The following is a 72,089-nucleotide window of genomic DNA, read 5'->3' on the forward strand; positions in this document are numbered from 1 at the left end:
TATCCGACAATGGAGGTCGCGTTGTTTCTTTCATCGATGCCTTAAAACAACCCATTGGCGTCCATGATGTCCATGACACCTTTCACAGTAAGGACGCACATTTCAACGAACCCAAGAAAGAAAGACAAAAATCGAAAACGACGGGGGTTTTGTTCAATATCTACGTCAATCAGACTAATGATGAAACACAAAACAATTTCAAGAGAGAGCAAACTGGTGTAACTGATGTCCATAGTGCGAGTTGCAGGTGAAAGATCCGAAACAACAAAATCATAAATCACCTTCACCAAGGCTCCAAATGCTTTAGCCATGGGCGCTGCTGCGCCAACCATGACAGCAAAGTTGTGACGAATTGGTTCAGCATCATCATCATCAGCCGCACGGAAAAAACAGGGTTTTTTCCTGATTTTAAATTTTAAATATTGTTTAAAAAAAAAGTCTTCGAGGCCTTTTTAAAATGAATCAATTTTAAAAATTCAACTTTTTTCTGGGCTTTTTCTTTCGTAACGGCCTCAATTGGGCCCAAACCGAGTAGAATTAAAAAAAATGTGCCGTCCCGTGTAAATTTAATGACCCCGGTTCCAAAACAAAGACAAAGTGCTGCCGCAAACGTGGTCAGAAGACACTGCCACTTAAAATGCGTCTGTTGTTGTTGCTGGTAGAATCCACGCCCAAACACCCGAACGTAATGCGATCTGGAACAGTGTGGCTATCATGAAAAATGCGTTAAAAGAGAATCCAACACCGATGAGTTGTTCGGAAAAATGCAGCATTATAAGCATCATGGAATACCTCCCATTCCGAAAAACGCCACCAGCCAACAGGTTCACGTTGACGTTGAGACCCCACTACTGAAAAAAATTGAATTATTAATACCTACAAGAAGGTATGAATAAATAAATAATTAAATTTTTACCCCTTCTGGTTGGTTTGGTCTTCCTGGAATAATACTTGTTGGGCTTAACTTTCCTAATGGCGGCGGAACAACACCCGCGAGGTGCGGCGCTGGCGGCGTGATGATGAAACGCCCGAGCGTGGCGGAGCGAAATCCGGGTACGGCGGAGTACCACTCGATGGCGGAAAAGCACCTGGGAGTGGCGGCGTCTCTAAATTGATGGCGACGCGAATAAGAGCGCTGACGACATCTCGCTCTCCTTGTTCTTTTCCTTCATTAAGGACTTTCAGCGCCTTAAGAGTTTGAATTACCTTGCTGTTGATGGGGAATGCATCCTTAATATATTAAAAAATTTGTTACTTGAAATATGTTAACAATATATATAATAAATTTGAAAATTGTTGCACCGTTTTGCACTTCTCTTTCCGCTCGTGCAATCTCTTCTTCGCAAATTAACCTCACAGCCTTTTCCTCGTCAAACTTGGGCCTTTGCTCCAGGTTTAAGAGAGCCAAAGCTTCTCTTTCAAGCTTTTCTTCCTTCAATATCTTCGGTTTTTTTTTGTTAGAAAGTCATCGATGGCAATCAGTTGTTCTGCCGTGCATACCATTCTTTACTGAGTGTTGTACAGTACCCACCAAACTATTAGGTACATCCCCCTATTTTCAGTGCATTCAAATGGCACTACGTGTTCTAGAAAAAATGCAATAACTCTTGAACCGCTTGGGCTAGATTTTTTTCCTTTTGGCCCTGAGTAGATCTAATGATGATCTACATTTTTTATGCACATGAAGTTGTCGTAGGATTAACCCCCATGGCGCTACGGTATCGTTCAGTTTATTAGGTACACCCGTTTTCCCCAATATGCGCCGTGTTAAATACGGCATTTTCAAAAATTTACAAAAAATACTAAAAGTAAAGCTAAAATAGTTTTCTTTGTGCCAAAAGAAGCACAATTCTTCATTCTATACGAATATAAAGAATGATTTACAATAAAGTCAACTCAGAGAACCCTTCCCTATACCTCAAAGTTTTCCACTTCAAAATTTGTCAAAATTTCTAATGCCTATGGGGGCGACAGTGCAAGTGTGTAGTAAAAAGTACAAATTTTGAAGTAAAACTTTAAATTCGATTTACTCAAGGATGCGTTCATTTGCACAAAATTTCCCTTGCACTCTTCGAATCGTCTTAACGAGCTCTGGCGATGGCGATAAATTTGGAGTTTACATTAGAGATTCCGTGCCACTCTAGGCCACTGCCGAAATCTGTAACTGCGAATCACCTGGGTTGGAACAGGAAAAAACCACAACATGAACCACCCCAATAATTCGCCAACTCTTTTCTCTATAAAAAACAATAGAGTCCGCTGCTTTTTCGAATATGTAGTGTATTTCCGTGTATTTTCAACTATTGATCTTCTCCTCCTACATTGCTTTCCCTTTTCCGCAACCTCAGCTTCCCCCACCAATCTATAATTAACATCTTCGACTCTGCCGAGCCGAGTCAGACCCCATCGCTCACCTCATTATTACCCATAAATATTCCTATTACCCCCCTGTCAGACCTTTCGGGGTACCTTTTCCCCTGTTCCAATTTCCTTCAATCACCGTGCAATTTAGAGCTATCTCTAAATTGCACCGACTACGCTTGGGTATATAACCCAGCAGCCACGACATCCTCGCGGTCAGTAGCAGTCAGTCAGTAGCGTCAGTAGCGGCCAGCCAGCAGCTGTTCTCCCTCGCTGCTCTCCCTCGCTGTTCTTCCTCTCATTCTCCCTCGCCGTTCTCCCTCTCTATTGTCCCTCGCTACTCTCCCTCTCTATTCTCCCTTCCTCTACTTCTGTTCTCGCGCTCTCTCATCCTACGTGCATATTGTGTGTGTAACTATAGTGCAGTTATCTGAATACAAGCATTAGAACCTTCCTCCTCAAGTTGCTACAAATAATTCACGAGATTTCGTAGTTTTTTTAGTCTTTAAAACAAAGTCGCATCCTCTGATAATGATTTGAAGTACAACCCGAGTTTCTTATTCCCAAAACGGATTAAGTACATAAGGACTGCCTTTTTTTATCCGGCTGGATCTTCTACACGACTATGAGGGAATAAATTGAGCACCGGAGGCACCATATTATATTATTATATTGACTATACACGTGCTCGTTTTTGGCTTTCAATAATCACAACTAAAAATTCAACCAGTTCAAAGAAAATAAACCTTGCAGGAGCAAAGAACGTAATTAATATATATTACTTACAATTCTTTAATATACTAGTGATTTTACGTTGAACGTAACGTGTAACGTAAAACATTCCGTTATCGGGCTTTTTCGGTGGCCGTTAATTGAACGCATCAACGTCAACGTAATCTTTTTTTTTTCGTTAATCTTTATGTTATTTACAAAAACATATACAGTCGCTTGTTTTAAATTCCTGTCTTTTAAATTCTACTAAATGAATGGGCATTACTGTAATACACAGCTAGCTTAACCGCAATCACTAGTTTTATTCTGCTTTTTTTTCAAAAAATTTCAAAAGGATAAAGAAGAAAAAAGGCAAATTTGTATTTTGTTGACTACGAATAAGAATCACGCAATAACAAATCAGAAATATCAGCATTGTAATGAATTCGGATAACTCGAATGATTCAGGGAAGTCACTTGAAGCCGTGTCATTTTTTTCGGCCAGTCTAAATAAACGCTGCCCTATACATAACTATTTCATCCATTAAACAAATAAAAGTGTGCACAGAAACAAAAAAAGCAGCAGCAAAACAAATAGTTAGAGCAATAAAACTTGCATAAAAAATTAACACATCTTTCATTGCAACGTGAAATCTTAGTCCTTAAATTTCAAAAGAAAATCAATTAAAATTACTCCCATTCATTAATAGCTTCATTGCATTTGGCATTAACAGCAATAAGAATTTTATCGATAATGGTTTCAGCTCCTATATTCGAAAACTCACCAACAGCATGAACTATTTTATGAGTCACTATCTGATTATATAAAAAAACAAAGGAATGAAATGAAAGGAATAAAAAAAAACAACACAAACAATTTTACCTTAAATCTTTCTGCAACAGTAGAAGTAACTATAACTTAGAAATCGTTGCATCCATAAAGCAATGCACTATTTACGAAAACAAAAATTAATTGCCATCGAAATGGAATTCAAAAATAAGTACCAATCGACCTCCGTTTAAATGTCACATTCTTTGCACTTGAAATCTTCATCGCTCAAATAACTTTATTGCAATCAACTGATAACTACAAACTAGAAATTTCCGAGGGTCACGTACAAAGGACTAAAAAAAGAGATTCCCATTGTATCCCAATATCAGATGCGATAGAAAAATTGGACTTGCAACATGCCGATGCAAAATAATGTCGACAGTCTCCTCGATTTTCCTGCTTTTTTGCGAGGATCTCCAATACCAATCACGCACCAAATCTAACAAATAAAAAAAATATTATGAAAATTAAAGGCCAATTTTTAGCAAAAAAAAACAAACGAGTTTGTTAACGTATCACATGTTACGACAGATTACGGTTCGTATACGTAAAGATTACTAGCGGGTAACGTAAGCTCTCATTTGTGATCCAATTGACCATCACGATAATACACAGCTTGCGGCTTCTATATCAGCACAGTTCTCGAATCAATATGTTCCATGTCTCACCTTAAAACATGAACTTGATTTGTAAGGAAACAATTCTAACCTAATAACTTTTTTATATCTTAAATAGTTTATATTTTATACTGAGTAGTAGGAGCAAGCTAACTCATTCTTATATTCATAACTCAAATGTAACCAAATACTACTGCAAAAGAATCTCCTATCATCCACAGTCGTTTCATGTGGATATGAATTTTCCTTTCCAAAAATATTTAAAAAAAATGTATTTAGGAGGAGAAAAAGACAAAAAAATACACGAGGCAAGAACTTATGCGGTTAAACTGCAGTAGCATTTAAAATACTTTTCAGGTAAAAAGTCCCCTGAGTCACCATCACAATAGTAAGGCCAAAAAAGTCCCAAGAAAGGCCTTCCACTGTTGACCACCCGAATGCAGCTAAGAGCAAAGATTGAACTTGTACAATCGATTGAACTATTGAGCATAGGAACGCAGATGCGTTATCACGTTTTACGTTGGAGGATTCTACAGTGACTTTGTACCTGCTACCAGCATAATAAATGTTACAGCCAGAGTTTTTTTAACAACAAAAAGGGCCAAGGACATCAAGGAAGCTACAAAACCAGACCACATCTTACAAGAAAAGTGGGATAGAGTACGAAATGGTTGGCGTGTTTCAGATAAAAAAATATCATTTATTATTGATGTGGTTGGGGTTGTCTAAGGAATTGACTTTGATATAAGAAAAAAACAGTCAATAAACTTACGATCAAACCTAACAGTTCTGGAATATCAAAAGAATTCAACCCTCTTTTCAACATTCAAGTATCCACCGCCGTTAATTTCACATGAAAGATAAATCTAATAACAAGCCGTAATGAATATAAGTTTAAGTTTAAAATGCTTTAAATTACATTCGAAATAATAATAATTTGATAAGTTATCTACTTTTCAAGATAGGTACAGTAAAACGCAGTCTCGTCTGGGACTATTTAAAATTAATAAATGGGTCTCAGAGAAGCCACTGTGATTCTACAGTCTCTCATCATGAAATTCAACTAACATCATAGTGCATCTACGAATTCATTTCCCGTCAATTCATGCAGATGCAAGAGGATATTAGATGAAATGGTGTACAGTTTCTCGGCTTATGGTTTCTATGGCGCATTATTGCTATGCTTCACTTGTCATCAATGATTTTGTTGTTGTGTAAATGACAAAGCTAGTTTTTCTCATCTATTTGTCATCAATACTGTCTTTGTGATTCCTTTCTGATTTGCCCAAGAAGACCTTAGCTCTGTTTGCATTTAATATAAATTATTTTTTATTTTATTATTTTGATTTGTTAATGTTTTCAATATAAATTATTTGTCGAAACATTTTAACTCGGAGGAAAACTCGCATCTTCTTGTCGACTTGTTTTAACGCAATTGGAAGATCTTCTGAATCAGATTACAAATGCTGTCAGTGTTTATATTTATCCTCCTGTCCCCGGAAACATTCGCCGTAATCATATCTATATTTTAAATTGAATGAATCGACACAAAAAATACAACAAAATAAAACACAATACACCTTATTTTTCAAATGGCATTTTTCTTGGAGTATTGAATTTTTACTAGAATAAATATACTCACGAAATCGTCTGGTGTATGTCGTGTAGATTATCAAGTCGATCGATGAGCCATTGAGCAATTGAGTGCGTGTAAATCATTAAAAGTGGAAAGAACACGAATTCTTTCGACAGCTACATCGTCTTCGTTGAGCACTTGCTCAACTCTCTTGAATAGAAATATCTGTACATTCCATTCGGCATCAAAATTTGAGATTGGAAGATCGTCACGTGTACCAATATTCTGCTCTCCAATGCCAAGTTAATCCCTTTCAATGTTAAGCTAAACAAACATATCGTTTATGTTATTGGATTGGGCAAAGGGAATCTGTTTGACTAGAATTTCCTCATTTCTTTGACAACATTATTTTCATTTACAAACAGATCATCTTTGATATTAAATGGAAATATTTACAATAGAATCAATAATTTAACCACGAATGCTGCTTATCTTGCGACTTAAAATTATGAATTATGTATAATTACAAAGAACATTTTAAATTGTACGAAATCTAGGAAGAGTGATTTGAATAATACCGAATCCCCTTTTTTAACGCTCAAAGAACGCACATTTCCAAAGAGATTATTTCATCATTACAATATTTAGATTTAGTCTACCGAAAAATAACGGTTCCCTCTCAACGTCACTGCATCTCACACGTTGCGTAACAAATCCTCCCCAACCTAATTGGAAGAAATCTATTTAACTTAAGGATGGTTCAACCATCCAACGTATATATTCAAGGCAGACGCTTTGAATGCAACTTGGCACACGAAGGTCGTTAGCTGCCACTTCCCAGCTCCTTAAAATATCTGTAAAAAAATAATTGTACCTTTTATTGCTAGAAATCATCAAATTCTTTACGTAGAAGTACAAAAGTAAGTAACACAAAAAATGTTATTTTATTTTGTTATTTTTTTTTTTCAAACAAATCTGATCGTACAGCGATACTGAAATAGGTCTTCAAGATCTAGTTAGGTGCCCTGGGAAGGGATGAGACCAACGTCACGCAGCCAAGGTAATAAAACAAAAACACTTGGTAATCCTCTACAATCAAGTTCGCGAAGGCGAAATTCCATTAAATTTCACCGGTGACATCGATTACTTTGTGAACAAAGATAAATATGGTTTTGTTATATGTAATACTAAAATGGACACACCCACTAGTCACATTCATAAACACTGCTACTTTGGCCAATAGACCTGGCGAATGCTTTGTCTAACCAGAATGATTGAAAAGTTTTATGGTATTTTTATTATAAAGGAAATTTCCGCAAGACAGAACTCAGTAGTTTTCACACGAACAGTTATATTACCAAATTTTGAAGGCTGGTGATACGTACACGTGGCATATGTGGAATTATTGAAAGTAATAGTAACGGTTTCATTTTTAATTTCACGAGAAATGACAATTTAAAAATAAACGATTTCTTCTCCTTGATAGAAGATCTCAAATGTCAGTTCCTCTTAAGCAAAAAATACAGAGGATGTATAAAAAAAACTACGATTCAACACCATGGTTGTGATCGCAATTATATAACCAAAGTTAGAAATGCTTACTATGGATCGCTGGGAGTTTTTCCGCACAAAAAATTGGGTAACGTTTTCATCTTTTCATCTAAAGAAATATTAAAAAATCGTTTCCTTTACCTTTCAGGCATTTTGGTTCAAAAAGTCAAGCCACAAAGGAAAATTTTATATCTGTCAAAACAGTACAAAGAAATTAATGTGAAGATTTGGATTCCAATTTGAAAATACTCAAGAAAAAAATAAATCAAGAAGCTTATAAGGACTTTATACAAAATTAATTTGTACAGACAAAAATGAACCTTATTGCATCAAAGAACCTAGCTTTCCCAAACACAAAACCTCATGCTAGGCTCATTCACAGACTCACAAGGCAAAGAAAAATCGTTGAACCAGAAGCCCATTGAAATAATTGTATAGCTGACAGCATCAGAACATGCGATAATCGTTTTTTTTCTGTTTCCTAAATCTCCCAACAACTGTTGAAACACAATAACCTATCCAGCCCAGAATTGATCAATGTCAGTCCTTAAAAATCATAAAATCCAAAATTTCTGTTTTTACATGATTACGAATAGCTGACTACGTTTACATTTGGTAGTAATACTTCGTGATCCAGTGCAATCCCTTTTGAAAATAAGACGTGAAGGGGAAATGGAGAATGAGTGACTTGTTCGTTTCCCTTATTATAGCGCTATCTATCGGAAGGTGGGTGGGTTTTCTTTTGAATCGAAAAATTCCCTCTGGTTGTTGGATGGAACTAGCGATTGTGATTTAATATAGAACTAATTAAAGTTGCTACATTTCCTCAGCTTTTAATGTGCTTTAAATACTACCTTTATGATTTGCTGAGCCGGTTAGAGCACTTGGAATGCGGACGTAAATGGTGAAGCAAAATTTGAAGAAAAGTATAACCAATACCGCTACGATGTGCATTAGTTGAGAAGTCGCACCACTTTTGGCTCCGTGGAAACCGCAGAAACTTTTAACAAACGATCCGCTACTTAAAAGAGACGGTTTGGGTTTATTTTTATTTTTAGGAAACCGTCGCTGGGGGTTCTAAAAATTAACAAATAGATGGTTTAGTGCAAATAGATGGTTTAGTTTGGGAGATATTCAAAAAAACTTTGTGAGGGGCCGAAATGTTGCTTTTATCCGGTTTTTGTGCAGCAGTTTTTCATGAACTTATGCACTTAAAAATAATGTAATTGTTTTAAAATGATGGTATAGACCATCTCTTCAAATTGATTTCAGGGTTTTTCAATGCTCGGCTTAGAAGCCGAGATATTAAAGATTAAAATTTTGGAAAAAAATCCAGAAAATTTCTTCGTTTTTTGCCATGCTGGCCTTCATCCTTGTTGGTGACGCATCGGATAAAGTGCGCCGTAAGTTGAGTGTCTATTTTTATTGATTAGTCAAAATAGGATGGTAGTTAAATGGACTGAGAAAAGAGATGCAGAAGAGTATAAAAAATGTTGGAGAGGCAGGGAATTAGGTAATCGTTTTGTATGCGTAGCGGATAACTGTAATCGGGGATTTGTATTGAGTGCATCTGTTCAGAAACTGCGATGAGCAAGTTGGAATGCATTTAGTAAAAATAAGCTTGAAGTGAGTTGGGGTAACGGGGGTGAATAGGCGGGTCTTTCGAGCCTGTTCATGGCAAATATGGAGGTGTAGAAAAGTTAAAATCCTACAGGTAATAATGTTATAAAGTTAACAAAAAAAGTGGTAGGTATGCCGGATGGAGCTGGAGGTGATATTTATCCTTGGAAATGTTTTTTTTTATATTGGCTGTGAGTTGGGGCGATCGGGGGTGAGTATGGTTATAAATGCTTGATTGATTCTTTATATTAAATGTTAGGATAAAAATCTATATATATAATTTTTAAAAAATGCAAGATTATTCCAAAGGTGGAGTTGATTGGTTCATGTAAAAGTAAGTATTTATGTAAAAAAAAAAATTTAAAGGAAAAGTGAGTCTGGCAATGTTTAGTCGCCATCAGAAGACAATATCATTTAAAGAAGCAATTTGCAGCTGAAAGCAGGTATCATGGCATGTCCCAGTGATTATGATGTCGAAGTACAATTGTTTGTTCAAAACGTTAATCAATTATGGGAGGAGTTGGTTCACGAGGGGGATGCAGCTATGGAACCAGAAAATTTAGACTGGGAACCAGAGTTGTTGGTGGATCAAGAAGAGGAAATGGTTGAGCAAGTGTGTGAGTGTGTGTGAGATTGGAGAACTTATTGATACAACGGGTAAATCTGGTTTATTAAATGCTATTTTTTTAGATGTTAATTATTTGTTTCAGGTGACGGACATAGCTGGGATTAGGATAGTAACATGGGTGAAGAAGAAGGAGGAGAAGAGGAAGAAGAAGAGGAAGACGAGGAGGGCGGATGGTCCGGCACCGAAGAAGGATATAAGTCATAAATAAGGTGTACGTCACCATGACAGGTTGGGGAGTAATAAAGTCAAGCTTCCATAAAAATAAAAATAAAAGTTACGTTAATTTGTTTTTTGTCAAAAAATTAAGAAGTGTGAGTTGGGAGAGCAGGAGTGAATGAAATGAGGAAAGGAGCGAACTAGGGTGGTTACAGAGTTAGATATGGTGGTGTGTTTTATGTAAGGTTTATAGAATAGCCTTCAGAAAAAAAGGTGGTCGTGGGATTGTTGGAGCTAATTTATTTAAAAGTTTTTTTTTACATTTCATGGCGGAAGAGTCGAAGTGGGTTTGTGGAAACAGGGGTGAGAGGAGTAGGGTTATGCGCACGGGTCTGTTGGATTACAACTGAATTGGAGGTTGGTATGAGCTTACAGTTTAGAGTATATGCTAAGTTTTTTTGTGGTGAGATTGGTGTGGTTTAGGAATATCGTGTGTTAGTTCGGGTTATTAGTTGAAAACTAAAATGGAAAATTGGTGTGGTTTGCAATAATAATTTAATTTGGTAAAGTAAGTGTATGTAGCAAAGAATCATAATTAAGGGGGGTAATGAGAGAGAAAAAAATCCACTGGATTGATTTTTATAGGGAAGATATAGCACTGTTGCTAAGGGATATCAGGTTAGGGGCCATAATGGATGATCAGAGATATCTGTTGATTCTTTCCTGTTTATGTCGGGGTGTGCAAGTTATTAATCAGTTATCGAAGAACATCGGTCATCTGGAAGAAAAGATTGAAGAAATGGGGTGGAATATTTATTGTCCACCGGATTGCATAATCATTCCAGAAGGAGATCAGTGCGGAAATGTAAAATAAGATGCTGTGGACCCACTACTAGTTGGTGATGTAATGATGGTCGATCAGATCATAGATTTAACTGAGTAAGTGTTTTTTTTAACCTTAGAGAGGGAAAATTAAACTTAAATTTTTTTTGTTTGACGAGGAGGTGATGGCGGGGAGGGTCAATGAGTCTGGACGATCAAGTAATCACGATAGTTTATACAGTTAAGTGGATGATCATGATTCGAATAAAAAGTTAAATTAAGAGAGTTGTTAATCAATTTTTTTGTGTTGGTTGGTATATCGGGGGTTAATACGGACTCTTGTCAGAGGTGGGTGTTGAATAGTTGTATAGATGTGCAGAGTTTAAATTTAATTTATTCTTTTGTATGTTGTATTATATTGTTTTGTTATAGCTTATGTTCTAATTGAAGTTAAGGAGAAAAAAAGGAAGGGAGAAAAAGGAGTGAGTGTGGGGTTGGAAGCATTTTTTTTTGGTGATAGGTGGTTAGGGAGATCGGGGGTGAGTTGGAATACTGTAAGTTAGGTTAGGAAAAAAACCCAGAAAAGAATGAAACAGATTAAATGAAAGTTTCGTGTCTTGTGAAAAGACGTAGGTTTGGTTTGAAGTGGATGGAAAAAAGAAGTGTCCTGTATGTTGGTTTTGAAAAAAAAAAATTGTGTAGGAGTGTGGTAAGTTGAAGTAATAAATTAAGGAGAAGTATTTTTGGAAATCATGTCGGGTTTGTATCAAGTGCGAGTATTTTTAGGGGTGTTTCACAAATTATGCATATTCATGAATTAAATTAAAAAAAAATTGATTTTTGATTTGATTTTTGATTTCCCTAAAACAAAAGAAAAATTATTCATGATTTTGATTCATGAATCACAAAACACCGTGATTCAGCAAACACTGGTATTCGTTATTCGTCGAATAAATGAAGGTTATTCGTTATTCGAGCTACGTTCGAATCACGAAAAACCTTATTCGACAGAACACTGAATTTTATTAATATTTTTTTTTATTTCAACAGGTTTATACTAACGTGAACCAGCTGGCCTCAGGGGACCTTCTCCAAGGGTTTTCTGCCCTCATCGTTATCATACTGGCGTTCAATTTTTCCCTGACCAACATGGGGTTGGGCATAAATGTGTGTCTGCTGATTGCCACCGTGTTCAAAATAATTAACGCCTGCTGGTGTATTGCATTGAACTCAGACAAGAAAAGAAACAGGGGGAATTTTAAGTTTCAATGTCTTATGTCGCAAATACTGGTTGGTCTGGTGATGTGTTTCACCGTTGGCGTGGTAAAACTGACAGATGATGGTCTCTTTTTTAATGCTGCTAATTAAAATTAAATTTAATTTCATAATAATCTGATTAATATTTTTTAAACAATTTCGTAATTATACTTTTAATTGAAATTTCATGGGAATTTTATTACATTTTCTGTAATTGAATTTTGAATAACTATTTGAGAACAACATTTAAAAGGACATTTCCGAATATGCATGGCCATGTACAATTCGTCCTGCCACCTTTTGGATCCGTTGGTAGCGGTTTAGCAAGCTATCGCGACATGACCAACGTTTTGAGAGATGAAAAGGAAATCAAATATTCACCAACAATTGGCCGTCAAAATAATGCCAAGGCCACCAACACCCCCCCCCATCTAAACATTAAGATATCATCTACTGTTTTAAAAGCAATCAAAACGTAAAATAATACACGCCGTTCCAATATATTGCAAGTAAAAAAAAATAATTACATACAACAATTTAAAAATTCGTTTTCTGTAATTAGAAATAAAGGGTTAATAGTGAAGTACTCCTTTTCTTTTTAAATTTTGAGGGGAAACAACAACCATAGAGAACATATGGAAATCAAATAACAGGGAATAAGATGTAACTGAGAAATTACATCAACAAATCACTCGTGAATTACGTCAGAATCAGAAACGACTCTCAGCTGCCAATATTTTTCAATGGCTTTCTGTTTCAAAATGTCGACATCATTCGCAGACAATGAGCAACCTTTCAAGTCCAGGTAAAAAATGGGATTGCTGTCTTGCATAAAATATTCAACTCCACGTCCAGACACCTTACTGCACTTCTTTAGTACCAAATACTTTAAATGCACAAAATCGTGATATTCGGTAACGTTTTTCCATCGTTCGTTTTGGCCATGTACAATTCGTCCTGCCACCTTTTTTTATCCGTTGGTAGCGGTTTAGCAAGCTATCGCGACATGACCAGCGTTTTGAGAGGTGAAAAGGAAATCAAATATTCACCAATTTGTGAAATTACATATATGCTGACCGCAGACAATAGAAAAAATTACGACAAAGTCACGATAGTTCCTTCAAAGATATCGTCCATCTATAAAGATCCAAAGATATCGTCCATCCAAAGATATCGCAAGCCATCGAATTTGGTAATTTTTTCCACTAACAATTAGGTAATTGCATAATTCATTATTAATTGTATTGAATTAGGTTGAATTGCTTGAAGATTTCCAAAGATTCAAAATTACACCGAATGACATTTCATTCCTTCTGGGTGGTTTCGAAAGCAAAGATGGCAGCATTTGTTGCAATCCAATTTCAATAAATGGAAAAGACATGCTAAACTTTTCAAAACTAAAAAAGTATTTTTTTTTTTAATTTCAATTGCATCATAATTTAAATTTGTTAAATATTTCACCGAATACACCTTTGATAATGGAGATGAAACTCAACTGTTTCCTGCGTACATTTGTTGACGGTTTGGACACAGAAAGAAACTGTACTGACATTTTGGGGGAATTTCTTTTAACAGACGAAGTCATTTTAATTCAAACGAAAATTTAAATGATCGACAAGAAGATAGCTAGGCAAACGATTAGGACGTATAACCATGCTAATTATTTTTGTCTTCTTTTGCATGTCAAGAACAACGAAGGATCCTTAAACAACTTTGACCACTATTACCCATCTGCCCTCACCTGATATTGTGACTGACCAAAAAGCTGAAATTCAACGTATGCAAAAGCTGCTGGATGAAGCTGTAAAAAAGAAGGAAGACTACCAAAAAAACCTGATCCAATTAATTCGTCAATTAAATTATGGACATTAGGGCTTTAGTTCCAGTGATCATGGACTACAAGAACAATTTGATTCTACTTGGTCATCTTTTAAATGGATTTATTTTGTTCTTATCCACAGTTTCAGTCGCTCTGATTATAATGTTTGAGTTTCTTGATTATGACAAACCTGAAACGCGTCTATTTGTAAAAAAATCGTCAATTGCTATGATAATCGTAGCTGTTTTAACTATTTGTTTTTATTACTTCAGAACAGAAGTTATGTAACAGTATAAAGTTAACTAGTATGGTCTTAAAAAAACTAAAATTTCAATAACTTTTTAACAAGTTTTAATATGATCAACTTTCGCAGACAGTCAAATATAATCGAAAATGATAAGATGGTTTATTTGTTATTATATACAATTACTATACGCAATGGGCATAGGGAAGATGAGGTGCCTTAACAGAAACCACAAAAAAGATTTGCAAAAATGGCAAACATTTCCCAAGGGTGAAAGACTTTACAAAAAGGGATGCTAACTTTGAATTGGTTGCAGCAATTTGGCCTTTGCTGTTGGTAAATTGCTAAGTGAAAGACTTGCCAGTTTCCATCATTCTGATGGCTCTCCCATCATACAGTGTTGCCAAAAATATATAAATGAATGCGGGGAAAATATATTCTCACTTGGCAACGTTGTCTATGCAGCGCGGGCTCCGCTGTTTAGCCGCGAGGATCCAGCACTCCTCTCGCGTCCACGGAAGTGCCCCTACGGAGCCATTTTTTTGCTTGACGGATATGGCAGGCAAGTGGTATTACGAGGAATCAAGCATTTAAAAAAATTTTAGTTTGGCTATCAACCACAGTGGTGCCAATTAGCGTTAGCTGCGCTACACTTTTGGCTTATCGACTACTTTTAGTCTTAGTTGGACCCTACTCAGTCATCCTAAATGCCCCTCTGCCCCTGGTGTACCTGTACTTCTTCTGCACTTCAAGCTCATGACCCGTTACCAAACCCACCAACAGAAAATTATTTTAACTCACTAAAGAAAATTTATTTTTCGCCTTTGGAAAAAAGGTGTCAATTGTATAATGGTCCGATCAAAATTAACTGAATATGGTTTATTGCTAAATCGTAAATCTTAAAAAATCTCCATTTCATTTCATTTTCCAAACATAAAAAAAAATTACTTTTAAAGTTATTTTTAATTATAAACAATGGATAAATTGGATTTTTAAAAATTTTCCATCCAATAAGTTGCCAGAGTCGTTAAGTGTCGAAGATTACAGAAAAGCAAGAGACTTCGTATCTAGGAGGTTCGTATCTCCTGGAGGTTGTAAATGACTGCGGAAAGAGGGATAAAGTTAATAACAGACTTCAATGACATGGTTAAAAATAAGACCAACTGCAATTTTTATTTCAAGTGGTGGAAGATCATCGGCAGCGTATTTCAATTGGTGGGAAGAAGGCGACTTTGGATGCAGTTTAAATTTTGCAGCAGATTTCCTCGTTAAGTACAATTGCAGAATTGCGCGACCCATTAAAATTTTCGCACCTGTCTGAAATGTTTACAGTAAATTAACTGCAGTATTAACTCTAAGCTGGCCTTAGGCCGAAATAAAATATTAAAAAATGACGGAGAAAAAAAATTAAAATATAAAAAATAGGCATTTTTCGCATTTTTTTAGTTTGCCGACATCTAGATTTTGAATTTAAAAAATTTTTTTTTTCATGATTCTCATCTTATTTTACACCCGAAAACGTAAGGCCGACAACAAATTCAAAAAAAGGGGCAAATGAAACACCCTAGAGAGAGCCCCCTACAGCACAAGACGCAAGGCCGGGGACTTCACATTTCCGCATTTCCGCGTGGTGTCGTCTGGCTCTCAAAAGTAGAAGTGTTTGAACTTCTGACACTCCTCCTCAAACATGACGAATTTTGAAAAATGGAAGAATTGAATTAAACTGAATATTAGTTCAAAAGATTTAGTACTTTAGGCAATGGGAACTGAGACAACATAGATTGCATTGCGCAGATCAGTGAATCGGGGATTGGCTAAAGGTTTCGTGAATGGATCAGCAAGTTGTTGTTTGGATGGGATGTGTCTCATATCTATTTCCTTCTCTTCTTGTGCCGAACGGATGAAATGATAACGCACATGGATGTGCTTTGACTAACTGATGGAACCTGGGATTCTTGTAAAGATCAATTGAAGACATATTGTCGCACATTAATGGAACTGCTTCAGTCCAATCCGGCATTAGTTCGTGTAAAAGGCGCTTCAGCCAAACACCTTCTTTTGCATTTTCACATGCGGCAACATATTCCGCTTCCGTTGTGGATAGAGTAACTTTTTTTCGGCGGCAGCTGCTCCACGCAATTGGACCTCCATTGAGTAGAAAGCTATATTCGGAGGTGGATCGTCGTGTATCCATGTCGCCTGCGAAATCAGCGTCTGTGAAGCCTAAAAAAGCAGTTAGTTTGGGACCAAAGCGAATGCCATGCTCAGGTGTTTTCTTTAAGTAGGCTAGGATTTTCTTCACGGCCACCCAATGACAGTTCTGGGGGTTTTCGCAGAATTGGGATACTTGATTGACTGAGAAAGATATGTCCGGCCTTGATGAGAGCATGAGGTACAGTAGTGATCCCACAGTTTCACGGAAGGGAACTTGAATCGATCCTTCATTCTTGTTATCTCTAGTGAAGAATACTCCAGGTGTGGCAGGTAAATCAACTGGGTTGCATTGATCCATCTGAAAGCGCCTTCTCGGCTCATGTGGTGGGGATCCCCCCGTCTTGACCATAACGCAAAATGCAGGAATCACTTTCAGCGAAAAGACGTTCCATTTTACGCTACGATCCGTGTGGGTCGGATTCCAGATCGAATGTGGGAGGGGGGGATTAGCGGTGGCCCCGGAAAAACTTCAGGCTATCTCAAATTTCCCCAAACCGGCTAACAAAACGGAGCTCCGCTCATTCATGGGGCTCTTAGAGTTATTGGCGGGATTTTCTTTCGAAGTGGCGACCACCAAGACCTCATTACGACCGTTGCTCAGCTCCCGAAATGTGTGGAAACCGGATCAAGAAATTGCTTTCGTCGAGGTTAAAGTGCTTTCTCGCGTTGAAGGTGCCTCTAATGCTGGCTTATTTCAACCGGACCCTCGACACAGTGCTCCAGGTGATCGTTCACGTAAACACGGTATGGGGTTACGCCCTCCTCCAGAGTCATGTGTGGAAGCTCGTCGACCCAAATTCGCGGTGGTGCACTGAAACAGAATCCAGATAGGCGATAGTGGAGCTGGAGCTCGCGGTAGTGGAATGGGCCATTCGAAAATGCATATTGTATTTGCTGGGTCTCTCGACGTTTTCCTTGATGATCGACTACCAAGCGCTGTTAAGAATTTTGGATCGTTACACCTTGGATGAGGTCATCTATCCAAAATTGCAACGCCTAAAGTAGCGACTAACGCCATACGTCTTTACAACCGTGTGAAGAAGGGGTGGGGCCATGCGATTCCGGACTCGTTGTCTCAAGCAAAAGTATAGATAAAAAAATATAATTCCAAAATCTTATTTCTTAAATTTGTGTTTGGACACTTTTGGCATTTAGATTTCTTTTTCTGTGCATTACTTCGGGTCGGACACGGGATGTGAAATTGCCCTTTACAGAATTTCATCACAAACATTAATAAAGTATTGTTATGTAATTTTGAATGCTCCATCTTATGTTCTTTTTTAAAAAATTATAATTAATACAAAAATAAGTAATAATTAATTAATTAATTTATAAAAAAAATAAAAATTACTTGGCCAAAACAATCCTGTTGGTTCTCTGCAGCCCTCATAGGTTGCTACCGTCTAACATTGGCCTCTGCCATCTGATTCGTCTGTTCCAGCCTTCAAATGGTTCTCTCTGCTGTCTCATCGATCTCGCTCGTTCGATATTGGCATCCGCCATTGATTCGTATGCCCCAGCTTTCCTGCTGTTGCCATCACAACGTTATCTGTCGTATCATTCCAACATCTCTATTCCACCATGACTTCTCTCGACGGCCCCGAAAATGGGGCCACGAACGCCAAGCGATTCCAGGAAGAAATGACGTCGTGGAAGAAAAGGAGAACCCAAGTCCGAAAACAAATCACAAAAGCTCGGAATGAAATCGCTGGGATTTTGTCCAGTCGAGGCTCCTGAGTTGTCGTAAAAGGATTGGTCGATGAACTCCAACAGTTGCACCGTGAGCCAAGCAATCTGCGTTAAATTTTCAATTAAAATAGTACAGGTATCTGTACATATTTAATAGGATTTATGGGACACCGGAAAAAGGATATCTTCATCATTGGATGCACAAACCTTGCAACTTCACTAAGAATTTTTAGCAGTATACGGCAGCCGTTTGCTTTATCGGCCACAGGTAACTTGATTATTTAATATGTTTAGTCTTACTTATTGACTAACACATTCTACATTTCAGGCAAATCTACCGAAAAGCGAACGTTTTAGCAGGCGTTGGTGACATTGATAAGACTTACCTTCTTGAAGAATGGATTACACCTCTTGAAAGTTGGCTATACTTTTCCACGGCTCATGCTCACTACCTGTTTTCCACAAACATAAGTTATTATCAAACATTTCAGTTTCGGGTTTTTACCTTTTACGACAAAGATGTGCTGGTCAATACCTCTTGTCATTCTTCGCCCTAACCCGTTCACTATATATGTTAAGAAATACTAAAACCTTTAATTGAACAACTTATCAGAGTGTCAACAATGACAACAATGGGGTTTGTAACTCTTAACACAGTTTCCAGTCTGTTGGCTGCTCAAATAATTGTGGTTAGTAATGTAGAAGCACTTTTATTTCAGTATCGTGATAAAAAGAATTTTTTTTTTTCGATTTTTACTCCCCAAAATAATACTGACTCTTCCAAAAGAAGTTTGGTCCACCGTGAATAAATTCTCATGTACCATACTGGTTCACACAGGGAATCTAGCAGAGGACACTTGTTACATGATTTACTGTGCATTTAGGTAATTAGTCTTATAATAAATTTACACACGATAATAATGAACTACTCTTTTCGTTATGTAACAGGCAAAAATTTGTGTGAAAACTCTGTCGCTTGTGATTTGCCATTTAATATATTGTTATCTTTCTGTGGACTTTATAAAATTGGATCAGTACTTGGTAGTACTGTCAGTTGTTGATTTTACGCATAAAAAAACGTGCCCAAAATGGGCACTTTGATTTCCTTCAATAAATTTGATTTTTCTGATATCACAAGGGAAATATGGACACAATAATAATCTTTCTTATTTACTTTTAGGAACAATAATTTAGCCAACGGTAGCTGTTCTCTTCATACAAAAGTTTGGAAATCAATTAAATATGGGTTTAGAATTTTCACACTTTTTGGTTTTCAAGATTTACACGTCAAATTATTTCACAATATTGGACGTCAAAGAAACTAATTATGCTACTGAAAGATAGAAACAGTTAATTTATTTTATATAGACATTACATCAGTTGCATAACAATTAAGTAAAGTATTTTGGTAACAATCTAATTTAAACATGATATTTAAAAAAATATTCACATGTTTATTATTTTTTTGTATGTATGTATACTTTCTAATCTTTCAACTTATTTACCCTTGTTTACTCAACAGAAGTTTTCTGTAGGACACCAAAAAAGTGAATAATAAATCAACGTATTTTGGTTTCTCACTACAATCTATATGAACGTGGCTGAATATCACGTAGTAAAATGGGAAAAAAAATTCACAAGCGGAACTATTGTATTTAAATTTTTACATTTCAACAAATTTGAATACTTTCAATAACATTGGTTATTTTTTAGGAAATTTTGTGAATCTACCTTTGGCAACATGATTCTTTTTAAAATAACTGTTGATGAAGAAGTAGCACAAATTGTTTTATCTATTAATGTTGTTGTAGAACAAACAGAGAAACACATTAGTGAAAACAACTTGAACTTCACTAATGTGTTTTCTTTAATGGAATCGCTATGCAAGGAAATCAAGATTTCTTACCTGGAAGTTTGGAATCCAAATTCATTCTCAGATTGTACAAGTCTGGCACATTGAAAGTTGAAATTCACATCTGCCCTGCACCAACTGTCTATCCAGATCTCGTAAGAAAGCTAGGTGATTTCTGTTACAGATCTCCCAAGGAATTTGACACTTCTGTTGAGACAAGGTGTGTTTGACTTAAATTACTCGTCTTTTTAATCTATTTATTTAGGATGAATTTCATAATTAATTTTATTTATTCATAGGTTATGGCTGGAGTTTTTCTTCTTTTTCCAATGCTGCACCCACAATTCCAACCAGTGGTTCCAAGTATGACTGACCATATGGATTCCTGGACAACAGCAGCTAAGGATGTTGATGAGGTCGGGATCACCATGGTTAAAGCGTCTGGTAATAAAATTCTGATTGGAGCATATGGTTTTTCTTTTGGAAGATGAGGAAGATTTTGAAACGCGCAAGAATCTCCACAATCTGTGATAAAAAACGAGTTCTTTGGCCGTGATATTTATCACCACATGATGGAAACTTTACTTAGATTGAGTCTGTTCTGCAAATTGGCCAGAGCAAACTACACATTTACTCTGGAATCTCAATAATGTCTTTCCTCTAATGTGATTCTAATTTGAAATTATTCAACTTTTGTTGCTTAAGTTTTTTTACTGAAAAACACAGATCTTTTTCGATGATGCATTTTAAACTTTCCTACAACGATTTTTCAACTAATTTATGATTTTTTTTAAATGTTTTTCAATTTGGGGGGAATTAGTCTCTACTTCAAGTTGTGATTTGGAAAGAATTTGAATTTTAGTTAGAAGTATATATTGTATGGTTGCTTGACGCGTAGTTGCTGATGAAGATGAAATTGCTGAATTAGAAAAAGTAGAATTGACAGAAACACACCTTGATTGATTATATTTCTTCGATTTATACTGTTTCCTGAAAAAGGTGGTTTTTGACACATTAACAGAGTTAGAGTACAATCTTTGTGTTAAATAATTAGCATGGTTATACGTCCTTATCGTTTGCCTCGTTATCTTCTTTGTCGATCATCGACATTTTCTTTTGAATTTCAATGACTTCGTCTGGTGAAAGAAATTCCTCGAAAATGCTAGTACAGCTTCTTCCTGTGCCCAAACCGTAAAAAATGTACGCGCGAAACATTTGAATGAAATTTCTATTTTCCAAGGTATATTCTGTGAAATATTTAACATATTTCAATTATGATGTAATTGAAATTTAAGAAAAAATACCTTTTCAGTTTTAAAAACGTTTAGCATGTCTTTTCCATTTATTGAAATGGGGTTGCAACAAACGCTGCCATCGTTGCTTTCGAACCCAGAAAGAATGAAATGTCATTCAGTGGAATTTTGAATCTTTGGAAATCTTCAAGCAATTCAACCTAATTGAATACATTTAATAATGAATTATGCAATTACTAATTGTTAGTTGAAAATATTACCAAATTCGATATCTTGCAAGTGATGGACGATATCTTTGAAGCAACTATCGTGACTTTTTCATAATTGTTTCTAAGAACTGCGGTCATCATATATGTAAGGTCATAAATTGGTGAATATTTTTTTCCCTTTCCATCTCTCAAAACGTTGGTCATTTCATAATAGCTTGCTTAACCGCTACCAACGGATCCAATAAGTGGCATGACGAATCGTTCTTGGCCATGCAATTTCGGTAATGTCCTTTTAAATGTTGTTCTCAAATAGTTATTCAAATTTCAATTACAAAAAATATAATTGAAATTCCCATGAAATTTAAATTAAAAGTATAATTATAATTTTTTTAAAAATGTTAATCAGATAATTAGGAAATTGTTTTAAATAATTATTAGAAATAATAAAATTGAAATTTTTTAATAGTTCTTGTGGAAATTAATTCATAAATCTCTATTTTGTGTCATAGATATTTTTCCTTACTGATAAGTTGATAGGAAATCACGAAGTAATTGTAATGCGTCAGCTCCAATGTTATTCTTTCCCGACATCTGTTGTATAGTAACGATAAAGTTGAAAGATTAAGAGGTTTTAGGTGGCACGATGAATAAATTTATTGCATTTTTAATGCTTGTTTCCTTATGGGAAGTTTTTGACGTGCACAGCTAAAACACACCCTTTTACCTTTATATTTAATTTTTTTGCAGCATGTCTCGTATCACTTTAGGCACCTAATACCTGCGGTTTAGTTCGTAGAAATCACTTTCCAAAAAGGATTTCATCGAATTTTTATCAGCTGTACCAGTGCTAGTGTCAGTGTCAGGGTCTTCTGGCTCGGGATGGCGTTGGAAGTGTGATAGTTCATCTAAAACAACAAATATTTTGGATGAGAAAACCAATTAACATGGCTAAATTTAATCTCGTTGTTTAATCTGAATATGTTTCATCATATATTCAAACAAAATACGAATTTCTTTTTGGCGTGCAAATTAAAAAAAAAATTACCTTTGGCGATATTCAGAAACTCGTTATAAACATCGTCATCCCGAAGTTTATTCAACAGCATTGATACCTTTTTGTCAATGGTCACACTTGGTTTTGGCATTCTTATAGTATCAATGAATGCCTATACGGACACCGCTGTCTTACTGGAATGAAGCGCAGTGAGCATTTACCCGGTCACAACGACATAACAATCGTTTTACCAATTTTCTGATTGGTTTATACCTTAACACCTCGTGTATAACTAGTGGGTTGAGTTTCATACTTTTGCAAAGTTCGATTAATTCATATGGTATTCTAGTCTAATTATGGAGTGTGTAGAGAATCAAAATGGATTCCTTTGGTCCAACAAAAATCAATTAATTTAATTATTTCCCTTGATATCAAATACATTAAAGTAATTGTAATAAGTTTTGTTGTATATTACAATTAGTACCCTATAGTTGGTGAAGTAGTGCTTAATTTGTAAGTTTCTGAAAAAAAAAACTCGATATGCTTTATCGAGAAACACAGAAATTGCAAGATATAGAGTCAATGGATATTTCACCAATAGGTATATTCATCAATTTGTTTTTTAAATCATTCAACGTGGATAATACCAATAGAAAAGATTTAAATGACTTCTTTTATGAAAAATTTTAATTATGATTTATGGTCTACAATTTCATTTAATTTTTGGTTTAGTTATGTTCAAATGGGATAAAAGAATTTTGTCTCTCAAAATCTATAAAGTTGTCATTAATTCACAGAGTTTGGCAGCAGTCACTTGTTGAAAACAATTTGTCTTTCAAGAAAGACAATATGGAAAAATACATTAATTTTACTCCAATGGCCATTGATGAAAATGTGAATTTTTTGCTTTACGCAGAACCAAAACTCGCGGAGCCAAAAATAAAGTGTAGAATACCACGGTGCCTGGCAACGTTATCTACAAGTGGTAATCAATGGGCTCTCGAACGGACTCAACATCCAACAATTAGTTATTCATGTAATGGTTTTGGCCTTTATGCTAAAAACAGAATCACCATTGACAATCATAATGTACGTTGTCATCGAGCACTAGAAGCAAAAAGCAATGAACAGTTTGTTAAATATGTTATATTTGCTATTCATTCTCTAAATAACAAATATTGTTACTTACAGAGTCTTTGAAGTTCCGGTTCCCAAAAGAAAAACGAACAGAATGGCAATCGGAAATTGTGATAATTGAACAAACGTTTACCAACAACGAAATGTACAGTAAATAAAGCTAATGAAATTTGTTATATACTTACATGTAACAAATATTTCTTTCATAGATCTTTAAGGGAATGACGTAATGGAAGAAAATGGAGGTGTACCAAGCGACGATGCAATCTTGGAGATAAACGCATCAAATGCCACTGAAAACGAACAGTATACTGTTGCGTTATTTCCCGGATATAAAAAATGTTTTCTTAACAGAGTTGAATTTGGGAAAACTGGGAACCAGAAATTGGAGCTTGAGAGCAATTTGATCATGTTATAACTGGATATCATGATCCATCTACAATTGACAATGTTTCTTCCATTACATACCTTAAAAACCATAACAAACTCCAATTTTTTGTATTTAATATTTCTTTTAAACATTAAATAAGTTATCGTTCACATGATCGATTAGTGAAGAAGCCGTTGTTAGTGAAGAAAGTGATCCAAAACCAGCAATCACCCAGCAAAGAAAGATTCCAAGTTGTCCAACAAAGAACGATTTCTTGTCGTTTTTTGTTGATATTCTAAAATTAAAATGTTTTATTTACAGAATGGCAACTCTTGTTGACGGAAGAGATGTCACTGAGGTTGTGTTTGACATTCTTTTAAGTGATCGCTGCTCAATAGGAATTCATAAAGATATGGAAAAAAAGTTGGGTCTCGTCAACGCTGTCAGCGTTCATCAATATCAAGAAAGCAATATTATAGCTGCTAATGGAGTCGTTTTTGGACCAATTGAAAAACTTCACAATCTTATAACCGCCATGGAACGACGATCCCTAAGATTTCATGGAAAGATTGTTGTGAAATTAACAATGCCATATTCAACTATTCCTGAACCTGGTTATTTTTTAAATATTTCAATCAACTAATTTATTAATTGAAATATTACTTAAAATTTCAGGTAGTTGTGTCAAATAGTATACAAGCTAATAATCTTGAAACAGTGGCGGTTTTTCCGTCAACGTCAACGTGTGTCACCGATTGAATTGCCTTCTACTTCTATGCAGTCGGAACGAAGCCAGCAAAACATAAATGTGTCTAACATACTCGTAATTTTATAATTTTTTCAAAATTACAATTGACGTTACATAATAATTGCAATGTTTGTAGACTGCTACCTCTGTCGTACGATTTTACAGTGTCAGTGTTATTGTGAGTGATGCTCATTTAGCTTTCTTTTGTTCTCAATGTTGACCAGTCAATCACATTGAGAGAGTTACGTCTAAAGAAGGAAAAAATACTGTATTCGTCGAGCTCGATGTTAAACGTGCCGTTGCAGCGTTATTCGTGAAGAGTTTTGCAAAAGGCTGCGGAATTAACCACATAATTGCCTTAGACAAATGTTGACTTGTAATACTATATTCGGGAAAACTGAGTAGTAAAAGGAATATGGATGCCGTGATTGTACTCCGGTTTCGCCTAACGTAGAGTGTAGCCCTTGATTTGCCAGTGTTGTTTTGTTGGTTGAATAAAATTGTTGTCCTAATTCGACTTATTGTGCAAAATTAAATGTTTCGTGACTACATTGTGATGTTTACTTCTATTATAGGATTCTTTGTTTTTATTTCTACAGTCTCAGGGCACTGTGGTTAAGAAAATGACACTCTACGATTAACTTTATGTCTTGTTAAACACTGCTAATAGTGAATCTTTCACTTCAGAACATGTAATTTTCAATTACTTCATTTTACAAACGATTAATTGTTATGCAATTACAATATCACATGTTAATATATTGCAATTATAGGTAAGAGAACTGTTTTGTATCTGAACTGGATAGAAAAATTGTCACAATAAATCTTTTAGCTTATCCATTGTTTCCTTCGACATTGGATAAACATGAGCCAGTAGAGTACGTTATTGATTATGCCAATGCGAATCCTACCGTTGACTAAAGAGTCGATAACGACGTTACCATAAACCTTTACTAGTACTGTAGCATTGCCAATGCCTTTGATGATCCAGCTACCTGATGTTATTCTTAGGAATTGTTTCTGGTCAGTGAGATGTGACGTTGAGCCTAAGTCAGCGTTCCAAACGGTAGCTTTAATTCGGGTAAGGGAGCCAGAGGAAGCTGGTTTACCAAAATCAACTGTCGGTGAGTTGGTGAACGCAGCGTTCCTGGCATCTTGTCTTGTTCGTTCAGCAGCTGCTCGCTTTCTGCATTCGATTGTTTGATGACTGGCTGCTCCGTTATATCAGCAACACCACAATATGGGCAACCCCCGCCTGAAAAACCCACAGACAGTGGGCCACTCTCAATCCTTACGGCGAATCTGCTACATACGAAATTCAAAGGCAATGGGAGAAATTCTTTGAATATCTTCCATGGTTGAAGGGACCATTTGAACCACCTGGTCCTCCAGGCGATAGTTATGGAGGATCCAACGATGTAGCGAAAGTCATTCTAGGCCCACCTTGTCCAGCCGGAGCGGCGCCACCGGAGAAAAAAGATCAGCAGGTTATAACGGAGCTCCAGGATCTAATTTCTGTGATCTAATTTGTGTCATCGCTCCATCTCCGTTAGCTCTCATGTTTATGTAATTTAATTTTATTGCTCAATGCAAGCCGCATTGATTAGACATTCGACTAGTGTGTGACTCTGTCACACGCCCGAGGCTATTTAATAGAGATTGAGCTCTCTTTGTTGGTTTGGCAACCTCACTCCACACTGCTTGCCGTCCCATTCGTTGATCAATCTCCATTATCTTTCATCTTTATGTCTTTTAATTCAATTGCTCAAAGCAAGCCGCATTGAATAGCCATTCAAGTGGTGTGTGACTCTGTCACACGCCCGAGGCTATTTAATAGAGATTGAGCTCTCTTTGTTGAAGCGCGGTTTGGCAAACTCACTCCGCACTACTTGCCGTCCCATTAGTTGATCAATCTCCATTATCTTTCTCTTTCATCAATTCAAGCGTTAGTTGGCGCTAAATATTTTGACTCACTAAAATTTTTGAAAATTCTCTTGTCCCATTATCATTTCATTAGTTGTGTTAAACATTTTAACGATAAGAAAAATATTTAAATTCTATAAGGTAGTTAATCTATGACTCTTGAAAACACGATCGCTTAACTTGTTTACTACTTTGCCTTTTTCCTTTGTCTTACAAGAATTGTGGCACAAAAAGAGTGATGCGTTCGATGAATGAAATTCGTGAATATTTGACGTTTTGACGACGACTCCAGCTACGGCGTTGTAGTCGAGTCATTCAATGATCTACCTTAATTCAGAGAAATGACCGAAAAATTAAAAGTATCCGCTAGCAGAGAATTGGCGACGGAAAAGTCGGAAAATCAAGTAACGAGGAACAGTAACAAGGAAGCGGTGCCGACTTCAGTGGAGTTATTCAATGATCTACCTAAATTCAGAGAAATGAACAAAAAATTGAAAGTTTCAGCTAACAAGGAATTGGCGTTTTTAGATGATGATTTCATTGAATTGGCGATGGAAGAGTCGGAAAATCAAATAACGAGGAACAGTAACGAGGAACCGGTGCCGACTTCAGTGGTAGTTGTTAAACCTCTAGTTGTATACTGTTGTGGTTGGGGATCAATTGTGCGAAAGTACAAAACTCACACAACAAATCATTATATAAACTGTCCGTTTCCGCATATTTCACAGGATTCAAGGCGTAACGCGTCACAGGTGAAATTAAACATTTTTCCAATGGAGAAGGTGAACTTTGTCTGTGAATTAATTTCCGTTTTCGTTTAAAGGCTAAAGTGGCAGCGTCGTCGTCGTTGAAGTTACCAGGCATCATTGCAAACAAAAATAAATTTGACTACTGGAACAAGGCCCAGGGCTCATTTTCGCCAACTTTGGAAAGTAAGTTGTAATCCATTTATTAGGAATGTAATTGCTAAACCTTTTTTTCATTCTTATACAAGCGTTGAGGTCGAAACTGACGGCTAAGCTGGCCAAATCCAGAAAGCGTAAGAAGAGCACCAAAACAGGAAGCATCCCAGAAGGAAACGTTAAGTGTTTCAGAACTTCTTCGTTCAAGTGTAAAGATGGCTAACATACAGGAATTAAATGTTCCTAAATCGCAACCCAGCATCGTGAACTTTGGCATGGCCTAACGCATCACGCCTACAACCTTGAAAGGAGTAAACCATCAGTGCAAAGAAAAATTGAACAGCTGGAGTGGTAAGATTTTTTGCAAATGTTTCAGCATTATTTTTAGTCGACTTTACACATGATGTAATAGAACGCGGTCCCATTCACAAACATTTCTTTGACAATAACCACGATCCAATCTTTTTAAATCCTCCCTCAGCCATGACATAACTCTTGGGTGGTAGAGTGGTCCCCGATGTAGCCCTTTTTCATGAGACTCTACGGGGTTTATTTATTTAAAAATTATTGAATAATAGTGTTCTTTATTATTTCTTGAGTATTAACTTTAACGTGATTAATTAAAACAGGATGAGCTTCAAAGGATGCTCAGCTTGCGTGTGATGTTGTCGAGGAAGGATTTTTTCGTACTGAAATAGCTAAATTGGAAGAGAAAAAAAATTACAAAGTGATCCATACCTTAGTGCCTCACTTGTGTCTCTTCGTATTTCTTCTAAGGAATCTTAATTCTTACAAAGTCACCTAAAGCTTAAGTAAATATTTTAGCAATACATTTTTACTTATCAATCACTAATCAACTTCGAATTTTTTTCTTTTTTTAGTTCGGACTTCGCTTTTGTCGGTTCTCAGGCTCTCAGCTTCGTTTCCTCATTTTTCTGCTATGTCTGCGTTCTGCTTCGTCAACTACATTTCTTTTCCAGATTAATCTACGGAGTTAAGCCATGGTAAGTACACTAGAATTATTTAAATACTAAAAAAATCAAATATTTATTTTTTCCCTTTAGCCCGAAGAAGATTTTACAATTTCCCAGTCGCCGTTACAGCGTCAGCCACAATGACGAAATCGTTCAGTGGAATTATTAAAGTCATCCATAATTTTGTTGCTGTAGAACTAACCGAAGCCGTGTACAAAATGAACAAAAGTCCTTTTTTTCATTCTCAAACCTTTAAACTAATAAAATTTGATGTCATAATAACGGAATAATTTGAACTGACCACCTTTGATCTAAATTGATGCAATTGTTGGAGATATCAATCATTTTATCAGAATTCAAAATGTTTTCCGGCTGAAAAACGTTCAATTTTTTTCAATATTTTTTTCTATCACTGGAGTTGAGTAACCTTTTACATTCATATCAAAGAATGCTTAAAGTCATTTTATTATTTGATGGGAATTACTACGTCTTCTTAACTGTTATAACAAAATGCCTAACGGTTGAGTTTATCTGAAATATTTTTTCACTTCGTGATTCGTGCCGCGTTACATTGTAACAGAGCACGATGACTCCGAAGCCCGTATCCTTCTTGGAACGGTCAATCCATCACAGACTCTACAAAACGTGAAAGAGTACGGCGGCGGGGTAAGTCACTCGATTTCTTATATAATTATTATTGTGTTTTTTGTTCTGTTCTAGCTGATTTAGAATGCATGCATGAATCAGCCAATCATGTTATTTATTATATTCTTTGATTTGTTTGTCCGGTCTCCCTTTTTCCCCTGATGCTCGTCTGAAACGCAATGCACGGTTCCGCAGGTGGCGCCATGTCATTCGGTTTGTTTTTGTTTATTATTATTATGACAAAATATTAATGAGTTCATATTTGACTTATTGCAGGATATTAAAACCCAAGAAGTCAGTTATGAGAACTTTTTTGAAATTTTGAAGAAGAAAGTCGTTTCGTCGACCGCGACCTGCCTTTAACTGTTGGCCGTGGTTTTTTCTTACTGTATCTATGGGCGAATAAGCAAAACTCAGAATTTTCCAAACTGAATGCGTTCTGCAGCCTGATTGCAATTGACCGTGGAACAGAGAGCTGTTATGTAAGATCTTTTGAATTTTAATCAAAGTTAGTTGAAGACTTATGTTAGCAAAATTTCTTAGGATCTTGCGAACAAAGCAATCTACTTTTAACAACTAATGGATGGGTCTCAAAATGAAGTAGCAGACTCAACATACCAAGAAATCCAAGACCTGGTTTTCGAGCTATGTGATATGCCCACACCTTCCTGGTAAGTGCAGGGGATGGATGGATATTTTTTATAAAAAAGAATCAAAAGACTCTTGGGCTTATTGGAATTAAAATTAATCTAATTTATTATAAATATCTTGGAAGATCCCTCGGATCCCCCGGATGTCCAATAGACATATTATCTATATGAATGTCAAAAAAGCTCTAATAAATTACTGATGACGAGAAATTTCACACAATGGAACCAATTCCACCATAGGATCAGTGGAGAATCCTCGAGAAAACATAGATGTTTTTTGCATGTCTGAGTTAAGTTGGTCACATCAAAGAAAGCAATTTGACGGAAACTGGAGAAATATTTGCTGAAAACTTAAGGTTAGTTTATTCTTCATTGTAAGGGCAAGGGATGGATGGATATTTTTATCAAAAAGAATCGAACTACACTGGCAACTTATTGGATGGAAAATATTTAAAAATCCAATTTATTCATTGTTTACAATTAAGAATAACTTGTAAATTTTTTGTAATGTTTGGAAAATGAAATGACATGGGAGATTTTTTACGTCATCAATAAACCATATGCTGTTAATTTTGATCGGACCTTTTTTCAATTGATACCCCTTTTTCAAAAGGCGAAAAATAAATTTTCTTTAGTGAGTTAAAAGAATTTTCTATTGGTGGGTTTAGTAACGGGTCATGAGCATGAAGTGCAGAAGAAGTAAAGGTACACCAGTGGCAGAGGGGCATTGAGGATGACTAATTAGGGTCAAAATAAAACTAAAAGTTGACGATCAGCCAAAAGTGTAGCGAGCGCAGGCACCACGCTAATTGGTTGTGTAGCCGAACCAAAAAAATGTTATGCTTGATTATGCTTGATTTCTATTGATACCCCTTGCCTGCTATATCCGTCAAGCCAAAAAAATGTCCCCGGAGAAGCACTTCCGTGGCAGCGAGAGGAGTGCTGGATCCTCGCGGCTAAACAGCGGAGCCCACGCTGCATAGGGAACGTTGCCAAGTGAGAATGTATTTTTCCCGCATTAATTTATATATTTTTGGCAACAAATCCATAAAAAAAGCCATCAGAATATTTGAAACTGGCCCGTGATCCCATCGAAGGGTTTGCTTCCAAATTAAGAATCTGATTTTGCTGATCCTGATTGATGGAACGGATAGAAAGTCTTTAACTTAGCAATATACCAACAGCAATGGCAAAATTTCTGCAACTAAACCAAAGTTAACATCTCTTTTGTTAAGTCTTTCACCCTTGGGAAAACCCCCTCAGCGTGTCCCTACCCGCGGCATACCCCGAGGGTATGGCGGGAAACAAAGAAAGGGCTTTTTTTGTCACCATTTACCCTCAGGATATGCCACGGGTAGGGACACGCTGAGCTAAATTTCCCGTAGGTGAGCCAATAATTGTGGTCTATCAAATATCTCCTTAAACCCGTGAATAATATTAGAAATAAAAATCAGAAAAATAAAGAAGAGTTCTTTATCTTTCTGATTAAAAAAAACGATGGCTCTACGTTTATTTAAGTATTTAAAAAAAATTCCCGTCCAAGACGCCATAGGGCCTATCTCGCGCGGGTTAAAACACCACAATTGGCAGGGGGTGAGCCAATATTTGTGGTGGGTACTGTAGATTAGTGATTTTTGTTTAACTATGAATTGGCAAGCCTGTTTGGTTTGTTCTTTGCTTGAGGAGGCTGCTTCAAGTTCTGAGTGCAGCGCCTCTTGCGGTGTTTTTTGCTTGAGTGGCTGCTTCAAGTTTGACTGCAGTGCCTCTTGCGGTGTTGTTGGAGAGTGAAAGTTTTTCGTCATCCCTTTCTTCAGTAGATGGCGTGACGAGCGGTGGGTCGGCTAAGTTTTGGCTCGACCCTCGTTCACCTTCTGTAAGCTGGATGTTGCTTGAGCTGAAAGAAAAAGAGAAAAATTGCGTTTGTGGAGTTCAGCGTACGCTTATCTCCTGTAAGAAAGTTTTTTTTTTGTTTTTTTTTTTTATTATTATATTAGATTAAAGTTTATAGAGGAAAAAAATGTCCTGTATTTATCGTTATGACGACATCCCTTGAATACAGTGATACATGTGGGAGGATGAAGGGCGACTAATTATTTTCCTGTTGCTGCGATAGTTTCCTTATCCACCTGATCCTGGAAGTGGATCTTTCTCTCGGGTACATCAGTACTCCTCTCCCTCTGCTTTGGCCTTAACTTGGTGGTTCTTCTGGTTGAGGTGCTGCTGGGATGGGAGCCGATGCTGGCTCTTCGATTGAGAGATCCTGGTACAGCACCTGCAGGGCCTTCTCTTCCTCGCTCTCTCCACCTCCAACGGCTCCTTCTTCTTCTTTCTCCCCGCCACCAACTGCTTCGTTCTCTCCGCCTCCAACGGCTCCTTCTTCTTCTCTTGGGACGGCTACTTGGTTGAGTTGTTGTCGTCTGGGGCTGTTGAAATACCACCCCGTGGTGATCCGGTAGTCGCCGTTGGGTCTTGTTCTGAGCCTATAAATTCTTCTATTTCTGCCGGCGACGGGAAGTATCGACGTTGAGGAGAGTAATGAGAAGCAATTCGTCTAAGACCCGTTGATGGATCACTTGAAGTTCTTTGCGTGTACGAGGAGGGATGATTGGACCTGTTCTGTCTACGGCACATGGGACAATGGACCGGCTGTATTATTAATCAATCCGTCCCGCCCTGGTGTTTCTGTAGAGCGGAGGCAAGACTGGCCCTGTCCATAGGGGAATTTCTCCTCACATGCGGGCCTCGTGCCGCTTCCGTTTTTGTTCTGGCCGAATCTTGAATTGAGAAAAGGAGCCCGACTTGGAGTTCCACTAGAGTGGATATGATAGAAGAGAAATTCAAAATGAAGGAAATGAAGTACGGAGATGAGCCGTGAAAATTTTTCAAAGCAAGAAGAAACTAAGAGTAGATAATTACTTGTTGAATTTAATTTACTTGAGATGAGGGAGAGAGAGAGAGAAAAAAGTGGCTTCGATTGCTTTTCTACAGCTGAGTGTGTGTGTGGGTGAGGTGGCTCAGAAATTCTGACGCCTCAGGCCGCCATGCGGTTTGCCAAAAAAATGGCGATGACGGCTAGACGATTTTACGAATAGCACACACAGATACACTTAACTAAACGGTTTTTTAGTTTCGAATGAGAAGAAGAGTTTGAGTTTAATAGTGCCGGTCAGTGGGTCTTTTTGCAAGAGACCCGAACGCTTTGCCGAAAGGCGTTCTCGTTTTTCAATCAGCTTCTACAAAATTTCACAAGTTCAAAAAGAAAAAAAGGGTTCGAAGGACCATGTTTGGAAGGAATGGATGTCAAGCTTACCTTACCGAAATAAGATGAAATAAATGTAGATGATGACACGAATGTTTGATTGTGGTTTGCTGTTGTATTCGACTGACTGGCTATTACGAATGATTATACAAGACAAGCGGGCCCGGCCACCCTCCAGTAACTTAAGTTAACACCGGGGGGGGGGGAGGGCACAAAGAGGCAGAAAAATCGAGTGGGTGACAACGGGACACCTATCAGGGATCCAGAAGATCAAACTCTCGTAGATGCGCCGGAATCCTGGTGGTTCGTCCGGATCTTTTCGTCGGCAATGAGGGCCCTGTTTCGTTTCCAACAAGCATATTTAGAGACAACATCGGCTGTTAATGACTAACTTTGTTCAACGACTCATTCAAAATCTTCCCATGGGCCAATTTCTCTGGAGATTGACGCCCAGCATCAACAAGTACCGTCATCTGCCTTAAGCATTGTAACTTTTTATAGCATTTTCCTATGCGTTAATAAAAATGAGTTTGTATTAAACAGTTATAGACCTTGGATAAATCTAACTTGTGCAAGTATTTCATCTATTGTCTTCTGTGTCAATAGCAGTTTATCCCTACGCTTGTCCGCAAGCTTATTAAAATCATCTTCATAGTGATAGACACATTTTTGTGCCTAAATGAACAAATTATCAACGTGTGTTTAATGAAAAAGGTGATATAATCAATATAAATTACCGACGTAAACGATTTTTTAAGAAGCCCAGCCAATCTTTTCTCATATTCCGTATTTGAATAAATCATGGCCAAAGTTAGATGGTCGCGCAGGTCTGATAATTAGAAAATAGAGATTAGTTTTAAGAAATCTATCATTTCACAATTAACTTACTCGTTCGACCCATATGCTTGGTCGAGCTACCATATCTTGCCATTTTGGCATTTGTTTGCTCAGTCGACTCACCAGTCGTTAAGCAAGCTCCTTCCATCCAATGGCTGGAGAATAAAATCTTTTAAAATTAAGGTAGGTAAGGAAAACCTTGAGGAACACGTTTCTGATAGACAAATAAAATATCTGGCAATACCAAGCGTGTGTCTTCCCGTGCCAGCACGATAAGAAAGGCTTCATCTTTGTTGTGTGGGTTTGGAATTCCTCAATCGCATTTGATATATCTTCTGCAAATGGCCAATATTTTCATACCACGTCATAGCATATAAAATTACATCCAGTTCGATAGGCGTAGTCATGAAGATAGTTAAAGTGGCGATATGTATCGCCTTTAACCATATCAACTGCTCTCAACAGGTAGCCGTGCCGGCAAGTGCAAAATACAGAACCAGTTTCCGATAATTCTTTTATTGCTAGTGCGTCTGATTTCCCTGCTTTGTATGTTGATCCTCCACAGGTATCTTTTGTAACTTTTCCAACCTGGGTATGAATGTTTAAAATAATGATCAACATATTGAGGAAACTTAAATACACTATACCTTCGGCTTTACTTTGTTTATTTTTTCTGCGTGAATTTCAAATACTGAATCCTCAACAAATCCAACGTTACGAAATAGCTCAGAAAGATCGAATCTATGCAGAAATGAAAAGTGGACTTAGTAATTTAACTAGCACTACAAATACTGTATAACTTATTTTTGGTTGGTTTTTGGCCATCCAACCTGATCGTCATTCACTGCCATCATCTTGGAATAAATTGCTCGCTCTGAGTCCTTTTCCGACAGCACAGCAGACAATAAACATCTGCCATAGCGAAGAATCGGCCAAAGCGAATGAAAAATCGCTGAGCAACCCCCCGGCCATTTCTCACGTTCAAACCAGGATCCATCGACCACCGCGGCAGACGGACGGCGGTAGGTGTGGCTCATGCGGTCGGCTGGCCCATCGTACAGGAGAAACATGTCCGGCCATCGGAAAACAGTGTCATAACTGCGGCGCCAGCAATCACTTCTCCCCATGCTGCCCGAAGAAACCAAAAGTAGAGACTCTGGACAGCGGTGGCGCTAGTAGTACTGGCGGAGCTGGCGGAATTGGCGGCGGTAAGAGCAGCGACAGCCACAGCAGCCGCCCGCGCGTTCACATGAAGCGCATTGTGGTGGGTAACGTGCAAACTAATCGGCGTCGTCGCCCGGCACCAACGATTTCTTTAAAGCTTTGTGATCCGACCGGGAAGGTGATCGCCAATATTCCAAGGACAACTCCAGACGGTGGCGCAGAGGCTACTGTCGGTGGCATGGACGTGCTACACGCGCTGGGATTCAGCGAAAAAGATCTTTCATCGTCCACCTTCGATTTACCATGGCGGACAAGTCGACCCCACTATTAGTGGTGGGAGAGAAGGAGGTCACGGCCAACTTCGAAAGAATATCAGCCAAAATCACCATCACGTTCAGCCCAGACATCACCGAACTACTGCTCTCCTGGTACGACTGTGTCAGCCTAGGAATCCTGCACGAAGATTACCCGCGCCCTTGGAGAATGCAGAAGACGGGTACAAAAATTAATTCCGTCACATCAGCCCCACGGGGCGAAGAGCCGTTTGTCTATACAAGTTTTGTTCCTTTGAATCCCTCCCCAGACGGCATTCAGCGCATCGGAGACGACATCGCCAACGCGTTCACAGCGGTGTTCGACCAGACCGGAGAGCTCAACTGCATGGAGGGTCCAGACATGATCATCGAGTTGACGGACAACGCATTTCCCTTTTACGTCAACGGGTCTCGCCCACTTCCTTTCGCCGACCGCCCGCAGGTCAAACAGTTATTGGACGAATACGTCGAGAAAAAAATCATGGTGCCGGTGACCGAGCCATCCGATTGGGCCGCGCCATTGGTCGTCACCCGGAAAGCTGATGGGTCGTTACGTATATGTGTGGACCATACACGATTGAATCGTTACGTCCGACGTCCCACGCATCCCACGAGAACTCCCCGCGACGCAGTGGCCGAAATTTCCGGCGATGCTAAATTCTTCTCTACGTTTGACGCGGCCAACGGGTATTATCAAATCCCCCTGTCACCTGAATCACAACACCTCACCATTTTTATGACTCCATGGGGCAGGTACAAATACTTACGCGCGCCTATGGGGTTATGCAGCTCCAGTGACGAATACAATCGTCGGGCCGACTTGGCTTTCGAGGGCGTCGCCAACACTGTCAGGGTGGTCGATGACCTCCTACGTTTCGACTCTTCGTTCCCGGACCACGTAGCATCACCTTCAGCTTGAAAAAATTCCAGTTTGCTCGCTCTCAAGTCCAATGGGTGGGATTTCAGATCCAGCCAGGTGGCGTCTCCGTCGGTCCGGAAAAGTTGCGGGCCATCTCCGATTTCGCACGTCCGACCAACATCACCGAGCTCCGGTCTTTCATGGGGCTCGTCGAGCAACTAGCCGGATTTTCTACGGCCGTCGCCACGGCAAAGGCGCCCTTACGCTCGCTGCTAAGCAGCAGAACACCTTTTCTGTGGACGCCGGACCACGACCGGGCCTTTACCGATGTCAAGGAAGCTCTCGTGGCGCCGCCTATCTTGGCGCACTTCGACCCGGCCCTGGAAACTTCTCTCTAGGTGGACGCGTCACGCAAGAATGGAATGGGGTACGCATTGCTCCAGCTCCACGGATCTACGTGGAAACTCGTCGACGCGAACTCACGCTGGTGCACCGACACCGAATCTCGTTACGCCATTGTGGAGCTGGAGCTCGCGGCTGTCGAATGGGCCATGCGAATGTGTCGCCTATACCTCCTCGGTCTTCACAATTTTCAGCTCGTCGTGGACCATCAGGCGTTAGTCACCATTCTGGACAAGTATACATTGGACGCCGTTGAAAATCCCAAGCTGCAGCGTCTCAAGGAGCGCCTATCGCCATTTGTTTTCACCACGGTGTGGCGAAAGGGCCGCGCTCACTCCATACCCGATGCTCTCTCTCGAGCTCCGGTGAATGATCCTGGCCCTGACGACGAGGCCACCAACTCGGACATCCAGTCATTCGCCAGACGCGTGGTGATCGGCCAAATTCACACCATGCAATCGGCCTCCGACGACGACGCAGTTGTGGAAGTTACGGTGGAACAGCCTCACCTACCAGATCCACTCTTGGACGAGCTAAGAGCAGCAGCCGCATCAGATCCCGAATATGCGGCGCTCATGACGGCGGTCGCAACCGGATTCTCCGTCCCTCGGCATCACACAGCCCAGCATATCCGTCAGTATTGGTCCGTTTGGGAGGAATTATCAGTGGACGACGGGCTGGTATTGTTCGGCCGACGCATCATCATTCCACGATCGGCCCGCAAGGATGTCCAACTCAAACTTCACGCGGCTCACCAAGGTATCGTACGGATGAAACGACGGGCGCGCCAGACGGTTTTTGGCCTGGGATCACCAACGAAATCACCCTCGCGGTTGAAAAATGCCAGGCGTGCCAGGAACGACTCCCGCGCCAACCACAGGAGCCCCTTTTGCGCGATCCCCTCCCGTCGAGAGTATTCGAAGATGTATCCACTGATCTGTCTCAGGTGGGATCATTGCACTTCCTTGTTTACGCGGACCGTCTCTCCGGTTGGCCCGTGGTCCACCAATGGCGACACGATCCATCGGCCCGCGAAGTCACACAGGCTGTCATCGAAAATTTCGTCGACCTGGGCGTTCCGGTACGCATGCGATCCGACAACGGCCCTCAATTCCACGCTCACAGTTTTCAAACCAAGCTACGCCAATGGGGCGTGGTTTGGGGCAATTCGACGCCAAATTATCCCCAGAGCAACGGCCATGCGGAGGCGGCGGTGGCCGCCATGAAAGATTTGGTGACCAAAATTCCCCCCCGCGGTGATCTGACGTCGGACGAATTCGCCAGTTGCATGCTGGAATTCCGCAACACCCCCAGAGAGAACGGCCTATCTCAGGCGGAAATGGTTTTCGGCCACCCTCTACGTTCCATCGTCCCGGCGCACCGGACATCGTACGCCACCCGTTGGCAAGCGGTCATGGAAGGACGCGACCGGCAAGCTGAGCTCGACGCCGCGGTCAAATTTAAATACAACGATCATGCTAGGCCTCTCGCTCCACTACCGCTGGGCACCCATGTCCGCGTGCGCGATCCACCCTTAAAATTGTGGGACAAAGTCGGCGTGTCAGCATCGGGCGCTACCGATCTTATCGTATCAAGTTCGAGAGTAGCAGCGTATTGTGGCGTAATCGGAGACTGCTTCGGCCAATGGTGGCGATCCCGGATGCTGGCGAGCCATCACCAGAGGCGGATGTGAAAAACACGGACGGTGTAGGCGGAGACGAGAGAAGCAGCGTCGATCATCCCATGGCAGCCGGATCGGCAGACGGCGTTTCTGTGCCCAGTCCACTCCCAACCGACACCGGAAACACCGAGGATGCGAACGTCCCTAACACGCAGCCACTTCGTCACAGCCAGCGCTTTCGGAAGCGCAGAGTGATGTTCGATGTTTAATCTGGTTCAGAAGCTTGTGTTATTTGTGCATTGTCGCCCACCCTTCACTCCGAACGCATACGCAGTATCCTTCTCGTATTGTGTTCCACCATTGTGTGTCGTGTCATTTTCTTGTGTGTGTTAAGCTGTTGTCGTTTGTTGTAGCGCAACAGCTTGGGAAGGGTTGTTATGTACGCGTCCTGCGGATTTACCCCACCGACCGGTAGGTGTCCCTCTTCCCCGTCTTCCCCGGCTATGCCCACCGCGGGCAGTCTTGTTTACGCTTCGCTTGTACACGGCGGTGTCTGACGCATCTGGCTCTGAACACAATCACGTCGATTGTTAACGACGACCCAGAACTTAACAGCTTGGACACACCATTAAGCGTTTCAAGGAACTTTCATTCTGAGGTTCCGAGCGTTTTTTGGCATAAGTGTTTCCAAAAAATTAATAGTTAGACAGTCATAATATATAGTAATAATGTATAGTAATAGTCAGACTAAACATGATCGAGAAAAGTGATAATAATAAACTTTATGAAGGTTTAGTAAAAATAAATAGTAAACCTTATTTAGCATTGTTCGACAGTGACCCATTCTTTCTTAGGAAAAGGCTTATCAGATTAAATGCAAATTAACTAGTTAAGGTCAGAAAAGAGGACATTTGAGCTGGCCATAGGTAGTAACTTTGAGGTAAATCACCATCAAGAGTTAGAATACAAAGAGAATAGAACCGTAGAAAAGTTTTATATCACAGGGAAATACAATAACAGGAAAATTATAATAAGTAATCAAGATAGTATGAAACTTAAGACGAGCAAGAGAAATGTTATGTCTTTAAAATGCAAAATAAACACAGAGAATGCGGCACCAATAGCTTGGAACAGGTATATAAGGAATACGATCAACCAATTCAAGTTTGAAGAGCTGGTGACTGAACTAGAGGAAAAGGGTATACATCAAGTCAGCATGGCTCAATTCAGTAGTCTTAGTGGAAAAGAAGGATAAGAAATTGAGATTTTGCATATATTTTAGAAGATTGAATAAACTGGCTAACCTAGATCAGCATGAATTACCTAATATACAATCACTAATTGGTAATTTAGGTGGTTATAAGTTTGGGAACATAATACATTGTCTCTACGTGGTTTTCCAGACAAGTAACTGTTTGAAAGAGCAGAAAAACTAAAGCTGTATTCAGCCAAGAAGTTTGGTAAGCTTCTTGGTCTCCTAGTGGTTAGGATTGTCAATAGAAGTGCAGTAGACAATAAGAAAGGCTGAACGTCACCACTTGGAAGGTGGGATTATCGAACCGTGCGCTCACGGATTCACAGGGAATTAAGAAGGGGCTTGTTCCTCTTTGCACATGCCGGGTGGTTAAAGAATGTGCTTGTATTTGGGTACATTACTGTTCCACTTAGGTTTACATATACATTTACTTCCAGTAATCAAATACCGTGAGGGTATTATCGGGGTGTACCCCTGAGTTTATAAGTTATGATTGGGTGTTTGTATGAGTCTGTCTGGGCCAAGTTTTCTCCATGCCAGTAGAGGTGGTGGGAGTTATAGCAACCCGAAAGTCAGAAAAATTAAATCATATCCAATTGACCAAAACTGCTCGCCAGTAATAAATAAACTATTTTTTTAGGAGGTTATAAGTGGTTTACAGTCATACATCTAAAAGATGGGTTCTTCCAGATAAATATAGCATCTCAAGAAAATAACATTCTTCACAGGCAGGAGGCTAATGGAATTTGAAACGATGCAGTGATTTAAGAGCAATCCCAGTATTTTTCAGCGAGCAATGACGATAATTTTAGAAGGACTCATAGATAATGCCTGCATAGTATATATAGATGATATTTTAGTATTTGGCAAGACTTGGATACAATCAATCCCGAAACATTATTATCTGAAACCATTTGTATATGTTATTGTTTAAAAATGCAAATATTTTATTATTTAGATGAAAAATATTAAATTATTAAGTTGATATAATTTTTGACAAATATCGTAGATGACATCTGTCATGTGCAATTAAGCTTTTGAGCAACGAAAAATTGAGCAAGAAACATACTACAAAATAACTCATGTAGAGGATGGATAGGTTCCTCAATCGAAGACCAACGTAGAGAATACGATAAACATAATGTATATTGTAATGGTTGTAATTATACAGAAATGTAGGAATACGTCCTTGAGTTAAGCATATCATTAAGGACAGGAAAAGAAACAAACTTGGATTTCTTTAGTATGGCGAACGAACAAGAAAAAGCTCTATGGTAACTAATTTGGTTGTATTAGTAGATTTTATAAAGGAATCCCATGGAAAGAGGAGCCAAAGATGGTGCTAGCCCATTTAATAAATTCGAATAGAGGAAAAGTAGTATTTTTTGGCAATGCAGTATGAAAGGGTGGTATAAACATCCAAAGCTAAATACTATGGGGAGACCGATAGCGAAAAAGTACCGCGGGAAAAAGATGAAAAAAATTCATACAAGATGAAATACAGAAAGTACATGAGAATAAGCCTATTTTATAGGACCCGTATTGAAACACGGACCAAGGAGATTTCCGTTATAGCGAGGTGAAAACAGTTAGTGTTGTAACCGAAAGAAATTGAATAGTTATAATGTTAAGACTCAGAAGATAGTGAACTATATCTGTTGGTATTGAAATCAGGAGAAATTCTGATGGAGGATATTAGTCATTCTGATTTTCAATTCGATGACGAGAGATGGGTATAAGGGCGAAAGACCAAACGAACTATCTGGCAGCTGGGTCCAGTCAAAATGTCTCTCAGGACAGCGATAAAGTTAATAGGAGAATGCAGTAGAGACGATGTGGACATTGTCAACAAACTCCGAATGTGTTAAATTTGATATTGTTAAGATATTGGATAATCTAAAAGTTCTTCATCAGTGGGCAGATTGTGGTAAGCATGATCTGCAAGAAGAAAAGAAGCTAGAAGCAGGATAAGCAACCTCAAACAGAACAAGCAATTAAAGTAGATGCTCAAGTTAAGACAGTAGGACGGTGGCCATGGAAGTTGGAAACCACTAAGAAACGTGTTAAAACGTACCTATCGAATTTGGGATAGATTAAAATTGAAAGTGGTTATCTGTTAATATGAGACCTGTATATTGGTAGACTGGCATAAGGTTTGTTGAGAAGCATATGAGTGATTGTGTGTGTAAGGATTCTTAGAGCAGATCTTGGAAGTAGTAGCGATTATTATTAAGACATATTGAGTCGGGTTCATCCTTTTAATTGAAGGATGTGATACGATCCTATATAAAAGGGAAATATGACGTTATTCATATGATAACTGTGAGATAGTGATATAAATTAGACAGCTGAAGAAAAAATTCGTGTAAATTTGCCAATAATAAGATCTATGGAGAGTTATACTGAGAAGTAGAGAAACAGCTTGATGAAAAGATTAGAGTTAATCGTACTGAACTGCAACAGTACTCAGGGGTGAAAAGCCCAATGTGTATAAAGAACTCAAGTAAGGTAAATCGGCAAAATAGATGAGTAACTCTGGGATAATTGTTGGCTCTAGCATGCTAGAACTATGCTTACAAGGGAAATCTGGCTGTTTAATAAAAAAATAGCTTTCTGATAGATAGAAAGTGAATTCTGCCCAGTACTTGGGACGTAAAAAAAAGTAATATTTAGTACGCACTTGTAAACGGCGGGAGTAACTATGACTCTCCCAAATGACTCGTCATATAATTAGTGACGCGCATGAATGGAGCAGCGAGATTCCCACTGTCCCTACTTGAGCAGCGCGAAACTACAGCCAAGGGAACGGGCTTGGGATAATGCAGCGGGTAAAGAAGACCGTTATAAATAAATCAAATCAAAATCAAATCAGTTGTCTAAAGGTAAGCTACGAGAGGAAGGAAACCACTCATTGAGCAAAAGAGCAAAAGCTTGCTTTAGTTACTAGTATGAACTGATACTACTGGAAACAGGGGCCTATAGATCCTCTTCTAGGTTATGAGGAGAGGTGACGGAAAAGTTACCACAGGGATAACTGGCTTGTGGCAGCCGGTACGAGAGGAAAAGCTGGTCAAGACCACTGGTGAAGCTGTTTTGTGTTATCGCAGCAGCTCAGCTACGTCTTATGCATAATGGCCGAAAGCCTCTAAGCCAGAAAGCAGACTTGAGTGTATATTAATTTTGAAGACGACATAAATAAGGAAGCAAGCTGTACGACACTTGCCTTGAGTGAGTGTTTGAGGCTGTGCTTTTCCTTATACTGTCTTATTTACAAACCATTTAGAAATGTGTTTTTTTTTAAGTAAGCACGTTTATCATGACAAAAAAATTTCGGGACATGCGCAATGATTCTCTGCTTTCTAGAATTAAAAAAGGTATACAATGAAAAAAAATTTTCGCCACAAGCGCAGCTGGTGGGACGATGAAAAAGGCAATTCAGATAGTTATGATGGAGAAATGGGCAATTAAAACAAATAGGCAACTGCGAAAATACTAAAAACCTCACTTTGCCACTTAAAAATGGTAAAGAAACACAAACAGGAACAGTATACGGAATGTGAATACCTTCTTGATCTCACTCCGGTGATCTCCAGTTCACCAACACACAATGGGTTTAGAGGTTCCCAAATACAAGAGGAGATAGAAATCCTTAATGCAAAAAACCCACTTAAGGCCTTATGGGAAATCAACAAACATCTATACAGCAGCTGTCTGACAATTTATGAGCTTAAATATGCTTATTTGACCAAAAAATTTCTTCATTTTGGAAGCCAAGCTTAGCTCAAAGTAAAATTTGTGAAGGCTAAACTTCTCTCTAGAGCTGAACTAATGTCTCTGAGTAGGAATAACGATTCAAAAAGTCATGAAGATAGTACATCTTCATAATACGAATACGAGAAAATGGCAAGTTAACAAGCAGATGGTGGAGACTGTCTTAGCAATAGGCCCTCAGGAATATGGGGAGCTCAATTATAACCTCAAGCTAGAATGTTGGGATCTATTTATAACACAAGAAGCTCTAAATAGAGTTAGTACTCTTGAATTTGCCCAATTTTAGGACAATCCAATTAAATTCGCTCTATGGGGCCAAGAACAAGTGCTATCAATGCAGTTTTATCTAATGAATTACGCAGTTAGGATCGATAAGGATCCTAGAATTAAGTCTAGGTTGATTGACCAGACTACACGACAATTCAAACGAGCCTTGCAAGACCAAAACCAAGACAAACTAGCTGGAATATTTGGCTCAAGTCTTAACAATCAAAATGAAAGTAAAATAAATAATTCTTTCTATTACCCAAATTGTAATTTTCTTAAAAATAAAATTATTAGAAAGGATATGATAAATATGTCTCATAGAAATTCAAAAGGGAATAGCATAATTCTCAGAGCAATTAAAAACAATTTTTCTGAAATACCTGGATTTTACTCCAGAAAGACCTTAATGTTCTTAAAAAGAAGTACTTTTGAAATGACTCCTGTGACAATAGCACGGGAGTAGGAACATAATTTCCATAAGAGAGAACCTTGTGGCTCAGGTGATCAAAGATAAAGAAAAAATACAAGCTACAGCAAAGAAGTTTAGATTAGAACCTCAAGACAATAAAAATACTAGCAATAGAAATCAAAACGCTTGTAAAACCACATTAGATAACGATATAATAGTTATCAATCATAAAAAAATCTGATTGCCCGGATTTAAAAAATCAGACTGTGTACACTTTGCAGTTGATAGCAACCACTTCGTTGAATCAAAGGAAATTCACATAATAGTGCATAGTTTACTAGGGACTGGAATGTACTACCAAATCAAGAGAATACGTAAAGAACATTCTCAATAAAATAGACTGAGCATTCAAAAATCAGTCAAAGAACAAAAAATTAGAGAAGCAATTAAGAGTATCTCTAGGAGCAAATGTTGGCAAATTAAAGATGACAGAAAACAAAGGTTTAAAGACTAAAGTCAAAGATAGATGTGAAGAAATAACAATTCTCACTCTAAACATTAGAAAGATTCAAAATTAAATTAAAGAACTCAATATGCAGCTTCACATATACAATCCAACAATTATCTGTCTGCAGAAAACTGGAATCGCTGAAAGTTCAAAGAATATCCACATCAATGGATATCGTACAATGGAGTAAAAAGCTGGAAATAATGGCCTAGGACTCATTATTGGTGTTAGAAAAGATTCTGACTTAATACAAAAACTGATAGAAATCAATGAGAATATAATAATATTCTCAGTATCCCACAAAGATACAAAGTTAGTAATAGCTAATGTGTATAAAAACAATAAAGATCCTTTAAGACCTAAGACAAGAGAAGACGTGATAAGAGTCTTCGGCAAATATTATGATCAACCAACAGTTATAGTTGGGGATTGGAATCAGACACCACAAGATCTAATTAAGCAACTAGAAAAGTCAAAACTCAAGGTATTTTCTACAAATGCACCAAGTAGAGGTACAAGAGTTTAAGCTAATGGGAGAAGAACATCCTAAGTAATTTACTTTAGCATCTCCAATTAAGAAGACTTGATTATAAGTCAAAATTGCAAGAGACATTGGAATATTTCCGATCATTTACCAATAATGCTTACAATAAAGAGCAAGCATAATACAAACTCTTCTAAAAGGCAAGTAATTGAGCAATTGGAAAGATGGCTTAGAATTGCTTGTTCCTAACTTAAATGGTTTTTTTAAATTGGAAACGGACGCTTCGAATGTAGATATAGGAGGTGTTCCCGTGGATTATTTTTTAAGAATATTAAATAGTGCAGAGCAGAATTATGGAATAACAGAGAAAGAAGTTCTCACTTCTTTATGGGCAATGGAAAAGTTTGATTTTTATCTGATGGGGAAGCATTTTACAGTCATAACAGATCACAAAGCAATCGAGCACATTAAAACAACGAGTGAGTTCGGGTCGGTAAGGATACAACGCTGGTTTAGAAGATTTGAAAGATTCAATTTCGACATCAAATGTAAAAAAGGGAAAGAAATGGTTGTAGTGGATGCATTGAGCAGGGCATATTATCTGAGGAATGAGTCCTTGGTCTAGAAAGTTTTAAGAGGCATTAGAAAAACAGAAAATAAAAATAACAAACAATCAAATAAGAGAAATATTAAAAAGGTGTAAAACATGCTTAGAAAGAGATAAAATAAATATTAAAACAACTAACTTTATAACTACAAGTAGTCCTGGGGAAAAGGTAGCTTTTGACATTCTAGAAATCAATAAGCATGAGATAATATTAGTAGGCATTGACTATTTTACAAGGACGATATTCGCAAAATCATTAAAAAACAAGGCAGCAAAAAAAATCTTAGAATTTATAGATAAAGTTAATAATGAATTACAAATTAAGGTCCTTATATGTGATGATAGCAAAAAATTCAACAATGATAATTTAAAAACTTGATGTAAAGGGAAAGGTATTGAGCAGAGGTTCTCAATTCCATATTATCATCAAAGCAATGGCCGGGTTGAACGAGCAAATAGAACTATTCGCGAAGCGATAAAGAAGACTAAAGGAACAATAAAAATTATTCTTCCTAATATCGCAAATAATTACAATGATACTTAACATAGGGCAATTGGGATAACGCCAAACCAAGCAATGCAAACAGAGAATAGAGAACTGTTATTAAAACATCAGGAAAAGTATAAAAAGGAGTTTTAAAAAATAAAAAAGCATAAAAGCTATAGTAGAAATGATCGAGTCATAATTTTTTTTTAAAGAGAGATTTTTAGAGTCATAATTAGAAATGAATTAAAAGCAGGTAAAATGGACAAAGATTTTTAAGGACATAGGCGACAAAGGGACCAATTGATTATGGTTTCAGCAATAATCACCAGTTGATAGCATCTCAATACTGTCTCTATAACTGGTCGATATCAGATCATCTCCCAGTTGAGGTGAAAATCAATTTAAGTCATACAGATAAACCTGTAGAAATGACATCCACATTTGATCGTAAGAAATTATACAAACCCAAAATAGCTCAAGCTATTAAAAATCCTGCGTTTGATTACAGAGGGTTAGATCCAATAAATGAAATTAAAATATTTCATGAAAATCATCAGTTAGCTATGAACGGGGTGTGAGACAAGAATGCCCAACCCCCAACATCACCACTCCTCTTTAATATCTATATTGATGATTTCATCGAAAATATAAATCCGATAGAGCTTGAATGTATACCAGATGAATTGAAAAGATTATTGTTTGCAGATTACACTGTTATAGCTGCAAAGAATTATGAAGACCTTGAGAATGGACAGACACTAAATTGAGAACAATTCAGCAAAATGTGGTTTAATGCACATAAAAGCTTTGGAAGAGATAAATACAACAGTTGAAGTAAGATATAAAGTTGAATTAATACAAAGTGTAGAAAGATACACACATCTAGGAATTGAATTCAATAGCTGTTTAGATATTGTTTCCTGAGCGATTGAACAATTGTTTTACTAAGAAATGTCTCAACCAGATGCTACGTCATTCTATTAACACCATATGTGAAGAAATAGGCTGGGATAGCCTATCAGTTACTTCTTGGAGAAAGCTTAAATCAATCATCGATCTATTGGAGCCATTCGCTGCCTTCACACAACTAGTAAGTGCAGATAAGTTTTTTCCGCTTTTCATCCGCTTTTCCATGCATTGAGTGATGTGTCTTTGTTCGGTCGCTAAGGGTGATCGTAATTGTATTTTTGGGTGGCACACAAATCGTGCGTCCGCTTCCAGCCTGTACGCCAAGCCAACTGCCGTCCCCGGCAAGTAGCCCCTGGTGGTTGCATCAAACGTTGCCACGTACACAACAACCCGTCCCAAGCGGTGGAGACGGACAACGAGCGGCGAACCGCTTAACGCAAACAAAAATAAGGGAATAAAAGAATTCCGGGGCAAAGGTGGGGAAAACGGAACACACAAAATAATAAGGGCATCTTACACATAATCGGGGCCACAAAGCAAAGAAAAACTGACACAAATGGGCCCAATTGTTAGAATCCGTCACACTCAAAATGAACTTTCTTTCTTCGTGCGCGACTGCCGCGTCGTACAATTGGTCTGGGATGTTGATCGCTTGCGGCCGGAACAGTTGCTGCATCGGAAGGAGTGGGGGAGTCGTTCACGCCCGATAGGCCGCAGCTCGACTCCTGGTCACCATCGCCGCTCGCCCCTCCGGAAGGAGTTGCACCACTGTCCGGAATCACCACCAAGGGGCGAATGAAACTTCGATTACGCCATAGGACGCTACCGCTCGTGAATTTGATGTGGTATGACCGGTACCGACCGATGGCCACAATGACCCCAACTTTGTCCCACAATCAAACAAAAATTTATTTAAGGCAGATTTGTGTACATATCTTTCTACTTCCCATTAGTTTTATCTTATAATTTTGTGTCCCCATAACAGCAAAAAGACAGTATAAGATGTAATGCTATTTTTTACACATAAATGGGGTTAAAAGAAAATGTCGTCAAAAGATTAGAATATTAAAAAATTTTGCTCATGTAAAGATTTGAACCAAGAACCCGTATGTGATGGTAGTTGGTTCAGTTGTTGAAATATTATTTACTTTAGGCAATTATTATAAAAAGAGTGCAATTTTTTGGCAATTGTTTTACAGTGATCACATGGCAGAATGCAGAATACAAAAGGGCCGAGACAATATGTCTGTCTTGACACGCACACTAAGGAACAATTTGGTTTCTTTAGAGTAAATAATATTATTACACCAGAAATAATATATGGTTCTGCAGTATTCGGAATGAGTGAAAAACGGACAATGTCACTCAAAAAATAATAGACCTAACTATAGGCTGAATTTTAAATAGCAAAAACTATTGTAGGAATAGAGCCTACGAAGAGCTAGACCTGAAATCTTTACAGGTAAAAGCAAAAGTTAGCTGATTAAAAGGCTACATGAAATGGAGGCAGTCTAAAGGATTGATCAAGGACTTAATAGGCACATCAGAAAATTTTAAGTAAAAAAATATACCTGAAGTAAGACCACTAGAACTTGGATAAAGTGGTTCAAATTTGCAATACCAGAAAATGGTATGAAGGACGAACAGAAGCTCTAAATAATGATATATCTCGAATAAATCAAAGAGATAGAACAGATATGTCCACCAGGAAAACTAGAGAAAGCAAGTTTAGTTCGAGTAAATTGGCTCTGGAACTGGAAGTTATGGCCAAATAGAGAGCGGAAGTATAAATCACTTTCTGACAATTAGATGTGGAACATCTACGCGTGGTGGCAGTAGCTGTACTGATGTCGTTTTCTAGAGCGTCCGCACTTTCCCTCTCCCCCTCTTCCACCACCCTCCCTCCCCCACGGATGATCTCACTTTGAAACACCCCCGACCAAATCCTAACGGGTGACGGTACCATAGTCTCTTAGACCATGCTCTAGATTTGCTTATTAGAGTTATCTAGTTTCAAAATTATACATTACAAAAGCCCGTCTTTAGACTAATTAGCAGTTTAGTATACCTCGGTTTTGTAATTAAAGTTGAATTGCAAACAGTTTTCAACGTAACCTTCCCAAGTAGTCTGTTTAGTTACTGGATTGCGCTGCCCATACTTAGTTTTTTTTTAAAGAAGTTATATGAGCTAAACTAAAAAAAAAAAAAAAAAAAAAAAAAACACAATAAAGAGAAAAAAAAATATGAAATTCAAAATGAATTAGAAACCTCCAGTTGTTTATCCAAAACTTCAGCCCTTAACGCCACCGCCATGATTGAACCGCTGGAGTCTGCGAGCCCAACTCGTATCACTGCCAAGCCACTGTTAGTTTCGATAACTTCCGTCTTAGAAACAACTTGGGCCAGTATTGCCACACTATAAATGTTGTGGAATAATTAGAAATGCAAAAATCAAGAGCAGTAAGTGTAATTCTTATCTTGGAGAACTCTCGCTTAGATGGCGAATTTCGGTAAACGCCTGGAAGTTAGCGGGACGCGGCATTTTCAAATAAATCCAGGACCAAAAAAATATGATTCCTCTACCGCAACTTCAATGACAATGAAGGAAAAAGTGTTCACTTGTCTGCTTTTACGAAACAAATTAAGGGGAATGGTGGTGAAACAGGACAAAGATTTCCTCTCCCAATTTCCCAACCTCAGTTTCTTAAACCCTACTCTGTTGGAGGTGGGGTATTAATGAAAGAAATACGGTGCATGGATGAATAAAAGAAACATTATCATGCTCTGCTCAAATGCACGAATAAGGATGGGTAACCAAATAAAAAGAAGGGATAGGGTTTTTGACATTTTTACTCCCACATTCTTCACCTCATTTTACTTTGTGTTTATAAATACCTGTGGCACCAGTGTTGGAAATGGAACTCTTGTTGGCGGTGTCGACCGTTCAACTTCCAAGATTGAGATAAGAGATGACACCTTTGTTGTTGCTAGTTCGTCCTTATATTTCACACTGCCGTATAATACAGCATTTTGGTATTTCAATAGTTGGTTTAGGGTTGAGTAGGGTAGGGAACAATAGATTGAATGGGAAGAGAGGGTAAAATCGGGGCCCTCTGTTGAGGTCCCTACAAATTACACAGAATTAACAGTAGCAATAATGTCGATCACTGTTGGGATGCAATAAATTCCCAACACACTCCCCAGTAGAGCCCGTTCAATTGGCTCGACATCCTGATCGACTTGATATCCGTTGGATTAGAGATCTGAGAATGCGGTTGAAGAAGGATGGCCGGATGGCCTGGATTACGAGGAGCTGTTTCGTTGACTGGCTACGGATTCAGTTAATTGTCCATTCCATTTGATTCCGATTGAGAGTTGGCTGACTCTTTGGAAGTTTGCCACCAGGATCCCATACCGATTGGTGTGTGTTGGAATCTTCTTCAATGTCCTTTAACACAAGAATATTTTTTAGAAGATGTGAAACGATTTTGTTTGGTACCTGGGTTAACGAATAAGAGAACAGCAACTGGTTGATGAGATGTTCTTCTATACTTGGTAACCTTGAGATGCGTTTAGGAGCTGGTTTTACTGGCTCCAAGCGCTTCCGTTTCATTGAGTTTTGTTGATTGGCCAATTCCGGAAGAATTGCTGCTTGACTGCACGGCGATCTGAACTTCGGAATGATTTCTTGGTTGCTTTCTACGTTTGTTGAATTGACAAATGCAGCGGCTTCTTGAGGATTTTCTTTCGAAGCTTCCTGGATTTCTGGCGACGATGATAAATTTCCAGAAGAAGAGAAGTTGGTTTGTTTAAGTTGACTCGGAAAAGAGTTAAGTGTTTCCAGCGATGCAGCTGGCCTTCCCGAGGGGAAAAAAAGAAAGGTAGGAATATCCTTTTCTTTGGAGCCGGCTGGCGGAATCCTAATAATTGAATCTTTAGTTTTTAGACAATTGAATGTGTCAGGAACTTCTGCTTGATAAGTAGGAGTTTCTTGATGACTAAGAGAGTGAGGAGCTTCTGCCGGATTGGCTGGAGCTTTTTGAAGATTGAGAGTACCAGGAGCTTCTGCCGGAGTAGCTGGAGCTTCTAGAATAATGAGAGGACGAGGAGCTTCTGCCGGAGTAGCTGGAGCTTCTTGAATAATGAGTGTGCAAGCAGTTTTTTCGTTGCTAGAGGAGCTCAAGAGATTTTTGGACTCCACTGCATCTACACCATCTAAGTTTGCAAATTTGAGGTTAGTTGCTTTCAGCTCGTCTTCAAACCTTTTTTCGTCTTTGTTTCCACTGGATTTGACCGGAATATCTGAGATTGATAGCCCTTTTTTTGGTCGTTGTTGGAGACTGGCTGTTCCAGGCTCCTTTTCCATCGGGACTTCTTTTGACTGGGCTGATTTGACGTTTTGGTCGCTGTAGCAACTTTTCGCGTTCGATGATGGGATTTTTTCTGCTCCTTCCAGATTTGCTGAGTTTTCTAACTTTGAAACAAAGGAATTATTTTCTTTTATTTCGTTCCTTTCAAACCTTTTTTTGTCGGGATATCCGTCTGGCCCATCCGGAGAATCCGAGAGTGAGTCTCCTTTTTTCGGTGGGTGAGGGAGACTGGCCGTTCCAGTCTCTTTTTCTTCCGTCTGGATATTTTCTTTTGACTGGTATGAAGGGGTGTTTTGAAAACTACAGCTTGTTGTCGTAAGCGACGACACTTCTAGTGGAGTTGGGTTTGGCACTAATACTGCTGCAAATTGAGATGTTGAGAGGGTTTTGAGAATTGACTCTATTACTGGATTTGTTTGAGAAGCTGGCTCCTGAGAAGCTGTTGGTGATAAGTTGACATCTCCTGGAGCGACGGGCACTGAAAAGGCTGTTGAGATGGCTGCGATCACCTGACTGATTATGTCCCGATTGAGTTGTGCTTGGGTTGCTGCCTGGTTTGCTGCCTGGGTTGCTGCCTGATGTTGGAGAATTTGGAGCATTCTTTCTCTGTCCTTCTCCCATTCTTCGTCATCTGCTTCCTTTTCGAGTTTGTCTAACCATTCTCTTCGTTTTTTCTTTAAGATGTGAATTTTGGCGACAATAACATCGTCCATTGTTTGGTACATGGTGTCGATGTCTGCATTGATCTCTTCTTGGTCTTCGCCTTCTTTGTACATTTCAGCCTGGACCCTTTTTGAGAATATCTCATAAGTTTTGTAGAATCCATCTAGCTTTTTTTCTAATTTTTCGACTTCGATAAACGCTTCCAACGTCATTTCTGTTGATTTGTACGTTTCGACGAGGTTAATGATACGGGTGATATGCTTTTTAATTAAAGTTCTTGCGTAATTTGGAGCCATTGTGAGTTGGAGGTGGCTCCTAAGGAGCTGCTGAGAGTACGAAAAGAAGATAATTAGTTTAAATTAATGTTTTGATTAAGTTGATTAGCCTTTTTGTTTGTTGTTCTGCTCGGTCTTCGGAGATTCGTGGTGCCGAATTAAATTCTGCTGTCTTTTCCACTTTCTTTGAATTCCTTTATGTGAAGATATCTGCAAAAACTGAATGATTTTGGAGCTAGGGTAATTTTCTAGCTCCTTACAATCCCACAAACGGCATAATAACAATTTTTAGGAAAGAGAATTTAAAGAGTTTTTGCCGCAAGACGGCGGTTTCTAATTCCCAATTTTGTGCTCAGAGGGCGCTTTGTGCCTTCTCAGAAAAAGAGAAAGATTTCCCTTTAAGCAAACAAAAAATGCAAGAGCGTAAGAGCGCGAGATTTGTTTCGAAATGGCGGAAGGCCTTTGTAAATAGAGAGAGAGAAAAAAAATTCAAGTTTTAATCACCCTAAGGCGCACACGAGGCGAACGCGTTGAAAGGGTAGAGAATTTTCCCGCGTTTTTTCCAGTTTAAAGGGGAAACCGGCCTAGCCCCCCAAAAAAGAGAATATTTTTCTGTCGTATTTAGAGAGATCGTTGTGCCTTCTGAGACAGAGAGAGATTTACCCAAATGATTGAATAACAAACAATGCAAATTAATTCAAAAAATGAGAGAGATTTGTTTTCGGGAAATGGTCTAAGGCCATAGCAAAGAGAGCGATAATTTATTTAAGTCTTTTCACCCTGGGGCTCACACGAGGCGAACTCATTGAAGGGTTAGAGAAGTTCCCGCGTTTTCCCAATCTAAGAGGTAGGGAAGCAAGCCCCCCCAAAAAAAAATTCTTGAAAGGAAAGAGATTCCCGCGTTATCCCATTTTTAAAGAACGGGCAGTGAACCCAATCAGCTGAGATTCGTTTTTACAATGCCGGGAGGCGTATCAAGAGATAGAGAGGGAATTTAACCTAAGGCTCACACGAGGTGAACACGTTAAAGAGGTAGGGAAGTTCCCAAGTTTGCCCAATCTTAGATATTGGAAAGCAATATCCCCCCAAAAAAAAAAAATTTGTTGAAAGGGAAGAGAGAATAATCAACTTAGGCGATGATAATTTACGTGACAAAAAAAGAAATCCCCCTTCAAAAATGATTTAGGAATCCTATTTTAATTTTAAGAAACTTTGAGGAAATATTTTAGCTTTAATTCAAGAGAGAGAAGAAAAATAATTTACTGTTTAGAGGGATCTATTTGCTTACTAGACCCCTGAGAACAAGTTAAACTCAGAGAGAGAGAAAAAGATTCTAATAAATGACTGACCTGCCATAATTAAACACAATTTTCTTTGATAAATGGCGGCAATGATTAAGCAAAAGGAGATAACGAGAGAAAGATTTGAGTGTGATAGAGCGAAACTAACTTAACACTGGTTGGAGAAAACTCCGGTTCGAAGGACCATGTTGGAAATGGAACTCTTGTTGGCGGTGTCGACCGTTCAACTTCCAAGATTGAGATAAGAGATGACACCTTTGTTGTTGCTAGTTCGTCCTTATATTTCACACTGCCGTATAATACAGCATTTTGGTATTTCAATAGTTGGTTTAGGGTTGAGTAGGGTAGGGAACAATAGATTGAATGGGAAGAGAGGGTAAAATCGGGGCCCTCTGTTGAGGTCCCTACAAATTACACAGAATTAACAGTAGCAATAATGTCGATCACTGTTGGGATGCAATAAATTCCCAACAACCAGTATGAATGTTTAGTTTTTTCACCTTTCATTCACCATGACATGTGTTGGCGTCTCATTTCGAGATCTAAACATCAATCGTCCTCGACCTGGAATAAGGGAACTGGTAATATTCTACTTGTATATTGTTTAAATATCTTATATAATGTCTTATTCGAGGGGTTGGCAACTGATTCGAATCTCGAACGTTCGTAATCACTTTTAATCTAAGCCAAAATCTTTGAATCTATGCCAAAATCTTTGAATCTAAGCCAAAATCTTTGAATCTAGGCCAAAATTCTTGAATCTAAGCCAAAATCTTTCAATCTAAGCCAATAATGATTGAATGTTAAGCCAAAACCTGTGAATCTAAGCATAAATCTTTCAATCTAAGCCAAAGAAAATGTAAAATTGTTTATTTTTTTTAATTTTTCCTTTTTTTGTGTTTTGGATTATAATAATTATTATTTTGAATTCAAATATCAATTGATGCATGCGTAAATTATTTCGAGTTATTTATCGGCAACGCTGTCTGTACTGTAAATTCAGTTGTTGAAAAATTTGTCGTCTGCCATTTCTGCTCAAAGGTTTATGAATGAAAACTGAACGAAAAGAAGAATGACTGACGCAGAGGATGTTTATGCAATATTTGAAAGATGTGGGTTACAAATGCCCAAACACATAATAAATATTCTTCAAAAATTGGGGTATAGAAGCCTCAGATCTTTTGCCAAAGAGCACCCTGTCGGCTAAGAAAAACTTCAAGATTTAGAAGACAATGTGCGATTACACCTTGCCAGTCCATGTGATAAACAAACTAAATAAACTTGAAGATCTATCAGCTGCGAAGATAGATTTATTCGGAGAATTGTTTTCAGATGATCCAACCCACTACTCTTTTTTAGCCTGAGAGAGAAATCATCAATCACATCGGCAGCAGAACTTTCTGCAACCATACTAAAAGAGAACAAAATCCCTAATGTTCAATTCGCTCCAGTCTTCAGAAAAAATCCAGCCTTATTAAGACCTCAGCTTGCGCTTACCAAGGGAATGCAAGACAACAGCCAAGACATCATAATTCCTTCGAACACCAAAAGACAAAATCTTCTTGGAATTACAACGAACTGAATGACAAGATCCAAGTTTAGTTATGCTGTGACAGACTTTACTGTGAGTGAAGAAAAAAGAGAAATTACATGTCATCACAAAGATCATAAAAAGGCAGTTAACACCAAGATTGTGTTGAGCAAAGACGGATACTGGAATATTTCCAATTTTACAAGACACGTCATGGTAAGTATAAAAACTAAAGATATTGTATTTGAGGTATATTATATTATTAAAATGTTACATGATTTCCATAAAGAACATAAGCCTTTAGCAGAAAAAACACGAGAAAATATTTCAAAGACAGTAGCTGTAGTCAGTAGCAGCAGTGATGAGGACAGTGACCGAGGCAATCACAAATTCAAAAGCAATGGAAACCAGGATGGAAACATTTCAAATAGTGATGCTGAGGTAGGGAAAGTTAAACAAATTTTACACATAGTGATTGTCATATCCCATACAATCATGTTTTTTTCAGGAAGCAACTGCTTCTCACCAGGAAACCACATCACTGATGGTTCACGAAGCTGGAAATACTTGTAGCACTAGTTATTCGTCCATCATCCCCACCACTTCAACCCTCGATAAGACCACCACTGGGAAGACTGGAAGCGAGGCAAGAAGTAAGGACTCGACTGGAAGTAAGTCAAACAAAACTACTCCCTGATCTGTCAAACGAACTGCTACACCAGAAAAGGCTATGGAGACCAGCAACATCATGTCGTCGAACACTGCTGCCACATCAACCTCAGCTATTCCCCCAGAAAAGAAAAAACTCGTAAACAGGCTAAACAGCTCGCTAAAGAGCCAAAAAAATCTAACACAGGTGCTGCCGATCCTTCAGCATCTTCGACTGAGTTGGATTTTTAAAAACCGATGTTTCTATGCCGTCTAGAAGCATCGGTGTATCAAACTGGAACTCAAGAAACAAAAGACGGCAGATAGTATTACAAAAAGCAGCCTGTCCCTGTGTTAGCCAACAACTCAAAATAACGGAATTCTACTACCCTATTTGTCAGAAAATAAGTGAATTGGCTGAGACTCATTTTGACCCTAAAGAATCTTTAAGGATGATGACACAAAATTATCAAAAACTGAAAGAAAAGGACAGCAAACGTGATCAGACAATTCTTTTCAGTGTAAATGTTCTTACAAGAATGATCAACGAGTGCCTTCAACAAGAAAGTGCGTCGTCCAGAAGCCGAAGATATAAAGATGTTTTGCTGAAATTCGGAATGAATTTGTGGATTTTAGATGGCAGGAAGATGTACGAAATCATATACGCCAATTTCCTTGGCATTTTCCTATGTCCAAGGACAATTCAAGTGAAACTTTTGGAATACGACAACAGTGTAGCCGAAGGTATATTTCAAAATGAAAGTTTCTTTATGAATTTTATGTAACTCAGTAATAAAGTGTAACTGATTAATAGGAAAGGTAAATGGCGAAGGATTAAGAGATTACCTTGTTGCCAAAAACCTACCTTTTGTTGTTGCTATTTCTGAAGATGCTACAGCTTTAAAAGGATGTCGGAAATATTCAGCAAAATGGAACTCTGTCATCGGAAATAGCCTCCTGCCTCCCTCTTGGTTCAACCGGCCTTCCAAATGCTGAAGACGCTGTTGTGAACAGCGCAATTTACATCATAAAAATGATTTTCCAACCGAGGGCTACTGTTTTTTTCGTCGTAATGGCTAAACCATTGGCGGACTCCTTTCTGCCTATGACAATATGCACTTTTGGGAGTGATAAAAGGTTTACCTACAACGACGTCCGTAATCGACTTCACACCATACAATTGGAACTGAAGCAGTATTGAAATCCTAACATATGGTGCAGACTGTGACTCGAGAGAATTGAAGATGATGCACGAACACTAAAAGCTAAGATTGGTCCCCAAAACAAGTAATGTTCTAATTTTAAAGATACCACGTCTGTATATTAATGTCCATTTGTTTCTCTATAGCGATATTCAGCAGAGGATCCATAAATGCTTTGCAGCCGAACTATTACAAAGTACGATCCCTGTTCAGGATGTTGTCCATGAAGGAGCGAAATTACGCAGAAGATTCCTTAAAATCACCAAAAACGCAAAATTGATAATGCCCATTGGTTCAAACTTTGTGAGTCCCAATCACATCTCCCTTTTACTAAAAATCGTGTCTGAAGAGAAGCACGGTCTCCGCAAATCTGACATGAATCTTTAAGACAAGATGAATTAGAACGCCGTCGTTCGTCTTTGCAGTCCAACCGTACAAAATTTATTGAAGAAGCACGTCCAGTATTCGAACTCTACTTGTTTTTACCTGAAAGTCATCCAGTTCATCTAATCTTCCTACACTGAAAAAGATTTGTCACCAACGGAAAGAATCTACCGATCTGGTATGCGGTACTAGCCTTTCGATATTGGCGTTTTTGGCTCAAGTGTGACAAAACCTATCCACTCATGACGTCTTTCATTTCCCTCAATTCAGTGCGCAGAAATTCTTGTACATGCTATGATTGCAATCTTAGTAAAACTTAAGGCTGAAAATAAGCCAGAGTTACTTACCACATGGCTCATGAACAGTCAGTATTGTGAAATGTATTTCAAGGCTCTGAGATCGTATACACCTGTCGGATCTTCGATGACAAATTTCAATCTTTTGGAAGTTATAGATGAACGAGGTCCAAAGGTAAAACAACAACAACTTTATTTATACTTTATCGAAGGACCATTTGAAAATAATTATATTGTACTAACAAATTATGTATGCTTCTATCTTAAATTTAGGTTGACTGCAATATTCGAGCCACTGCCAAAGGTCACCAAGCAGGCGTAATTTATACAAGATATGAAAATATGTTACAAAGAAGTGGAGATTTAACTGATGCTTTAAAATGAGTGACTTTGCCATCAACCAAAGAAATAGAAGAAGCTGTCCATAGAGCTCGCGTTGATGCACTCTAAATTTTTGAGAGGCTATAAAGGGGGTACTTAGACCCTTTTTCTAGTAGTATTTTGGGAAATAATACTAAGATTGTACTAACTTGTATGTGGGCTACGAAAAGGCATTTGTACGCAGGGCTACTAAGTCATCGTACGACACATTCTAATCCTTCGTACTACACATACTAACAAGTTCCACACAGAAATAAATATTAATTACCTGTCTCTAAAATTTTCTCTTTTAGTTCTTCTATATTTCCTTCTGCTCATTCGCTTCCGCTCATTCGGATCTGTTTTCTTTAGCCGTTTTATTCTGGCAACTCAGCATGGCTCTAGACTTTTTTAGCGCGAGAACGGGGAGAATGGGACGAATGTGAGGAAGGAGGGCGTACGAAAAAAAGGGGACCCACGTTTCCTCTTCTCCCCCAACCCATCGGTCTTATTTAAGTTACCAATTGTCTTTTTGAATTGAAGTATCATTCATATATTCATATCAATAACACATTTTCTAGATCAAGAAATTCCAGGTTGCTCAAGATATAAAACGGAACTTCGAACGTCTCCTGCAAAATGACGACATTGGCGGAATGTGGAGCGCACTACATCTGACAGAACCCAAAGAAGTCTTCACTCGTCTTAAGCTCAGGGCACCATTATCGCAGCCACAGACAAAGAACAGAAAAGAAGACCAGCAAAAAGTCTCTATTATGTACCCTATCACAGATCCAACTGGCATCAACGAAAAAACCAAAATCCTGCTATTCTCCCTGGAATTGAGTTTCTTAATTCAGACGAAATTCAGAAACTCACCACAACAAGTCGGGAAGTCGAGAGTCAAACGGCCGCTGCAGTTTCAGCCAGATTGGCTAAACGACAAGCAGATACAGAACTAGAACAAATATTGAAAACAAGCGCGATACGAAAAGAAATCGTGAAGCAACAGGCAATGGTGGAAGAAATTGAGATGAGTTCACAGTGCGATTCAATCTCTAAGGTAATATAAGTTTAAGTTAACGAAAAAATTGAACAACATTTAAGTATATTCAAAAACATTTTCTCAGCCTATTTTCGGTGATAGTCGCAACACCCCTGTCCATCCAACTGGCGTAAACGAAGGAGAGAAAATTGCAGATTAATAGCAGAACTCCTTCTACATCACAGCTTAAATAGTTTTTTTTTCTCATTAAACTTGTAACACAAAAGAAAAAATAGAGATAATGCAAAGAGACTATTTTGGTGTCTACTTCAATATAAATGGCAAATTAAGTTTACCGCATTCCAATCACGTTCTATAACTTTCGAATAAATATTTCATGAATATTACAAAAAAAATAAGAGGAAAAGTCTTTTCTTTCACAAATATAATTTATTCAGTTATTGTTTTCTTGGCATTAGGTTTAAGTGAAGAATTGTCCAGCTCAATTAACAGATATACAGTATCAATCTACGTCAACATCTAATTCCTTTATCTTTTTCAGATATTTGCCATCCTTTTTGTTAAAGAGTCAGGAACTTGCTGGGAGGTTTATGAATCGTTTCCAAAATCATCATCCAGACTTTCTTCTTCTTACAGTACAAGAAACCATGTTCACACATAAAGTAAAGCTTGCAGTTCAAACTCCAAACTAGCTCTTCTTAAGGGATGGATTTGTAACATGTTAGATTTACAATCCCAAACTTCCTACACATCTCCCTCTTTGGGCAATCACAACAACAGAATATGTCGTTGACTCTACGACGTTCTCCTCTCTTCTTTAGTTGATCGCTTATCTTGCTTTTCTCTCTCTGAAGAGTGAGCATATCTTTCCTCGTCTGTGTGTATTGTTTTCAACGTGCTGCTCTAATGAAGGTGAATATTGTCATCTCATATATGTACTTTTGTTAAACCCCCTTGATGACTCAAAGAGATGGATTCATGCTAATAGCTAAACCGTCTTAATCAAAGAGACGGAGACTAAGATCTGATCTAATACAAAGAATACAAAACTGATCATCTTCACTTGCGTAACAAAATTTAACAGGTTATGGGCCCAGACTCAAGTCTGTTCATATCAAGATTGAATCAAACCCCTCGCAAAAAGAAGGAAGTATCATGACAGTCAAATTTAATGGCAGGAATTTCACCATCTGGAAATTCAGTTTACTCATCCGTTTGAGAGATTACGATCTGATACGTCAATATATCGTCGACGGCACAAGACCAAAACCCGCAGAGGTGAGAGATAGTAGCATTGTGACTAATAAAGATCCCTAATCGACAAGTGGATGAAGGACGACAATTTGGCCAAGCACTATTTATTTAACACCTGCCTAGAGGAACAGCAAACCTCTTTGCTCACCTGTGAGACCGCACGATCCATCTGGGTTTCTATCGAAAACCAGTATCAACAAAATTCTATCGAGAGGCGACAGGCTCTCCAGCAGCAATTCCTCAACGTAACTTACGACACTGACCACAGCGTCAGAGCTCATAAAGAGAAAATCAAGCTCTTAGCTAAGGAACTGACCGACGCGGGATGCCCAACCGATGAACTGAGCACAATCAATCGCATTCTCACTACTCTACCCAATCCGTTTCTCGGCTTTTTAACTTCGTGGGAAAGCACAGCCGCATCAGAAAGAAACCTGGCAAACCTCACGATAAGACTTTGCAATGAAGAACAGAAAAACAAAAGAAGAAACAGCAACGCCGCTGCCAACAAAGACTCAAACAACAAAGAATTCTTTGGCCAACCCTCATCACAACATTCTAACCCAAACAACTCTAGAGTAGATTACGCCACATTCAATCGAGAATCAGCTCGCTTTAACTCAAGCCCTTATCCAAAACGAAGAGTAAGAGGAGGGAGAAGATTCCCTCGACTCAACCGAGGGTACAACAGCCGAGACATTCGTTTTTCCTCTTCGAATCAAGGAAATAAAAGAAGAGAAGGAAAGTGTTGGTATTGCGATTATCCTGGCCACTGGGAGAAAGAATGCTGCTTCACGATTAACGATTTAAAATCCAAAGCACATGCCGCATCGTTCGAAGAAACGAACGACAAAACTATCCACCTGGATCTCAGTAAACCCAGCGTCGCTTTCATCGCCGACACTACTCACTCTTCCTTCCCGAATAATCCAGCATTCGACGTTTATCTAGACTCGGGTGCAACTCAGCACATTTTTCATCAACCATCCATGTTTTTTAATTTAGTGCCTGTCCCGCCAGGATTAAAGTGGATCCAAGGAATCGGCAACAGCCGCGTGGAGATCCTCGGAACCGGTTCTGTGGACGACGAACCGGAACGTGTTCGACGCGTTGGTGAATGGTGTGTCCAAGCCATTACATTCTTGAATTCCCTTTTCGCCCCCGAATTTGGAACCAATCTCATTTCTGTCGGCACCATCACCGCAAAAGGAGGGGTGATCAACTTCTTTGACTCTCAGTCCCTCCGGGCTCTCTCTCGTTCGACTCACGACTCTATCGAAGAATGGCATCAGCGCCTTGCGCATCTCAACTATCCAATGATGATTAAGATGTCTCAGAGTGGCACGGTAGACGGCTTCAACCTGCCAGCTAGGATTCAGCCTCCTATCGAAAATTGTCAAGATTGCGCAAAGTCAAAGGCATAGCGCACCCCCTTCAGCAACATCACTTCCGTCAGATCTTCCCAAATAGGACAACTAATCTTCTCCGACGTTTTGGGTCCAGCCCAAGTAAAGAGCATAGGAGGTGCTATCTATTGCTGCACACTTAGAGATGACCACAGCGACTTCCACGCTGCATACCATCTCAAGACAAAGGCTCAGGTCGCGGAATCAGTTATGGACTTCATCCGCCTCGTCCACACTCAAACAGGACAACTGGTAGCGTACATCAGGACAGACGGCGGTACCGAGTACGAGGTTGACGACTTCGAAGGATGGTTGACAAGGAAGGACATCAGACATGAAACTTCTGTTTGATATTCTCCTCAACAGAAAGGCTGAGCTGAGAGAGACAACCGTACCCTCTTTGAAGGAACTCGTACCCTACTGCACTCTAATAAGTCTCTTCCTCTCTCTCTCTGGGCAGAAGCAACAATTCACAAGATCTACGTGTTGAATCACTTTACCTCCACTACGTATCCTACAACGAATCCGTACGAAGTTTGGTATAAAAGTAAACCGAATTTGTCGACGCTCAGGACTTTCGGAAAAGAATTTCCCGTTTTGATTCCCAAACCAATTCGAGAAGGGAAACTTGAAAGCGTCGCTAAACTGGTCTATTTAGTCGGCAATTCAGACACTCAAAAAGGAGAGAGATTCTACGATCCATCTACTGGAAAAGTTAACAAGAGCTGTGACGAATCGCAAGCTCATCACGTCTACACATCTCGTCTCCCTTCTATTGACCTGCAGAACGACACAGAAGTATTTTCACAAATTGCATCTCCATCAAGCGACCATGATCTCCAAAATGATCAAGAGTCACTCGAGAATCAACAAGACAACACGGAAAACACATTGTTTTCAACGTGCTGCTCTAATGAAGGTGAATATTGTCATCTCATATATGTACTTGTCTAAAGCCTCTTGATAACTCAAAGAGATGGATTCATGCTAATAGCTAAACCCTCTTAAACAAAGAGACGGTGACTAAGATCTGATCTAATACAAAGAATACAAAACTGATCATCTTCCTTTGCGTAACCATTTTAACATAACACAAACAAAATGGTGCAATGGTTGTCAGCCTAAAAGCAGAAACATTACTATAAAAACACAAAAAGAAAGGAGGCGACAGGCGAGGGCCGAATAGTAAAACCTGTTAGTGTCATCTGTCATCTGTGTCAATTGTCTAAGGCAAATCTGATTACCACTTGTTTTCATTATATCCCTATAACGTTTCATTAACAACACATCCACATTTATTGGAAATTTAAAATATTTACGAAATTTAAAATTATCCTCTATTGTTAATGTCAGTTTTATGGATATAGCAGGAATCCATATCAGATAATAAAACAATGTGATTCTTTTTCTGACTTTCCATCATATTTATCTTTTGCTTTTAATTGTTCTTTCGGAAAATCTAACAGATTCTAAGCTAGTCCAGTAAAAAGTTGACAACATACCGCAGCCTTAGATCCCATAAGTCAACCGAAAAGTTAGCTAACTACTTATTCTGATTAGTCAATCCAAAAGTTGACTATCTGCAATACTGAGTTAAACAACCCAAAAGTTGGCAATGCGCAATACTGGTTTAAGTCGATGCAAAAGTTGACAAACCACAGCCGAAAAACAGTGAGATGAGTGAAAGAGACAAACATTGGAAAGTCAATGAAAGCAAAAGAAAAGCACAACAAGAGAGAAGAAAACGACAGTGGGATGTAGAGACAGCAGAAGAAAAATTAGTGAGACTGAGTAAAAAATAAAAGAACAAAAATCCTATGAGAACAAAAAAAAGCTAATGTTGAGGAAGAAAACAATGTAGAAAGAGAAAATTCTGACATAGAAATAGATGAGGAACACTATCGTACAGGTCCAGAGCACCAATTCCTTCTATCATCAGTCAGACCTCTAGAGAAAGGAAAACTTAAAGATTTTTAGAAAAACCCTGAGCTTGCATTACATGCTTTTGCTGTCAACAGTGGTTTAGAGCGCTACCCTCACATTCGTTCAATATCTCAGTAATCTAGTAAATATATTCCACCAGAGAATGTGCTGAATTCAAATGAAAATTTCGAGATTGACAGCAGTAACAGAAATGAAACAAACAGAAACACAGAACAAGCATATTTACAACTTGTCGAACAAATTAATAAGGAAAGTGCAGAAATTGATGGGACTCAATACAGAATTTATGAAGAGTTTATTAATCAGGGAGACTCTAGAGCACTCTTAAAAGCTTGCTCGTCATGCGGAGTTCGAGCTTTTGAAACGGGTTCGGTAAGATACGAAAACGTACCATTAGAATAGCTGGATATCCTGAAATATTATCCAGAACAGACAGCCGAATTACTTCGTATTCCAGAAGATTATCGAAAAGGAATAAGTCATTTCCACGATAAAAACACAGATGTCAGGTATCATCTGCATCCAGAATTTATCAGTACTAAAGAAGGAACTGGAATAACAGTATCTTTGTGTCAAAATTGTTCAAAATTTATTGTTAAAGGCAAAATTCCAAATCTATCTATTGCAGAAGGTATTGATTTTAGCCACCCGAAGAGATTTGGTCTGGTTGAACCAAATCTTGTAGAGCAATATACAATTGCGTTAGCTTGTCCCTATGTTACAGTTTGAAAACTTGTTGGTTTTAAAAAGGCATAAAGGCAGTCAGCAAAACGCCGACATCGCATAACTTATTTGCATGCCGCAACACGAGAAATGGCAAATCTAAAAAAAAATTGCCTCGAGTCGAAGACATTGACAAATATATATCTATGACATTTGTTGGATCCGAGCAAAACTGGGAAGGGTTCCAGCCGAGTGTACATAATCGCGTTACAGATTTGCAAGTGCGTCCTAGTGTCATATACGGGTGGCTTAGAGCTTTAAAAGCAGTAAATCCATTGTATAAGGACATCGAAATAATTGACACCGAAGAGCATGTATTAGCACTGCAAAGCATTTCAGATCGCTTAGTAAAACAAACTACTCTGTTAGATAATCAAATACTTGAAGATATGGAAAACATCATTGAACAACGAACAGAATCATTTGCTGATGAGAGCATGAATATCGAAAAAGATTAAGAACCTCATGTAGAGAACTAAGAAGAAGTAATTCCTATTAATTATGTGTTTATCACCAACACTAGTTATGTTGATGGTGGTTCGGAAAATCCGTTAACTAGTGTGTGTCTAGCGTTGAAACACAATTTTAGGATCGACCAATGAAACATTAGAAATGGAATTATTGAAAAACCAATTCATACTAAATATAGACGACGTATTAAGTGACAAACACAATTTTCATTTGCCTTCATCGAAAATCAATCATCGGTTACAAACATTGAATCAAAGGTTACAATAAACCGTGATGAGAAACCAATCAATGAATTTACTGGCAGTAATATTTTAATTCTTACAGCTTTCCCGTGCCTTTTCATGCTTGGAAGAGGAAAACAAAATAAAGCTACGCTTTCAACTACCTTTATAAGACATATGATGTTTCAGTTCAACAATCGAATTGCTGAATGTCACCGTCTAATTCTATATTATTCGATCAACTTCAAAAGCATGCTGTAGCACGTATTATGAGTTCTAGAGTACGTCATGCATCAACACATCCAAACACTGAAGATGCAAGAAAAATGTAAAGCAATTTTCATCTCATATTGCTCTTGCAAGTTCAAAAGTCCCATTTAGTAAGCAAGCTAGGAAAGCCGCAATGTCTAAACTTAAGGCTCTAAAAGACTATCATGGAATGCCAACCTTATTTGTTACTATTTTGCCGGACGACACTCATGATAAAAAAAATGTCTCTTCAACAGGCTAATAATGACGATTTCCCTACAATTCCTGGGAACTTTATTAATGCATTACAAAATAACAATTCCGCGTATAATGGTATTCCAATATTCAGTAATAATCTTCGAGAACTACTTGCTTGCGGACCTGTTGCAGCTGCTGTCTGCTGAAATGTTCAAAATCATTATTGAAACATTTTTTTCTCTTGTTTTAGCCAGTCCGGCTCACCAGTTTGTAAAAAAAACAATTCCATTACCCGACATACCTGTAGGAATTTTTGGAACACCAGTTGCCTCAACTGGATTCGTAGAAGAACAAGGAAAAGGATATCTTCACATACACGTGGTTGTATGGGCAGGGTTTCCACCCGACTTGCTACAAGCAGTTGGGGGGGGATTCCAAAACTAGCAACAGTTTTAGCTTCTGCCATAGACAATCTCATAACAGCAGAAATAAATCCTGTAGATCACTGAAGGATTTTCTAAGACAATTTACAGGGTCAAAAGCAGAGCGTGCAGCGTTCTATGAGACACACAATCCAAACAACATGGATGAATATGAAATCGATATTAATCGTGTGATAGCCTCTACAGGAATTCACGTACACAACGGTTTGTGTAGAAAATGTAAAGGTTGCTTAACTGGATGTCGTTTGTGTCGTCCACAAACGTTACGTAATGCAACTATGGTTACACAAATTAACCTGCATCGACGAACGTGGAAATGTAACTTATAAAGAGCTTAAAAACTTGCAACAACTATCAACGGCAAGTTCACAAGATGAATTCTTTAGACAGCCTATTGTTTTAAAGGATTTACGTATTTTGATGTGGGAATTACAAAGAAGATCAATAATTATCGATCGAATTTCTAATGAAGACGGAAGTCTTTCACGGAAATAAATGTGAAATGCGCTTTACAAATGCAACACCAATGTAAGTTTACTTGGAAGTTTTTCACAAGCCAAAAATTTACTACTATACATGTTAAAATACGTGACGATCTGCAAGCTGCGATAACAATTTTGCAAAATGCACGAATAAACATGGATAAGCATCCATCTAAAGCAGAAGATAAAGACACTGATACACGCTATGCAATCAGATTTTTACATGGAATAAATAATATTATTGTTGGTGCTTCTGAATATTCAGCTGCAATGTCCGCATTTGGAATCCTAGGAAACGAGCCTGAGTTCTACAGTTAAGGATTTTGGATGGTATTTGCTGATGATGCAGTAAGCTATGCAAATAAGTTGTGCCTTGAAACTGAGTGAAATGCACGAATTCAGCAGGAACATGATTACTGCATTGGTGTACACCTGTAGAACAGGTTTCTGAGAATAGCTACACGATTGAACAAGACTATGCTTATTCCTTTTCAAATCGGAATATGTCATCAATTCAGCAGGAAGACGTTTTCCAATTCACTGAGAATAATTCAAATGTCTCTCGAGTGATTGTCGATGAACCTGTAACTGATGATGGCGGAGACGATTTCGCTGAGTTATATCAAATGTTTCATAATCCTCTAAAATCATATTATAGCGAAGAAGCTCATACAGCAGATACAGGTGTGGGCGCCGGAGTTTTTTACACAACAGAAAAAGGTCCCATTATAGTAAGACAAGTGGAAGCTTATGCTCATCGCGGCTCACAACTTCGCCATCTTTCTGGTGTAATAGCGCAATTGTAAGACTTATTTGTAATTACATTTTTTCACCTGACAACACAGCAGAGAATAGCCGATCTTGAATAACGCAACAACTAGCAAAGGGAAAAACGCCATCAAAAATTTTTTTCTGCGACAAGTGGTAGTAAGGATATTCTCAGCATCACACAGCGCAGGGTCAGGGGGCCCAGCTGGGAGGGGGGGGGGTGGTTTTTGGAACAGTGGGGGTGAATGTTGTAAACACCCCAGAAAATGCGTGTTCTTGTTTAAGTTGCGCACCGTGTGTTAAATATACCAGGAGGATAAGCTCTGGGATGGAGTGAGCTGCCCGTGCAAAAAATTTAGGATTAAAAAAATGAAGAATAATTATTGCTTTTAGCAAGCTAGTTTTGCAAAGTCTGGTCTCTATATGGTGGAACCCAACTCTTCGGTAACATTGTGTGCCAGTTTCCGCAACAATTCTGCATTATAATGATTCACCGAAACCATCGTTATGCATAACTTTAACGTAAACTGTAAAACAATGTTATTCTTTATTGCTAGCAATTTGCTGTGTGAACAATGTTTCTCACTAATTGGGAACTGCATAGCAATTTTATTTAGTAATCACAAAAACCTTAAACACTATCAAACACACCGACAAAATAATACCAGTCAAACTATAAACAAGTGTTTGAAGCATAATTCTAGTTTTGGTTTGCTTAGCGTAGTTCTCTTGAACAACTTAACGGCAAAAAGGCAATTTAGCTTACTTTTACATAAGATTTAGCTTAGGCCAATGAAAAATAAACCACATACTTATGAGTCAACAACGCGTTCTACTTTATATTCATCAACGGGTTCATATTCAACGTCACAGTCTGGTGGTGTATTGAAATCGTTAATTTGGAAACAAACAGAATAAAGATGCAAAATCATGCGTTAAATGTATTTACGACCGTAAAGCCATTTCAGAAAATGAGCGTGCAATGTGATTCGTTGCTCTGATTCCGTTGCAAATGTTGTGGAAAGCATACAAAAGCGGTACTTACGAAAAAAGAGGATTTTCCAAAAAAGTGTGGGTCGCCAAAGAAAAACAATTCCCTGTGCAAAGTCTGATATGCTTATCAACTTCCATGCACATGCCAAAAATCAGGACGTCAGTATATGCCCAGCGTTCCCACCTGTAAAAAGAATTTGTGAATTATTTGGTGTTAATTGAAATCTTTGACTAATCTTTGAATTTTAGTGGTGATGCTGGATATGGATGCTGGAAACTATCAATTGATCCACAGCCAAGAAGTAATAATGTGAGACTTTCTTGTTAGTGAGAAGCAGTTAAACACAAAATTTAAAGCAAAAAAGTTTATATTAGTTCACGTCCCAGCTGATGGATAGGAATCTAATGCTGACTACTACTTCTTCGGTTCATGAAAATTTAGGAATTTCGTTTTTCTTTTTATAAATTTTTGTATTATTTTTGTTGTTGTATGCTCTGTCCCACCAATTTTTCGGAAACATGAAGAAAAATGAGAAGTTTTAGAAGACTTCAACGAGACTGATGAATCATTTACTGTGCACGGTAATTCGTTTCGTTTCAATTTTGTTATTTACTAGTATTTGGCAAATGATAAAAACAGTAAAAAATCTTCTATAACCACGCTGTTATGGTTGGCATGAAGCAATAGCTTCGTTCGCAAAAGTGTTAATGTAATGTTATTTAATCTTGTTGTGGCTGCACCAAAAGGGGGTAAGTAACCATCCAACATGGCAATCTCGAACAACTAGGGAAAGGATTTCGAAACAAGTTTTTTTTATAGTAATTAAAACATTATATAATTAAAATACTACATAATTACTTAAGAAAAAGAATTTAAAAAAAAAATAAATGTAGCTATTCCAATGCAGTAATTTTTAGTAAAACCCCAGTAATAGCTGAGTAAAATTATATGAAATGCAGGAAATCTACTATATTTTCATAGTAATTATCAGCGAACTTCGCGTAATCGTAAGTGGGACAATTTCCATCTTCATTCAGATAGATGTTTTTTTTGGGGGGGGGACACTGTTAACGATGTCTGCGACGGCCAGAGAAAAGAACCAAGACTATTTTTGACTTTACAAACCTGTAGCACATTGTAGCCTAAAATTAAAACAAAACGACATTTTTTTCAAATCACATCACTAACAAATTTTTATCTATCAAACTGACGACTTCTTTCATTTTTTCAATTACATCACAAATTTACGTAAGACATGAACACTGCAGACTGCACTTTGTTTTACTTTCTCAAGTGGGCGTTTTTAGCTTTTCTTTCTCAGACTCAAGCATAGACTGGTGGTTACGTACGTTACGCCGCCGTCCCAACAATAGCGCCCCATGAGGAAAACGACCCACACAACATTAAACGCACCGTGACCAGCCCTGAACCCTAATTTTTACTTGAAACCGATTAATAGTTAGATGATTCATAACTGTCCAAAATGGACGGAATTAAAGATATAAAAGATTTGCTTTCCCAACCAATAATAGGGACGATCGCTGACGCGGCTATGCAATTCTTACAGGGAATTGCCAATCCACAGCCATCAGGTAAAATCTCCAAAGCCATATTACCCTACCTAGTTTTTTTTACTAAAATACAACTGATGTAAGTGAAAACGATAAAATATTTATATGAACACTGTCGAGTACCCAGCGGTGGGTATGTGCCAATCCTAATTTTTTCGCTCATAGCTAATGTTAACTTTTTATACTAATTTGAATATTAACAGATTCACGATAGCACATCGACTTTGAATTGTTTATATTCTGGTTAATTTTCAAGTTCGAATTTGTCTTTCAATTTCTTAAATGTGAACCTTGTGCTTTGATGAAATCAATTTGGTGAGTAAATCGGGTATACATCAATTCAGTTCTTGGTAATTGGGACTCACTAAAACTAACGAAAAGTAAATTTATGTTGCTTAAACCGTTTAAAATTCAGTTGATGAGAGAGTCTTTCTTTCGTCTGCTACGTTTTGCATGAGAATAAGTAAAATTAAAATAATTTTTCACATTTATTAACGTATTATATTCGCGGTCATTGTTCATTTGAAGAAAAACCAATTTTCCTTTAAAATCTGGATTCTTTAATTATTGAACTTGATTTATCACATGGTCGTTCATGATTTCTGATTTGTCATAATCCAGATCTGAAATCTAAGTAGCGCCACTAGAGTAGTATCTAATTGTAATTAGTGATGCAGAGACGCCAATGTTAGGTTAACCTCGAATGGTTTAATATTCAGTCGCCCCACTCTACTCTTTAAACAGCTCAGATTGTAACCTGATAATGCGGGTGATAGAAATCCGACTTTATATCTAAGTCTAAGTCCAAGTCCAAGTCCTTCTCAAGGGTGGTCAAGGCGCTCGCAATGGTACCTTACCAAGGCGAGTGCCACAGGAGGCATCAACAACACTTAACTTAACGTTGATAATTCACCGTCTCCGTCGCTGTATGTTGTGATCAAAATGCCTCTGTCAAAGTCACGATTGATAATTTACGCTCTGTCACTGATGAGTAATAACAAAGTAAAATAAATTAATAGCAATTTGTCCAAAATCAGAACATAGAATTTAAATACATAAATAGTTTCGTAATTAGGTAACAGGCGATTGCCGAATACGAATCCTTCCCTGCGTTGGCCAATTAATTTGAAATGCGCATCGAATCGAATCGAAACCCCTAGCGTAGCCTAAATTCGTCTGCCATTGGATGAGTTATTAGCAGAAACGGCACAAGAAAAGCGCAAGCAGGGTGCATTCATTATTCAACATGTGGTATGCGTATGAATGTGTGAAGTAAGAAGTTCGAATTGCAAGCATTTCAATCTTAAAAATGTTTGTGTGATGTGAGGTGTATTAATTATTAACAGAGGTTCGTTTTAAGTGAGAACCATGTTGTGAGAACCATGTTTTAATGCTGGGTGAGTGATATTTCGCTGTCACGTGATTGCTTTTACCCTTGTTGATGAATATTTTGAGATAGAGAATCATTTTCTCCATTTTTAAAAACGTTAGGCCGATAATACACCTCCAGTTTTGTCGTCTATACCTATGCCAGGTGGTAACGTCACTTAAATGGGTTCTTGTTTGAATGTTGAAGGTACAAGTTAACAAGTCTACGGGGCATTGTGGTTTTGAATAATGAGTGTTTTTCTTTTATTTTTTTCTTAGGATTACTGTATAATTGCTGCCAAGGTATTTTGCAGTGGATAAAGTGTAAAGATTAAACATTATCTGGGCCTCGCCAATATATCAGTCACTGCTCCATTTCATCCATTGAGGTAAGAAATTATTTTAAATATTATTTGTACATTTAAACCCTAATTCTTAATATATTTATTTTACTGAATATCTCTGTCTGTTGTTATAATTAAGTCCAGTCATCATGGCAGCACATTTTACCATCCCACTCATTGAACTTATCCAACAACATGTCGGATCACCCAAAAGTGAGTCTATGTTTTATCTACTTATTAGGGACCTTCTGTTTTTTTTGTCTTCTTCACAAGACCGTCACTTTGTCAGTTAGACTAGTTACCCTACTTTTAACTGTTACGCTTGTGTGGCAGATCAGAGAAGGTTTTTGTGTTAGCTCTTCTTGGTAAAACAAAGTCATCGTCCAATTTTGTGCCTTTCAATTTACCAGTCAATTTTGTTTTGCAGATTGATTGAACCACTACATCAGTAGATGTTGCAACCCATCTCAGCAACCACCAAATATTTACACACTAAAGCTACGGAATACTCAAACGTTTCCTTATGCCTATATTTGTAACTGTTCTTTTCTCACGGGAAATTCACCAATTCCAATTCAGAATCCTGGCATGAATCGCTATACAAACAGCAAGTAAACAAGAAAACCTAGTTAGGCGGCACTGCGGTTACATTACCGTTACCCAATTTTGTAATAAATGATTTTAGTTAACAGCTTCAATTGTTAAAAAAG

General features: G+C 38.3%; 1 protein-coding gene and 1 long non-coding RNA gene across 2 annotated transcripts; one reads left to right on the forward strand and one right to left on the reverse strand.

Moving 5' to 3' along the window:
- Nucleotides 1–12,835: 12,835 nt before the first annotated feature.
- On the reverse strand, nucleotides 12,836–14,558 carry LOC124202619. Its single transcript, XR_006878267.1, has 2 exons — nucleotides 13,602–14,558; nucleotides 12,836–13,528 (listed from the first exon to the last, which is right to left on the reverse strand). It is a non-coding gene; the product is annotated as an uncharacterized LOC124202619 (long non-coding RNA).
- A 22,051-nt stretch (nucleotides 14,559–36,609) lies between these two features.
- Nucleotides 36,610–38,282, forward strand: LOC124202941 (uncharacterized protein K02A2.6-like). Its single transcript, XM_046599464.1, has 2 exons — nucleotides 36,610–37,383; nucleotides 37,437–38,282. The coding sequence occupies exons 1-2, from the start codon at nucleotides 36,610–36,612 to the stop codon at nucleotides 38,280–38,282; spliced, it is 1,620 nt and encodes a 539-aa protein (XP_046455420.1).
- The last annotated feature ends 33,807 nt before the right edge of the window (nucleotides 38,283–72,089 follow it).

Source organism: Daphnia pulex, chromosome 9, assembly GCF_021134715.1.
Source record: "Daphnia pulex isolate KAP4 chromosome 9, ASM2113471v1".
NCBI lineage: Eukaryota > Metazoa > Arthropoda > Branchiopoda > Diplostraca > Daphniidae > Daphnia > Daphnia pulex.

Bases quoted from the DNA above. Each gene is read 5' to 3' on its own strand.
- LOC124202941 (XM_046599464.1), top strand. From the start codon at position 36,610: ATGGGGTACGCATTGCTCCAGCTCCACGGATCTACGTGGAAACTCGTC. The intron at 37,384-37,436 runs GTTTTTGGCCTG...GAAAAATGCCAG, and splicing joins AACGACGGGCGCGCCAGACG to GCGTGCCAGGAACGACTCCC.